This window comes from Taudactylus pleione, unplaced genomic scaffold, assembly GCF_031769625.1.
Source record: "Taudactylus pleione unplaced genomic scaffold, aTauple2 ptg000531l, whole genome shotgun sequence".
NCBI lineage: Eukaryota > Metazoa > Chordata > Amphibia > Anura > Myobatrachidae > Taudactylus > Taudactylus pleione.
Genome location: NW_028284933.1, coordinates 308,306 through 380,394, shown reverse-complemented (window position 1 = coordinate 380,394; position 72,089 = coordinate 308,306). Strand labels below are relative to the sequence as shown.

Sequence of the window (72,089 nt, the reverse complement as noted above, 5' to 3'; positions counted from 1 at the left end):
GAGATCTTGAAATAATATGCTCCACTGTATTAGGATAACTTGTCTAAATAATGTGATAGAATTTCCGAAGAATAGATACAGGGTATAGAGGTACCATAGAGATCTATTTCCTCCCGTGATTGCTTGATGAAAATGATGATTCATTGTAATAGGCAGATGCAGGTACTTAAGGCATGTCCAGCGGGTCATCTGTTCCTGCCCATAGCAGAAAGCACTAGCGAAATGCACGTCGAGGCATTCAGTAGTGCCATTCTGAATATGTCTATTGAAATGTTGTGTCTAATGTAACATGTGAACATCAAGGTGTGAATAACCACTGTGACTAGATGCCGTGGTGAATGAGGGGCAAGCTGAACACTGCATGATGCTGCAGAGTCAGTGCAGGGAGAGAGAGTCTGTCTGCTGTCTGTCTTTACTGCTCATGTTGACAGCCCCGTATGAGTAATGAACAACAAGAGAGGCTGTGGAGACTTAGGCCCTGATTCAGACCTGGACGCAAGTGGCCGTTCGTACGTTCGGCGTACGTGCCGAAATATGTTAATTTAAGTGCTCGCTCGTAATTTCGTACGCAGCTAAACTTCCTCCCCAAAGTCTCCCAACCCCTCCTCTAGCTAACGAGCGAGCCAAATAGCGAGCGTACATCCCCAATGTGGCTTGCAGGGAACGCTCGCACAAGTACAAACCGGAAGTGGGCCTGTCAGATTTCGATTACCTGCTCGTTCATTCTGCCTACCTACTTCAATCGTATCATGCCAATCAATATATCAATTAGTTTAATTGTTCTTCACATGTTTTCAAAACGTTTTCTTTTCTTTTTCAATAAACTTTACTCTTGTCCGTGTTTTTGTTTACCCGCAGAATACGTACGGTTTAAACAATGGTTTTCTTTATCCAAAATAAATGTTTGATCCAATTATCAAATTGTTTTCCGTGTTTTTACCCACGCATATTTTACTGGTTTCATTTCTTTATTTAAATTAGCTTACGCATGTCATTGCATCAAGCCTATCATAACTCACAATAGATTTTTTGGCCTGTAGAACACATGACTCATACACTAACCAATAGAATGTTTCCTGTTAATTTCCCAACTACATTAGCCAATAAAAAAATTTTCTGGTCTTTATTAAAACTGTTTTATTAAAAATACACCATTGCCATCATGAGAGCCTCTGCATTCACCAAGCAGGAGCTTATTGTCCTGACAGAGGTGATGGACCGGCGTATCACCAGCCAGCCTCCCCCCATCAGCAATCGGGAGAAGCATGCCGCCTATGCGGAGGTTCGCCGCCGCCTGCGTTCCTTCGGCTCACGCCGACAGATCGGCCAGCTGGAGCGCAGGTGGTCCGACCTTCAACGGCGGACGCCCCGCTTGCTGGCATGTTTTCGCCAGCGTATAGCGGAAAGTAAGTTATGTTTTATTTGGTTTTCATGTTTATATTTGCGGCCCTATCTGCGTGTGCATATTTTCTTGTTTGACCTGTTTCTTTTTTTCACACATATCTGCGTGTGCATGTTTTCTTGTTTGGCCTGTTTCTTTTTTTCACACATATCTGCATGTGCATGTTTTCTTGTTTGGCCTGTTTCTTTTTTTCACACATATCTGCGTGTGCATGTTTTCCTTTTTGTTTGTTAACCAATTAGCGTTTAGAAAGGTGATGTTCTAAACTAACCTCAATTTGTTATCCATCATTTAGGGGCCGAGGGAAGACTACGGCGTCATCGCCTGTGCAGACGTCGCCCTCGTCCCCTCTCCCCAACCCCGAGCCAAACCTCCTCTCCCCAAAATTCCCCCTCCACCCCAGCCTGCCCAGACCCTGACGCCCCTCCCTCTTGGAGATTTCCCATCCATCCAAATTCCCCCTCCCCTCAACCCACCCCTCTCTTGACCACCCCATCACCACAGTCTGAAATCACCCCGCCGACCTCCTTAGGAAATTGTCCCACCTCCGAGGTGGACGATGGTGTGGTTCCTTGTCCAGGCGTCATTCTCAACGGTATGTTCCCTTTTATCCTTTTTTTTTTTTTTTTTTATGTGTTGATGTAATCCTTTGTCTGTGCCTTTTCCTTTTTTTGGTATTTTAAAAGGTTGGTTATATATCTGTTTGTTTCTAAATTTCTCAGCTGATTTCCCCATACACATATCAAACATGTCAAAACACTCATACTTGTATCTCTTGTTTATGGTAGCAAGAATGTTTTTTTTTGTTTGTTTGTTTTTTTGGGGGGGGGTTTAAGTTTTTGTTTTGAAAAATGAATTGGTGTTTTTTTGGATTTTGTAAAACAATTGTCACTTTTTGCTATGTCGATTTTGCTTTTGAAGTTTTTTAGAATCATAAATTAAGGATTCATTTTAGTAAACACCACAATTTTATAACCCACAGAGGACCAGAGGCGTTTGGCGGAGCTAGCCGGGTGTGTCCAAATGTTGAGGGGGCATGTGATCGGCCTGCTGGTGGTCCTGGATCGAATGTCGGGGATCCTGCGCCACTAATTTTTTTTATTATTTTTTTTTCCCAAAATATTTTAAAACAATAAACATTTAAATTTTGAATACGGTCTCATTCCTTGTCTGAAAATTTTAGATTGTTTAAACTTACATAAGTAGACTATTGCAGCAAGTATTTGAAACTAATGTAACTAAGATTGTGTAAAGCTGATTTTTTTAAGCAGGCACATGAAACACCTAACACTAACAATAGGTTTGTAGAGTTACCAGCATTTGTTTTTTTTACATTTTTTGGGGATTTGTAAAATTTTTTTTAAACCTGCTTAGGCCGAGATTGTAAAACATACTGATTCTACATAATACCTTTTGGTGTTGGTTTTAACCCACAAAGCATAGTAAAATAATGAGCAATTTGACACATTACAGGATTAGCCATTAAGCAACTTTTCCTTGGGTGAACCTGCTTACACTTGCTTGTAATGTCGAAAAGAAATGATGTTTTTAAAATAACCAAAAATTTATTAAAAATAAATAATAAACACAAAGTGTTGGGTCACAATCAATACACACAGTGATATCGGATCCAAGCCATCCATTTCATGAATTTTTTTATAAGCTCCCATCTTTAAAGCGGTTTAGAGTACTTCGGGCACGTACGAGTCGCTTGAGGGTTAGTTTTCTTCCATCTGCTGTGCGCATGTTGAATGCTATGATTGTATCTCTTTAGTTAATTTTAATTTTATTATTTTTGTGAAATTGTTTGTGATAACCTTTACCATGGATTGCTATTCACTGTTTTAAAAAAGTGCAATGTAATTTCGTCTGTCAAACTTGTTTTGCTGATGACAACAATAAATACAATACAATACAATACAATACAGTGATAACAAACTCAAAAATCCAGCCTACACCATAATAAAAAAGCAAAAAAACAATCAAGAACTGGTTGACGAATGAGCATGCCAACATGATTCCACAAATGTTGCGTTGCAAAATTGGGTCCAGAAGATATATCCAATGTGGCCACAGGAAGTCATTTTTTGGGAGCAGGAAGTAGTCATGGTTTCATTCCAAAATATTTTGAAAAAAAAAACAAGATGGGAAAATAAAAGCCGATTAATTTGATTTAAAAAAATACCCTTTCTACATTGTGTCAAATAACTTAATTTGTGTCAAAAATGACCTAAAGAATCTGGCCACCACATCATCGCGTATGGCCCCCCCACATACTGACCTCCGACCAACCTCAGGGGGGGGCATCCTCAGGCAAGGCATCCTCTGGCTGCATTGGGACACCACTCCTTATGGCGATGTTGTGAAATATCCCACACAGGACCACAATTTTCGAAACCATATCCGGCAAATACATGAGCTCGCCACCAGAGCGGTGGAGGCATCTGAATCGGCCTTTTAAAAGGCCGATACAGCGCTCCACCACTTGGCTGGTGGCTGTCAGTGCGGAATTAAAATCACTTTGTGGGCCTGGTGTGGGAGCCAAATAAGGAGTGAGCAGCCAGGGCGTGCAAGGGTAGCCACTGTCTCCTGTGAAAAAGAAGTGACAACATCTGGATCACTGTGTATCAAGCTTTGCATTGGTATCTACTAAAGGTCTCCACTTACCCAGAAGCCACGCATCACCAGCTTGTAGGTTGTTTAATTTTTGCCAAATCCCTGATTGCTGGATGACGAATGAGTCATGTGCACTCCCGGGTAATTTTGCATTCAGGGACAGGATCTGGAGGGAGGCATCACATACCACCATTACATTCAGTGAGTGATAGTGTTTTCGGTTCCTAAAAATGGCCTCCAGCCGTGCTGGAGGCTGAAGTGGTATGTGAGTACCATCCACAACCCCTATGATGTGTGGGAAGCCAGCTATTTGGTAAAAATTGGCCTTGGCCACACTAAGGGAACCCATATCCAAAGGCATTTTAATAAAATGATGGAGGTGCTTGAAAAGGGCCTCCATCACTGCCCTCAGGATCCTTGAAAAGGAGGATTGGGAGACTCCCGCAACTATTCCCACCGTGGTTTGAAAGGATCCTGAGGCACAGAAATGTAACACCGCCATAAATTGCGTAAGTGGTGGTATTGCTGTAGGACTGTCAATTTGCCGCTCCAGATCACTCTCTATTAATGAGAGAGTGTCTATGATGATTTGGGGCGGAAGACGGTATCGCCTTAACACCTCATCATCGGGCATTCCAAAAAGGGTGACACGTGTTCTATATATCTGGGGCCTTGCATGCCTACGATGCCTACGCCTGGGACGAGATTGAGGTTGGTCGGCTTCCGGTAGCATGGCCACAATAATACGACCAACATCAATCTGAAATGGTAAGAATTGAAGTTAAGGTATGTTGCCCCAAAAAAAGACTGAAAAATACTTATCTTTACGATACAATCCAAAGATGCTTACATGCCGGGGTATTGTCATGTTTTCCAAAACCTACATTTCAACAGATCATAAAAAGGACAGATTTTGGGGTGTCCATTTTGTAAGCTTGATTTTTGAAAAGGCACAAATATAAAGGGGGTAAACACACATTTCTACAAAGAGCAAACCGACATTGCGACGACTTCCACAATTTTGCCCCCAAAAAACAACCCAGATTGTGAACGCTAAATAGTTCGCAATTTAACAAGAGAAATCAAGCCTACAAAGGTGCGCTAAATAGTTTGCAATTTAACAAGAGAAATCAAGCCTACAAAAGTGCACTAAATAGTTCGCATTTTAACAAGAGAAATCAAGCCTACAAAAGTGCGCTAAATAGTTTGCAGTTTTCACATCCCCAAAAACCCAGAAGAAATCAGTAATGTCCCCAAAAGATGTGAAAAACAAGTCATGAACATTTAACAAACAAGTTAAAATCCAAACTTACCAATACACAATATAGAAGTCACAGAACAAAAAGGTCGTTGGGGCAGAGCCAAAATAAACCTACAAAAGAAAAAAAAAACACAAATTATTTTTGGTCCAAAACCAAACAAAAAAGAGAGCCATATTTTACAAAAGGATGAGGGGCAAAAACTTACCCAAAAAATACACCACAACTAAAAGAACCACACCAAAAAATGCGAACGGAAAGTTAAACCCAAAAAAAACGCCTCTAACAAATTCCAAAACACCTCCAAATACAACTCCCGCCAACAATCCACTCCGACCAACGTAACCTCCAACAAACAAACACCCGCCACCTCGACTCGAGTCGCCAAAAGCCATAAATAGTGTTTCTTTTCCCGCTCAAATTAAGGATGGATCATAGAAACGCACAATCAATGATGCGGCCGAATAATAAGGACGCATGTATACAGACGTCACAACAAAAAACAAACGGTCTGGTGTATTTCTTGTTTGGGCTTGAAAAATGGCTACAGACCAGCCAAACAATGGCCATGAGGCGGCTGGTAAGTATTTCTCACATTTCTAATCAAGGCTTATTCAGAAGCAGAATATAGTGAAAGATTGACATCTAACTTAACAATAATTTAATGTAAATAGGTGTTGAGGATGACATGGAAGAGGCTGCTGGGCCCAGTATTCCGGCCAAAGCTGGGAAAAAGAAAAGGCAGCCACAATTCACAAGAAAGGAGATGGAGGTTTTGGTTCAGAAGTGTGTTGACATCCTGCCACAGGCAGACAGGAATGTGGGTGTAAGCCAGAAGTGGAGAATGTGGGAGAAGGTGGGTGATTATGTCAGTCTAGCCCGGGATGTCAAACGCCGGTAAGTAAAAACTTGACCAACACAAATAAAAAGGGTCAAATAATGCAGGAATAATGCCTACTTTTTCACCCACAGATGGCAAGACTTCAAATATCGCCTGAAGCAAAAAATGGCTGACAGGGCTAGGCATGCAAGGGGGACAGGTGGGGGTCCCACCCCTGTGTCATTGGAGTTTAATGATTTGGAAGAACTGGCACAGGGGTGTGTGCAGGATGTGGAGTTGTTTGGCGTGTCCAACATGGATACGGACATGCCAGACTTTGCGGCTCCTCATGTTGTCCCAGGTAAATGTTGTGATGTAACCAACTCTGAAATGTTATTGTGACAATATGTAGATTGTAATGTTCCTCTTTTCTCTTTTTTCTCACAGAGACACAGGCGGATGAGTCTGCTCCAGAGGGGAGCCTTGGCCGCAGAATTTCTGCTGGCTCTGCAGGGGAGGAACCAGTACATCCGGCTGAGGACCCTGCAGAAGCCAGTCCTGGGCAATCCCCCTCACAGGCAGTGGCACTCCTTACAGAACTCAATTTTAAATTGGATTCCCATACGGAGATTCTGCTGAGGATGGACGCTAGTCTGCTACGGGTGGCTGAGGCCCTGGAGCAAAATGCTGTGGCCAACGTGACCATTGGTCAGGCCCTGGCTGAAAATACCAGGGCCAACATCCGAATCGCCAATGCCCTGGAGCAGCTCATTCGCCAGCACATGGTGGAGCCGACCTCCCTTCCTGCCGGAACATCTGGATCCTCCACCTCTGGCACAACAACAGCCATTCGTCCAAATGTGCCTAGCCCTGTGCCTAGTCCAGAGGCCACAACATCTGCCTCTGGACAGGCCAGCCAGAGGTCATCCCAGACCCGGTCTGGCGCCCACCCTACCCCAGCCAAATGGAGAAAGAAACGATGACAGCACTGGCTACTTTTCCCACGCTCCTTCTGTGCTTGCCCCATATTCCTTAAGGGCCAAAACTTCCCTCTCCTTTCTCGTGAATTGTTTTTTTTTTTGTTTTTTTTTCTTTTTGGTCCAAAATTGTTTTTTTTTAAAAGACAAATGTACAAAATATTAGTGGGTAACAATGACCCCAAACTTTTAAGTCAAAATGCACATGATTTGTACAAAAATGTTCGCAACTGTATTGTGACATTATTTGAAAAAAGGTTTCTAGTTAATCCTGTACCACAAGGAAAAAACGAAATCTTAGCTTTAAAAACAAAACAAAAAAAAAGGGTTAAAAAAAAATGTTTCTTTAAGGAACACTTTGTTAAAAAAAAAAAAAAAAACTCCAGCCCAATGCAAAAGGTTACAATACACACAAACATGATGACAATATTGTTACAATATCACAAAACTAACAAAATTGTAAAAAACATTCCTTCAAAAAAACGCTAATTGATTGTGTAATCCTGAAATTAGCAGCTGAGATTTTCAGCTGCGTACGGTTTTGTGCTATCCCAAAGAAAAAAAAAAAAAACACATTACAAGCTGGTTTGCAATCCAAAGTTGATTGTTTTTCTGAGAAGCCGTGATAAATCGATGAAACATCGAGGAGACCCGGACCAGAGGACAAGGCCATCGCCATTGTGGTCGAGTAATCCAGACCCCAAGCTGTGCGAGCAGTTTGAATGGAAAGAGGATCAGCCAGTGACGTATGACTTGGTACGAACACATTTGACGTTCGCATGAGGTAATTTATGTACGCCCCAAAAACGCCTCGCCACGCCTGCGTTTTCCCATCTCCACCCCCGTCAACGCCCAAAAACGGCCTGTTCTGTCAATCACATTTCACATGTCACTTCCTGCTCGCAATTTGCCGAACGAGTGAAAAAAAGCTCGGAAACTGCAGTACGCACATGCGCAGTGTTACACCGACGCATGCGCGGTTTCTCAACATCGGAACACAACGAGCTTACTGCTGCTAACGAGCGGCTCTGAATGAGGGCCTTAGATTTAAGGTGCCCATCCACTAGACAATAAAATTGAGCGATTGAGCGATAAGGATATCGTTATCATTCAATCGTTCATTAGTCATTCAGAAATCATTTAAAAAACATTTAGAAAAATGTCTAAAACGACCAGCGATGCGTGCTCCTGCTGGTTGTTTAGACATCATCGAGCAAACATGCTGGTCAACCTGAAGATAACATCATGTTAAGCATGTTTGCAGATGATTGATGTGTCTACACTGAAGGACTGCTCGTTCAGTGTAGGCACATCGCAGACTGACAAACGACTGCATGATTACAATGTCATAATCGTGCAGTCGTTTTCATGTCTTTTAGTGGATGGGCACCTATAGTATGAGCATTGTTTGCCATTCATCTGTTTACACTGACAGTTTCGTAGGGAAAGGAGAATAAGAGGAGCTGTATCAGTGGTCTGGCTAAGATCTAGGGGTAAATTTACTAAGGGTTGATTTGACTTTCATTTTGTAGATCGATTTAGCTCACCTCAAACTGACTCAAATCGAAAGTTCAAATCCCTCTTCAAATCCCTCATTTACTAACATTCGATTTGAGAAGCATTTCTCAAATGTAATTCGATTTGGTTTGGATCAGAGATTTGCTGTTTGATTTGGCATGTTCATGTACAAATCGTGCAGCAAATCCCACTTCAGACCGAACTGCAAATCCCCGACTGAATTGAACTGCTTCATGTTTTCACTTTCAGCATGAACAGTTCGTTTTCATGTGCAGGCTCGGATTTACTCGGTTCTTATCGCCACTTTACCGCAAGTTCGGATTTATTATATTGGCTATCCAAAACACATGATAGGCCATAGCCACTAAAATGCCGTTTTGAGATCCGAGTAAATCCGGGTAAATCCGAGTAAATCCGAGCCTGCACATCCCTAGTTTTCACACATATGCATGCAGACATCAGTGAGATGCCTTCATGTATCTTACTGTAACAAAATTATAAATAGTTAAATGTTGTTAAAAAATTACGTGGAGTCCCCTCCCAAAACAGAACAAGCCCTGGACTTTTAATAGCCAGTCCTGGTTGTTTAAGTACAGGGAAATAAATACGTAGGGTTCCACCGTACTTAATGCAACCAGCACTGGGCTCTGGAAACTAGTCCTGGTTCTGGATTTACAGGGAGAAAATTGCATAAGGTTCCCCTGTAAGATACAGAGCCAGCACCGGACCCTTTCTAGCGGGGGACTGATGCCACTGCCAGGGGGGGCCCTATTACCAGGCCCCCCACCCACAGCATCAGCCCTAACTGCTAGTCAGCCCAGGCCAGGGATCCCTGGGAAGTTGGGGTCCCCCCCAATAAAGGGGTCCCCCTCTCCAGGGCACCACAAGCTTAGGTTGGTAGCCCAAGGCTATCCCTACCACTCCTGGGCGGTGGTTTGATAGTGTAAATATAGTGCATTATATATATTTTTAAATACAGTCTTTTGCTATGGAACTGCAGGTCCCAGCAAGCCTCTCCCACATGTTGGTACTTGGAGAACCACAAGTACCAGCTTGTGGGGCATTAAGGGCCCACTGGTACCTGTAGTTCACCTGCAAAAGCAATATTAACAAAGGACACATACACCATACACAGTATAATTTTATTAAACATACATGCACACACACATATACTCATACACACATATGTATTACTGTAGCATTAGTGCCCTTGTCCAGTAGAAATTCCATACGGTACCTGTGGAGAAAAAATCATACTCACCTTCTCCTATGTGTGGTTCGGTCCTCTTCAATCCAAAGTAGGCATCCATTGTCTTCTTAAAACAAACAAAAGAAAAACATGAACCACGCACTTAAGTAACAACCAGGATGGTTGTTACTTCCCGACTGAAGGGCTCAGACATGGCTTCTTCCTTTGAAGGTCCATGTCTGAGCATTCATTGGCTGAGAGAGGTCAGCCCAGACCTCTCTCAGCCAATGAACGGCTCCCTCCATTGAAGTCAATGGAGAGCCGCAGGGTAACTAAAGTTTATTCTGCAGTTCCCACCATTGACTTCAATGGAGGAGCCATTCATTGGCTCAGAGACGGGGGCCAATGAATGCTTAGACACAGACCTTCAAAGGAAGAAGCTGCGTCTGACTGTTTCTGTCAGGAACACCGACATCGGGTCCCAACGGAGAGCCCAGCCAGCAACATTACTTACCTTTGCACTCCGCTTCCTGGGCTTGGGGAGCAACTGGGCTTCTTCACGCCAATACTCCAGCTGCAGGGCGCAGACCTCTCCTCCACGCTGAATGGCATCCCTAGAGCTGTATGATGTCTTCCTCCAAAATTGCCCATGGAGCCTCTAGTTCATGGGCATGGCCATCTTGTTGTAGCCAGAGTCTACCTGTGTTTCCTGATTCTCAAGTCAGCTGGGACTCAATCACCAACAGGCACGGCTTATAAAAACTCTTACTGGATGATCATTCAGTGACTGTACAATGTCTTCTCAAGTCCTAGTATTTGGCTCCTGATAACATTTAATCTTGGTCTTCCTGTTATCCTCGTATCCTGCTCTGTGTTGTAAGATGCCACTTTGGGTACAAAATCTGCAGCTCCCATTGGTGCACATCTGTGCACCGTCCATATCACCGTGACACATCTCAGTGTACTACTGTATATCTGGAGTTCGACGCAACATTGTGCACACAAGACTCACTCTCATTGCACACCTACATCACAATCTAGCTGGATTTACCTATACACCTTTGCCCCAGGATTCTCATCTCGTCTTACTGGGTGAACCCCGGTGACTCGGACTCAGGATTCCTGGAGTTCATGCACTAATACCAGACATCCCACTCTTACTGCCCTGCTGCATTCTTGTCACAGGTTCAGTTCTTATTGTTCTAGACTTTTGTTCTGATTCTACCCATCATTCACAATTCTCCACTGTTTCTTCAATAAAACCTTGTGTTCTTTCAAAAGCTACTAAAATTCAAGTCTTAATTCTCCTATGAGGAAAAGCTATCTAAAACCTCCTCAGTTCTTGCTACCACGGTCTCAGCCCGCAGAGTTTGATTCATCTCAGGAGGCCAACTTTCCTAGAGTCGTGACAGCTTCATTCGGTAGATAGCAACCATCCTGGTTGTTATCTAGTGCATGGGTCGGTTGTATTCATTTCTTTGTTTTAAGAAGATGTAGGTGAGTATTTGTGTGTGTGTATGTATCTATAAAAACTGTACTTTCACAATGTGTGTGTCTTGTGTATATTTAAACATTTCTTTACAGGTGAACTACAGGTACCAGCAGGCCCTTAATGTCCTGTATGCTGGTACTTGTGGTTCCACAAGTACCTGCATGCGGAGTTGGCTTGCTGGGACCTGCAGTTCTACTGTAAAGACAATGTCCCTCATTCAGAGGCAGTCACAAGAAGTGATCGCTCTTTCTGAATGAGGGCGGGTGCTTCTTTTTTTGTGTGGCCTCCTGGTTGCTAGCTTAGCGACCGACCAGGGTGATGGTCGCGATGGTCAAGACCATCGTGACCATCGGGGCTTGCAATGAGACCCTAGGATTGGGTCTCGGCAACCGCAAGCCCCAGGGAGCTTCCTGCTCTGATCGAGCAGGGAACTCCCCACTGACATCACTGCTGATGTCACTGCGGCCGCCCACAAAACGGTAGGCGTGCCTCCGTTTGTGAAACCACCCCCCCCCGCCCCGCCTACAAAACGGGCCGAGCTGTCGATTAACATTGACAGCCGGCCCTTTTGTAGTGAGCTCCGGAGCGAGAGAGTTTCTCTCTTGCTCCGGGGCTTGCACACGCGCAGTGTGGCCGCTGCGCGTGCTCAGGACCAAAACATCGACCCGGTTGCGAGCGTTCACCGCTTGCGACCGGGTCTGAATGAGGTCCAATGTTTTTAAACTTCTTTTTTTACACTACACCTACACTATCAATATACACAAGAAAAACTTCTGGGCGCTGATCTTATTGGTGCCAATATAGTGCCAACTAATTTGCAGCTTTCTAAAAGGTATTGCTCCCTTTACTCAATTGTCTTTATGAAAAAACTTTCCATAAAAAAGAAAAGAAAACGCTATCAGTTGGTTGTAGTTGAAATTTTTTTTTAATTACTTATAATTAGTAATACCATAAAATAAGGAATGATCATAAATCACAATGATAATCGAAGACTCTAATATATGAGATAAAGGGGTATATTTACTAAAGTGCAGGTTTTTAGAAGTGGAGATGTTGCCCATAGCAACCAATCAGATTCTAGCTATTATCTTCTAGAAGGTGTTAGATTGGTTGCCATTGGCAACATCTCCACTTCTAAAAACTCACAGTTTAGTAAATATACCCCAAAACCTCTTGTCAGATCAATATATGTAAAAAGTTACTCTAAAACAATTGTATAATACACATATATTAATTATTCTACATTATCTTAGTCATAGCTGATACACAGCTCCTAATAATTGACAAGCTAATAAAAATTCATATTTAAAAATTAAACCTTGGAACCGTGTAACATGGACACAGTAATAAGGCCTTATTTGTGTCCTAAAAAATGGGAATTCACAGTCACTTCAATGACTCATTGATAGAACTCTTTCCACTTTTAGTTATTTAGTATATGGTATATTGCTTTATGAATCTTCAATCAGTCTTTCATAAAAAGAACTGTTTCAGACAGGTTCCTTGGATTTGGCTGTATAGCATCACAGTCCAGATTCCCAGTAAATAGATTTGGTAAATTGTATCACCTGCTGCTTAATATTCCACAATCATAAATCTCCTTAGTAGACCTCCTAACTGGGACACTTACAAGTCCTTATATATTGGATAGATTTTGTTAAGTATATCTCCATGTGGTCGGATTGTTAGTGTATAAGGTTTGAAGAGCATATTACTTTAATATTGGAGTGATATAGGTCCCAATGGATTACACTGAGCAATACCAAACTATTTAATAAAGATCTGACAGAAAATGATCTTAATAAATACTCTATAGGCATCTAATTCACCACACAATTCACGGTAGAATTAGACTATTATTAGAGATTGTTATATATTATAATTAATAGTGGGTACATTACTTTAGATTCTATTTATTGGCAGCACAGATGGTGTAATGGTTAGCGTTACTGCCTCACAGCACTGAGGTCGTGGGTTTGATTCCCACCACTGTGCAGAGTTTGTATATTCTCCCTGTGCTTGCGTGGGTTTCCTCCCACACTCCTAAAATATACTGGTAAGTTAATTGGCTCCCAACAAAAATTAACCCTAGTATGTACATGTGATAGGGAATACAGACTGTAAGCTCCACTGGAGCAGGGAATGATGTGAATGGCCAGATGTTCTCTGTAAAGTGCTGTGGAATATGTGTGTGCTATATAAATAATAATAATATATAATTTGACACACACACACACACTATTATGTGTATAAATAAATAACATTAGACTGAGCATACTGTAGATTTTAGATTATTTTAATAAGATTTATTTTTGTGTATTTTGATCTTTCTTTATTTTGTTGTGTTTTTAAGTAACCACTGTAGTGGCTTTTGATGTAATAATAAAGGTTTAGTTTTAATTGGACTATATTGCAAGACAATGTGCACTCGTATGGGATTCTTTGCTTCTCTTTTCTTGTGATGTGGTTTTTGATTTGTCCTGGAGTAACACCCCTATAATAATAACATTGGGGAACAGTCAATCTGTTGCCAGGGATTTAAGAGTCGATTTTGATTAATTTGTGCTCCTGAAAATTAATATGCCATGTTTATTTTTCAATTGCCTCTAGTTTTTGAGTCTTTAATATTTATGAAAAATTAAATTAAACAATGTTAAAAATAGTTAAAAAGATATATTTTTTTATTCTGATTAAATTTGATTAGTAAAATGTTATAAAAAGACAGGATAATTGTGCACATAAGTGTTAGGAAGCTTTGAGAACTGTTTTTTGTAGGATTTTCTTTTGTATTCTTGTAGCTCGCAGTCCCTCTGCAGACTCCAACAGTAATCGGCCATCATGTGATGATCCCACCTTCCTTGATTTCTTTCTTCCATTACCTGAATATCCTTGTGGAACCATTCACCCTGGTCTTCGCTTAAATCTCCTAAATTGGACGGGAAGTGATCTAAATGGCTGTACAAAAAATGTACTTTAATACTCATGTTGGCACCTACTTTCTAAAAACATTTTAGCATGTTGTGGACTAATTCATGATAGTTGTCTGCCTTGTGATTACCTAAACATTTTTGAATGACAGAGACATAACTCAGCCATGCTTTAGATTCGGTTTCAGTCATAGATGTGGTAAAATTTGGATCCTTCACCAGTTTCCGTATCTGTGGCCTGTCAAAAATTCCTGCCTTTAATTTTTCAATACTAAGAGAAGGAAATGTTCAACAAATATACGTGAACAATCGCCTGACTTGTCCAATGCTTTTACAAATTGTTTCATTAAACCCAGTTTGATATGGAGAGGCAATGCACTGCCTCCTCACAGCTTTAGTGAGGAGATTTGAATGTGTTATGTGTCTCAAACGTGACTATTAGCTACGTTATCACAAATAAAACAAATTCTTGTTGAAAGAAGGTAGTTGTTATAAAAGCAAAACTAAGTAGATTCTGTTAAGTAAAGCAGGTCTAGACTAGTAAGATACTTAAAATGGAGAAAATAATATAATTTTAGAATTTTTCATTAATTTGAAAACTGGAGCCAATTCAGTTATAGTGAAGATCTAATGCGAAAATAGGACCTGCGAGCACTCTCAAACTGATCTTAAATCCTTGGTAAGAAAAAAATATATATTTTTTTGTTCCCCAGTATAATTATTGATATGATTTGAATATCAATATGATATCCGAAATAGGGTGGTCTTATAAATGCACTTTTTTGGTGCGACCCCATATTCCCCCTACTTTTCCCTCACCGATCAAGAAGTAAACAATAAATGGCGCCAAAAAACCACTACCGCATAATATGCGGCACACAGAAAAAATAAGTTATTCAATAGACAATTTTTGGTTGTGCTGTTGTGCCTCCTGAGGATGATTTTATGTGGACTGAAAAGTTGAGATACCATTAAGCCCTGCTTGTGATAAGTATGACATAAATTAAGAATTTTAGTGAATTTCTAAATCTGGCGAGTGTCCCCTTTTTTGTGCTCTATGTTTGTACTCCCTTTTAGAAGTCGTGGATGACACCCCAGTGGCTGACAATATTGAATGATAAGAGTGTGACCGTGGATCTTTGAAGAGGGGGTGGATCAAAATGCCAGGAGGGTGGGGCTTAATCCAGGTCATGGCAGGTGGGTCCGTAAAAGGATAGAAGAAAAAGGAAGGATGGTGAGTGAGGCCCCCTATGTGTGGGGGCCCCGGGATGACCACCACTATTGCCCTGCCTATAATCTGGCCTTGCGTATTTTTACCAACCAGCACAAGGCTCAGTGAGCCAGTCCTAGTTGTGGAAATATGGGGGACATAATGAGTAGAGGTCAGCCAAATTCTTTGCAACCAGCTCTGAACTATTTCTAGCAGGGGTGTAATGCCACAACCTTTCACTGGGTCCCCTGGCCAAAGCAATGATAAATATTGTCTTTTACTGGTGAACTAGAGGCAAGCATCCCATACATGCTGGTACTCAGAGAACCACAAGTACCAGCATTAAGGGTTTGCTGGTATCTCTAGTTTACCTCCAAAATAAATATTAATAAAAACCACAAGACTCACACACTGTGAAAGTATAATTTTATTAAAACATACATTCATTCTCACATTCACACTCACACATACACACCTATAATCTCTGTAGCCATTCACGTTCCCCATAATTTCATGTAGCATCCAGGACACTTGTAAAAAAAATCCATACTTACCTATTCCTACTGTAGATCACGTCCTCCTCACTCCAAGTAGGCATCCACAGGGTTAAAGCAAATAACAAATATCCGATCCAAGTCATACAGGAGGAAGTGTATGTGTTAACACATACACTTTCCCTGTCATTACAGAAACTGGCAGCCAATCAGCAAGTGCCTCCATAAGAGCTGCCCTCTGATTGGCTCTGAGAGGTCAGCCAGTCTGTCAAACTTTCCCCTATAGACTTCAACTATGGGAAGCGCCATAAAAGTCTGTGGTGGGAACCGCTACATTGGCCGTATTCAATTTGAGGTGAAAAGTCCAGACTTTTCGCCTGCTGGACTTTTCGCCTCCTTCGCCTGTTTTCCAGGCAGAAAATTATCGTGCGCATGCCCGATATTCCCCGTATTCAATTTCAAAGGAGGTGAAATCGGGAACCAGCAAAACTTGGATCCGCAAAAAAAACGGGAATTTTCGGGAAATAATCCTAGGTCCCCCCCTAAAGATGTCCAGACATGGGGGATCACTATGGGTACCCCCATTTTTGCCGGCAGAAGAAAGTCGGGTTTTTAAATAGCCGCAGCAGGTGCATAAATGCGACTTGGAAGAAGGTGATACAGAAAAGCATTTAGAAGGTTCTTTTGGGAAAAATAACTATGCCCATCAAATTTGGGGTACTTGAAAATGGGTGCAAGCATATTTGTAAGTCCCTTAAATGATTTTAAAAATTTTTGTAAAAATGCACCTGCCGCTACTCCTGCAATGAAGAAAACACCTGCCGCTTATAAGGGAACCTCTCTGGACTCCATTCCGCTAATTTAGAAGTGTGATCCCTTTTTTTTTTTTAAAACCCCAAAATTTCAATTATTTTCGTGGGGTGTCCCTATTTTTTTTTTTTACTTTTTTTCCACAGATTATTTTTAGGAACCATTCCCAGGGGTGCAGGCTTATTTTTATTTAAGCCTGCACCCCTAAACCCCAATTATGCACTTTTTTTCGCCTGCTAATGCAAGCGAAAAATTATGCCAGTTTTATTACATTGACTTTTCGTACTGGCGAAAAGTCAATGAAATTGAATACAGAGATATTGGAAAAAGGCGAAAATGACATCATCGGCGATAAATTATCACCAATAACGGACTTTTCACCCCACATTGAATATGGCCCATTGCATCCTATAATGGGAACTACATTTCCTAGTGGAGAGCTGGAAGCAGCGTGATAGCCACTATGGTGGCTACTTTTGTGGCCAGAATGGAGAGACAAGGCAGATATCTGAGATTACTTCTGCGGTACCACCATATCAAATAAAATTTTTTGGGGTACTCCCTGAAAATGTGTGTGTTTTTGAGGGATATACCACACATATACTTTAATAACTATGCACCCGAATCTTGCAGGAGTCAGTGTCCTCCTATATACTCCAATATAATACATGAAGAGGGGGCCCCAGCCCCGACCACATCCTCCCAATGAACCATTTTTTTTCTTTTATCACCTGCCACAGCCCATTATTAAGCCCCGCCACCAGTGGCAACCCTCCCGCACTGTCACCTGGTGCAGAGAGGGATGCTGTGCAAAAGAGGCAGGGGGAGTGGTCATGTGGAAGGGAGCATGGCCTCGCAGCCCGAACCCAGGCCAGGCGACAGGGGGAGACTAGGGGCACAGCCGCAATTGCCTTCAAGGTTCTCTGGGGCCCACAGACAGACCTAACTGTAGCTGCTGCTCGTTGCTCTGCTGCTGCAATGATGCAGGGTGCACTGCAGGCATGTACAGGCCCTGTCACTGCATGTCCCATTGCATCATTGGCGGAACATCCAGCCGACGCATTGCATCCGGGCCTGCGGTAATGAGGGTGCCCGTAGCAGCATTAACAGCAGCGGGCCCTAGAAAAGAAGGAGGAGGTAAACCGACCCCTTCCCCCCACTTGTCTCCTCCCCTCTTTTCATCTCCCATCTCCTCCCCTCCCCTTACCTTCTCCTCTCTGACACTGCAGTTGCTGGGGGCCTTACGTCACACTCTAGTAACTGGCCCCGGTGCAAAAACTAGGTGAGAGGTGGCCTGTGTACCCATTGGGCTCTTGCTTGGCCCTGTTGTGTTGGCCAGTGCCTGTGCACAAGGACTGGGTGAAAGGTAAGTTCCTTACTAACAGTATTGTCCCGATTATTCTCTCTCTCTCCTTGTATTGTTCTTCCTTTCTCCCCCACTGATACTTTCCCTTCATGTCCCAGTAAACTCTTCCAACACAAATAGCCCCCATTACACCCTCCGACAGAGGCTTCACTTTTCCTCTGCCCCTACCCTTCCCCACCTGCCTCTTCCCATCACCCTCTACCATTACCCACTGCCTCTCTGTCACCCTCTCCCTTTCACCTTTACCCTGTCACCCTCTTCCCATCACCGTCTTCCACTCCCTGCCACCCTTACCCTGTCACCTACTGCTTCTCCGTCACCCTCTGTTTCTCCCTATAACCCTCTCCGTCACCCTTTCCCTGTCATCCAACGCTTCTCCCTATCACCCTCTGTTTCTCCCTATTACCCTCTGTTTGTCATGCTCTGCCTCTACCTGATACCATCTCCCTGTCACCCTTTCTCTTTCATCCAATGCTTCTTCCCATCACCCTCTTTCTCTCTCCATCACCCTCTGGACAGACTTCTGCTATATGACAGTCACATTGGTTATACTCATTCGCAGACAGGCGTCTTCTGAACCGGGAGCCGGGGATGGGGAGGGTCCTAAAAAAATATATGTACCAGGCCCCGTGATTTCTTTTGCAGGCCCTGCCAGAACCCCCTTGGTTCCGTGCTTCTTACTTGTTAAGCGGGTGCCGGAGGTGCAGACTGCCCTGTGTGTAGTGCTGGCTTAATACTACAGTGCAGCACCTGGCTCCTGTCACTGAGGGGGAGTCTGCACCTTGATGTCACTCAACAGTGGGTGACACCTCAGTGCGGCCCGCACCCCCTTCTGTTGCCAATGCCTGCCCCTACTGGCATTTGGATCCACCCCTTCTGTAACACACAAAATAAAGCAGATGTGAGAATAAACTTTTGTAACTAGTTCAAATGGTAACATTCTGTTATTCAGTGAGTAACATTGCTAAAGAGAGATTATACAATGTAAGTGGTATACATGTAGCGAAAGTTAATATACGGCTTATATAGGAGGTAATGTTTATGAATAGAAAATAACCTTTATATTAGGGTTGTTCAAAAAGTAATGCCTAAATGCTCATAACTCTGAAATAATATGCAATATTTATTTGAAACTTTGTCAGTTTGTAGTTTAATATGTCTGCTAGCTATATATGTATTTTTGTTTAGCTAGTCCAAGAAATACCATGTAATCCAAGATGAAACAAAGAGCCGTCATTGAATTTCTGGAAAAAGAAGGCTGCAGTGCTACAGAAATCCACAGAAGACTGAAAAAAGTGTATGATGAGTGTTCAAATGACTATAGCAATGTCAGAAGGTGGATGAAGTGTTTTCAATTGGGAGAATAGTCCGTGTGCAACAAACCTCATGGTGGCAGACCATCAACTGCAGTGACAGCAGAGAACCGACATAAAGTCAATGCCATGATTCAGAAAGACCATTGTGTGACCATCAGAGATATAAGTGATGAACTGGAATGTAGCCATGGCACTGTAAAAGCACTATTCAATGATTTGGGATATCGTAAAGTGTGTGCTAAATGGGTTCCAAAGCAATTAACCAGGGATCATAAGGTCCATAGGGTGGAAGTGTGCAATGGCCTTTTGACCAACTTTGAAGCCAACCCTGAGATGTTTTTGGAAAATGTCATTACAGGAGATGAGACCTTGGTATTCCTTTATGACCCAGAAACAAAGGCCCAATCAAAGCAATGGAAAAACCCAAGTTCACCTAGGCCAAAAAAAATTAAATCACAGTGATCCATAAACAAAGCCATGGCCACATACTTCTGGGATTGCCAAGGTGTTATTCTCATTGATTACTTGGAACCAAACCAATCAATCAACAGTGATCAATACATTATTACACTTAAGAAGCTGAAAGAAGCCATCCGCAAAAAAAGGTCAACAATTCCACTGTCAAATGTCATCTTACACCATGACAATGCCAGACCTCACACTTCGATGGCAACATCTGCGGCCATTGCCAAAATGGGGTGGACAATAATGCTACATCCACCATACAGTCCTAATTTGGCCCCTTCTGACTTACATCTCTTTGGCCCTCTCAAATACTGTCTCCGGGGTCAACATTTTGAAGACATAGAGGTTGTTAAAAACACCATACGTTCCTGGGTCAAACACCAACCACTGGAATTTTTCCAAAGTGGATTCACAGCTTGGGTTGAGGCGGAGAAAATGTTTGAGGGTAGATGGTGAATTTTTTGAGTAGAGTCAGTCTGTTACTAAGACTTCAAAGTAAGTTACTGCAAATTTTCAAATCTGTATCTATAATTAAATTTGAGTTGTGAGCATTCACGCATTACTTTTTGAACAACCCTCGTATATCCATTTATAAATATATACTCCCATTCTATTGTTATAGTGTGCAATATGGATGTAAATAGTGAATCTGTGTATATGTAATGCTTCATTTAAAAAAAAATTGTTGTTATGAAGATGTGGTTAAACATTGTTCAGTTGTGAGGTAGAAGCCATAGCAAGATTTTATTATTACACCCAGGGTAAGGGGTTAGCATACCTCCCAACATGACCCTCTTCAGGAGGGACACAATGCTCTGGTCCTGGACTTCACTGGGAAGAGGTAGGGCTGCAGCGCAGTTCAAAATTTAAATAGGGGAGCCACACCAACTGTCATTTTACACACTGCCAAACATCACTGGCTGGGACTCACTGGCAGTTGGTGTGACTCCCCTATTTGAATTTTGGACTGTACTGCAGCCCCACCTCTGGAGCCGCCACCAATCATAAATTACCAGGGAAGTCCAGGACCAGAGCATTGTGTCCCTCCTGGAGAGGGTCATGTTGGGAGGTATGGCTTAGAGTTGCTTGAGAAGGGGCCAATAGTAGCTTAAGAGCCTCAGAAGCATCTAGAAACTGCACGAGCCACCTAAGAAGGGCTCGTGCAGTGAGCGGAAAGGAGACACTCATGCAGGGGTGGAGGGAGTATATAAGAGAGAAAGTCTGGTGCTAGCGCCAGTCTGCAGTCCTCCTCACCAGTGCTCCTCTCCATGTACTCACCGGAGCTGTCTGTCTGAGGTCAGCAGCAGCTGGGTAGTTGAGAGGTGGAGCCCGCGTGAGGCTATTGTTCGTGCCTTGGTGCCGGAGGAGACTGTCAGAAGCCCCCCCTGTGACAGAGATCCGGGAGGCGGGACCCTGCAGTGACAAAGTCTGGAGGCAGCTGTAATAAGTTCCCCCTTTGATGGAGGTGCAGGAGGCAGGACTTGGCCATGTCAGCTGCTGGCAGGGAGCGTTGGTTGCGCGGAGGCTGATGCCCTCAGCCGGAGGCGGGTTTCAGGCTAGTCAAACCAGCCTGATAGAGCGCAGCCAGGGCTACCACTAAGTTCAGGCTGAAGGCTAAAAGTGGAACCAAGAGTCAGCTCCCACTACAAAGGTCAGCCCGGAGGCTGAGTCTGTAGCATCACTTGGCTCTGAGTACAACACCAAGCATCACACTTATTTACCATAAACAATATCCACTCTTCATTAACTGTTCATAGGTGGAATATCTGTCTATTAATACCCCAGACTCACCTGCATGCTGAGGCAGATAGGAGGAGGAATTATAAGGGATATCTAATCTACTTTCTCCAGTGCAGGAAAGAAGAGGGGGGTGGGGGGCTGCTCCTGCAGCGATAACACTAAGGGCATCCAGCTTGAAACACACAGAAGTTGGGGGAGTGAATATATTTATAAGCTAAAATATAATAGAGGAGAACAAACTTATCAGCCTACCAGATACTCTGCCTAAAAACTGGGTCACAGAAATATTATAAGAAGAAACAACAGTATATTTAAGTAACAGTAGGAGAGCAGTGTAATCGCTATTGTAGATTCATTGAATAAAGTCACCAAGGATTGGCCTAGTAGTCAGGTAACAGGTAACCGATTTATTCCACCATAAATCCTTCTCTGGCTTCTACAGAATAATGACACCTTATTAGGAAGTATAGTTCTATGGAATGTTACCAGTACTTCAAAAAGGCTGTATAATATACTTCCAGGGGATACAGGACTTGAGGTTATCAATAGCAGCCTGGTGACTGTCAAAGAGTGGATATCAGTAATATTGGAGAGCGGCAACTTAAAAGATAAGGAGCAAAGGGGGGCCTTAAGCCTTGCACTATATATAGACATAATCTTCAATTCTTTGGAATTCAACTAATACATCCAAGCTTAGAGTCCTTCACAAAAGGATTTATACTTCTCACAGCAGAACTCTACAATTACTTACCCAGGAACTCAGTTAGAAGGAGACATTCAGGGAATTAAACTATTGGTACATGTATTGTAATGTGCAAGTAAAACTGTTTGTATTATTGAAATGTTGAAAAAGTTATGATTTTCAAACACAAATAAGACAAAACCCTCATATGTATAAATTGTATATGTGTATACTTACCGAGAGGATTGAGAATATATTCCCGTTACTCCGACCTGAGGAAAGAAGAATAGTATATTGGTAAGAGTCAATGAAATAAATGTAGTTTCTACTGTATACTGTATAGGTGAGTTGGTAAAACTACTAGATGAGTTAGGTAACCCTTAGGATATATACAGTCAGGTGCATAAATATTGGGACATTGACAGAAGTTTCATATTTTGGCCTCTATTCACCACCACAATGGCTTTGAAGTGAAACAAACAAGATGTGCTTTAGCTGCAGACTTTCAGAATTAATTTGAGGGCAATTACATCCAAATTAGGTGAACGGTGTAGGAATTACAACAGTTTCTATATGTGCCTCCCACTTTTTAAGGCGCCAAAAGTAATGGGACTATCAACTCAAAAGCTATTTCATGGACAGGTGTGGGCGATTCCCTCGTTACTTCATTATCAATTAAGCAGGTAAAAGGTCTGGAGTTGATTCTAGGTGTGACATTTGCATTTGGAATCAGTTGCTGTCGACTCTCAATATGAGATCCAAAGAGCTGTCACTATTAGTGAAGCAAGCCATCATTAGGCTGAAAAATCAAAACAAACCCATCAGAGAGATAGCAAAAACATTAGGTGTGGCCAAATCAACTGTTTGGAACATTCTTAAAAAGAAAGAACGCATCGGAGAGCTCAGCAACACCAAAAGACCCAGAAGACCACGGAAAACAACTGTGGTGGATGACAGAAGAATTATTTCCCTGGTGAAGAAAAACCTCTTCACAACAGTTGGCCAAATCAAGAACACTCTCCAGGGTGTAGGTGTATATGTGTCAAAGTCAACAATCAAGAGAAGACTTCACAAGAGGGAATATAGAGGGTTCACCACAAGATGTAAACAACTTGTGAGCCTCAAAAACAGGAAGACCAGATTAGAGTTTGCCAAACAACATCTAAAAAAGCCATTACAGTTCTGGAACAACATCCTATGGACAGATGAGACAAAGATCAACTTGTACCAGAGTGATGGGAAGAGAAGAGTATGGAGAAGGAAAGGAACTGCTCCTGATCCCAAACATACCACCTCATCAGTGAAGCATGGTGGTGATAGTGTCATGGCGTGGGCATGTATGGCTGCTAATGGAACTGGTTCCCTTGTATTTATTGATGATGTGACTGCTGACAAAAGCAGCAGAATGAATTCTGAAGTGTTTCGGGCAATATTATATGCTCATATTCAGTCAAATGCTTCAGAACTCATTGGACGGCACTTCACAGTGCAGATGGACAATGACCCGAAGCATACTGCAAAAGCAACCAAAGAGTTTTTTAAGGCTAAAAAGTGAAATGTTATGCAATGGCCAAGTCAATACCCTGACCTGAATCCGATTGAGCATGCATTCACTTATTGAAGACAAAACTGAAGGGAAAATGCCCCAAGAACAAGCAGCAACTGAAGACATTTTCAGTAGAGGCCTGGCAGAGCATCACCAGGGATGAAACCCAGCGTCTGGTGATGTCTATGCGTTCCAGACTTCAGGCTGTAATTGCCTGCAAAGGATTTGCAAAAAGTATTAAAAAGTAAAAGTTAGATTTAGGATTGTTTAGTTTGTCCCATTACTTTTGGCCCCTTAAAAAGTGGGAGGCACATATAGAAACCATTGTAATTCCTACACCGTTCACCTGATTTGGATGTAATTACCCTCAAATTAAATCTGAAAGTCTGCAGTTAAAGCACATCTTGTTTGTTTCACTTCAAAACCATTGTGGTGGTGAATAGAGGACAAAATATGAAACTTCTGTCAATGTCCCAATATTTATGCACCTGACTGTATATTTGTGACACCCTACCATAGATCATAGGATTTAGGCTTACCTAGGCAAGCCTACCAAAGTGTACTGCTGCATTGTTTAGCTTGGGTGGGAGGCACTAGTATTCTAAACCCAAACCAGGATCACATAAAGGATAATTATATAGAATTTTATCTAAAGAGCATTGTGGCTGCAATACAAACAGGATCTAGTAGTGTGATGATATGGGGACTGTATACAGGACATTATTATTTATAGTAGGTGTAAGGTAAGTTCTGTGTCATTTGCATGCTTTCTGCTTTACATACACAGACTCTGAGGTTATTCCCCCATAGACTTCATGTGATATAAACAGTCTGTCCTGGTGCTCAGAGATCTGTGTGAGTGACAGCCCAGAGACATAAAGATGGTTCCTCTGCAATATCTTATCTGTCTATTTTATCTGTACATGCAAGGTAGATTGCTATGTTATACTCACTGGAGTATACAAAGGCCCATAATACAGTATTTTAGCTCCACTATAGTATTTTATTAGCTATAAAAGGTCTGTTATTAAATATATATTGTTTTTATTTTTCAAGCTTACAGGGGAGAAATAATAATGACTCAAAATCCAGGTTATATCTTGGTGTCACCGGGAGAGACATTCACCGTCTTTTGTACATCCAGCTCCAGCACTTATTACAGTGCTATTTCCAAATATGAAGTAAATTGGTATCAGCATAAACCAGGACAAACTCTAGAACTCCTCATCTATTACGCAACCACTCGTCACTCCGGGGTCCCAGATAGATTCAGTGCAACTGGGTCAGGAAATGATTTCTCTCTGACAGTCACTGGAGCGCAGGAAGGAGATGCAGCCAGTTACTACTGCCAGAATGATTACGGAACCCCCACACAGTGATACAGAGCAGTACAAAAACTTACTTCTCCTTTTAGTTAGCTTTTTTGTTATTCACATGTTAAAATGCATTACTATACTTGGTACATAGCTTTACATAAACAAAAAGTGCATTTTACTAAGGGCCAGATTCAAAGATGTACGCAAACCCGATCTGCAATGTTTCTGAGTCTGTGCAGGCGCCAGACCCGTTCTGTACATGTGCAAAACTGGATCTGCGTGATTGCTCGCAAATCCTCCTTAGCCGTAGCATGATTGACATGCTGTGGTTTTAGGGGGAGGAGCATGGGGCAGCAACCGGAACCGTTCTCCAAATTGGAGAATGAGGGCTTAAATCAAAGGTGGACATTACTGCAGACATGACGGTGACTTTTTGTGAAGTCTCAGCAGCAATAATATGCAAATGCTAGTTTCATCCTCCCTCTTGTGTTCTAGCATGCGTCAGACAGTGCAAGGCCTGGGATGTGCACTTTCAATGACCATGGACAGCGCAACTCCACCTGTGGTTCTGAACACACCACAATCAGTGCACTAGCACATGCAATATTGACCCTTGTACCAGCCTATTGCAGGTGCAGTGTCAAATGAATATGGCCTATAGGACTGCGACTTCTACATTTGGTAACGCAGCTGACACGCTCATGACCCTCCCATAACACGGCAAAAGGACAGCAATTTTTTACGTACACTAGAGACCACCTCCCATGTTTATGCCGGCAGCTCCATGTAGAAGATGATTGGTTGCTATGGGCAACATCACTTCTATAAACCTGCACTTTAATAAATATACCCCTTAGTCCAGGGGTGGGGAACCTTTTTTTTGCTGAGGGCCATTTTGATATATTTAACATTATTCGTGGGCCCGGTGCAGGTCACTCTCAATCTGTGTGACATCACATGGGGGGCGTGGCCACACACACCGGTGATTACAGCAATGCCCGGAATATTCTGAGGATGCTCTGGGGTGCTGTAAGGGCAGCGGTGTGACCATCTGAAGCATTCTAACTATACTCCAGGCAGCACTGCTGCATAGATTCTGACTGCCGGTGCAATTATAGGCACCCTGCTAGCCAGATGAGGGAGGCAGTAAAAAGCTCTGAGTGCCAGACCAAATGGATCTGCAGGCCTTATATGGCCCCCTGGGCCTGAGGTTCCCCATCCCTGCCTTAGTCTATCATCTTGTGACTTCAGGGGAGCACCAACATATTATTTTTTGAGAGACGGCATCTTTGTGTAAAAGGAATAAAGCACTGGCTATTATATCATATACAGATATATTTGATGGCCTCAATGTTAGATCTCACATTGTATTCATCAGAATATGTTGACAAAATATTTCCACCTAACATGTTTCTCCGACTTTTGCCTAAGCTGTTTCCTACCATTCAAAATGAAATAACTTCCCATTATATTGTATTTTCATAACAGCTTATTAAATCGATATGCAACTTCTCCATGATAGAGAACTGACATCCGATGAGATATAATGTGAATCATTTACATATTTCCTGTATTACATGCAAAGTATCTAATGTTATTTCCCTATAGACTTCATGTGACATAAATAGTCTGTCTGGTGACCCCTGATCTGTGTCTGTGACATTCAGGGGAAATAAAGATGATTTGTCTGACATATCTGCTCTGCCTCTGTTATCTTTACATACAAGGTACAGTCATATTTTGTATTAGTTACATTATATAATAAATATACTAGTGCAATATTGATGTAGATATATTAGGACATATCTTTTGTTACTGTCACCATTTATTGTATGTTGCCTTTGTGTTACTAGCTTCATATGGAGACATTGTGATGACTCAGACCCCAGAACACATCTCTGTCTTACCAGGAGGTACAGTCACCATCTCATGTACATCCAATTCTAGTCTCTATAGCAAATCAAATTCCAAGGATTACTTACACTGGTACCAACGTAAACCGGGACAACCTCCAAAGCGTCTTATCTACTGGGCAAGTACCCGTCAGTCTGGGATCCCTGAACGATTCACTGGAACTGGATCAGGATCGGATTTCAGTCTCAAAGTTAAGACAGTGAGTGCAGAAGATGAGGCAGAGTATTACTGCATGCAGCATTATAGTTACCCTTTCACACAGTGATACAGAGCTGTACAAAAACTTATGAACCTCTTCCTGTTGCTGAGCTTTCTGAACGCACAGATGTTGATGAGCCTTTCACTTTTTATTGTAATTTGTACTCGTTCATTTTTTAAACAAGAAATCATTATTACATGTTGTCTGTTGCTACTTTATATAAACAGGCATATGATTATCCCATAGACAAAAAACCTTATGGTTTCACATGTCCCATCATGGCTGCTTAGACATGATCTAAAAATTCACAAAATTCTATTGAATTTCTGCCACTCAAACTTCAAAAAGCAATGAACTTACGATCATTAAGGCTGACGCATTAAGTATTTTATTTTATTGCACCTTCACCTGGGGGTCGGCATCCTTTAAGCTCTTTTACATAGCTTCCGCTTCCCCCATTACGTCTACGGCATCTTCACCTGAAGGGCGACGGCCTTTAAGCTCTTTTGCACGGCCGCCGCCCATCCAGGGCTTCCGCGGAGTATTCTTGCTTCAGCTGGTCTTCTCTCCAGCATCCTGGCCGATGGACTGAATGGACGGCACCTCTCGCTGGCTCTCTATAAACCAGCCGAGGGAGCGGGGTGATGATGTTGCAAGCCGTGCTTGGCTCGCGGCGGCCATCTTTGAATTTTTGAAAAGGGCATGCTCGGTTTACACCATTGAAGTCAATGGTGAGAACAGCTCATTTGCTGAGAGGCGTAAGGCTCGCCTCTCCCAGCCAATGATCGCTCCGCACCAGGATTTCTGAACTGAAATCCCAGGTGGAGCTGTCATTCTGGTAGTTGTATCCTTAGAGGACTCTACTAATGTATGAGGGTACGCGTATTTTCGTGTGTTTTTTTTGCCAAGATCCTGGATTGTCTGAAGAGGACAGATCCACGCATAGGAGGAGGTGAGTATGGAATTTTTATTACAGGTAATCCATAGGATTATCTACTTGGAGAAGAGAACAGATTGGCTACAGGGATACTAGGTGAGTATGTGAGATAGTGTGTGCATGTGTGAGTACATGTGTGTGTGCATGTATGTTCTAATAAAATTTTACTTTTCTACGGTGTGTGTGTTCTGTGGTTTTTTATTATTGATTTTGCTGTGGAACTACAGGTACCAGCAGGCCTGTAATGGCAAAAATGCTGATACTTGTGGTTCTCCAAGTATCAGCACACAGGAGAGCCTCCAGGGGTGACGGGGCTATCAGCCTGGGATGCCCTGGAGAGGAAGACCCCTTTCTTGGGGGGTCCCCAGCTCCCCAGGGATCCCCAGCCTGGGCTGACTAGTGGTAAGGGGTGATGCTTCAGCTGGGGGACCAGGTGAAAGGGCTCCCCTGGCTGTGCATCATCCCCCAGTAGAAAGAGTCCAGTGCTGGTTCTGGTAAATACAGGGGGACCCTATGCATTTTTCCCCCCTGTATTTCCAGAACAAGGGCCAGCTCAGAGCCCAGTGCTGGTTGCGCTGAATACGGGGGACCCCTATGTCATTTGTCCCCCATATTTTGGCAACCAGGACTCGTTCTGAAAAGCCTGGTACTGGTTGGGACCCTTACATAATTTGTCCCCTGTATTTAGCACAACCAGTTGGGGTCTCCAAAGCCCAGTGCTGGTTGTTTTTTGGGGGGCGGGGCCATGCCATTTTTTATATTAAACACAGATGCAGATATCACGGATTGTCCAGATCCCAGCCTGCATCTGTGTGCTGCTACATCCCACGGATCCGAACACTTGCCCATACCGCCAACCGCACTGTCACCGCTAAGGAACACTACCATCCCCTGGGTCCTTGCCGCAGCTAAGGACTGCTACCCCTCCACGCCTTTCCCCCGGGTCCTTCCAGCTTCCTTCCCCCTACTAAAGCCCGCAAATGATGGCCATCTTGGTACACCCAAGTGAAGCCACAGTGAGCACATCTGCTTGAGGCTCCTTCTGCGGCTGCGCAACAAGTTGAAATTTCCTATCAATTTAATGGTGCATTCTTGAGGTAATAGTTAAAAAACTGTAACTTTCTAATTTACCTGAACCCCAAAAGGACCTACCCTGGAACAATAGCTACCTAATAAAACAAACCCCAAGTCTAAATACGCCCCCTACCCTGAGTTATGCCTTCCCCAAAAAACTGAGAATATCAGCAAAAAGTGACAGAGATTTAGATTACTCCCAAATCCTCATTTTTTTATGTTTTTGCCCTGAAATTTGGCAAGCATCACCGAGTGACAGTTCTACCCACCTGTGCAAAATTTCAGCCTGGTACCTCCTATAGCTTTTGAGGTGTAGCCCCTTAAACACCATGCCCCCATATCCAGAATTCTCTATGGAGAAATCCATTTTTTTTAGATGCATCCTTAATATAAGGGCCCAACTGTGCCATTATAATACTGCAATAGTTTGTACTAAAGTGGGAAATCCAGGAGCAGAGCTTTGTTTACCTGATGGAAGGGGCCATTTTGGAGGATGAGTAAGTGCAAAGTAAAGGAGCAGAGCACTGTGTCCCGATGGAAAGAGTCATGTTGGAGGGTGTGTAAGTACAAAGTCCTGGAGCAGAGCATTGTGATGGAAAGGGTCATGTTGGAGTGTGTGCTAAAGGTGGTATCATAAAGTATACAGTATATGGTGTTTTTATAGGAATTTTTATAATACAGTATAACTGTATAAACAATTTGCTCATTTTCTTCCCTGGATAGTTCACTGAAAAGTGCAGCCTTACACCATCCTAGCAGCTCACAGACACAATTCATCATACGTAATTTACGGAACATCCAGGATACTACTGAATTTACAAGGTCTCTTCTAGATTATGGGGAGAGCAGGCTGGTTCCTCACATGCTGCTCACCAGGTGGATTGATGAAATGATTCAACACAAATTGTGTCAATGTGGCCCTATCCCCCATTTACAACATTGTAAATCATGTTTTTTTACAGCAAGGAGCGGGTCCACTATCCTGCTATTGTGGCACCATACCCCATCTGCACTTTCCAACTGTCTGCCCCCTTCCAAAGGGGATAGCTCAATGCCAGAAATCATGGCTTCTTTATAGCAAGGAGTCAGCCAGTGTGCAATTCATGTCGACCATAACATTTGTTGTCAAGTTTGTCTGTCTTGAACACCAGTCAATGAAATCAGCTCATTTACAACAATTTCCCAGCAAATATCTTGTGCAAGAAAATGAAGTGGGAACCGACAGTTTTTATTAACACAATCTGGGATGTAATTTCCATGGGCAACACATTTCTGATATTTGTCAGTATGTTCGATCATTACACTGCAGTGAATATTACAGTATTAGGGGTCTATTTACTAAGCATTGTTAGGAGACAGAGTGAAATGAGATAAGGGGCCAGCCAATCAGCTCCTAACTGCCATCTCACAGGCTGTGTTTAAAAAATGACAGTTGGGAGCTGATTGGCTGGCACCTTATCACTTTTCACTCTGTCTCCTCACTGCTTAGTAAGTAGACCCCTTAGGAGTAAATTTACTAAGAATCATGTTTGGTCGAGATTGCAACCATTAACCATTTTCAATAACTCAGAAATTTACTAAAGGTATACTCGGGAGAGATTTCTCTATTGAAAACGACAAATCTTGGGTGAGAATGCAAACACGAATCAATATACCATCAGCTAAACTTGCAAGCACTTTTCAAAGCAAAGAATACAACTCGGGAATTTACCAAGAATCATGATTAGAATCAGGGGTGTAATTGTAGCAAACGTTGACCTAAATAGAACTTTCAAATATATTACCCCCTGAGCTGCAAGTTTTGCAGAAACATGCACAGATGACTGTGATCTGTGTATGCTTCTGCCTGTAACAGGGATCTAAAGGCTTAATGTTACAAAAAATTATGTAGTGGCCTTCCCCCCACCAAAAGCATAACCAGCCTTGGGGTTCTGAACCAGTCCTGGTTCTTAAAATACGTGGAAAAAACTAGTAGGGTTACCCCGTATTTTAAGAACCTGCACTGGGCTCCCTGAGCCTGTCCTGGTTTTAAAAATAGAGGAAAAAATGCGTGGGGTTCCCGCTATATTTTTAAAACCAGCACCGGACTCAATTCTAGCCAGGGTGTCATACCACAGCCAGGGGACCCTTTCACTAGGTCCCCCTGGCCAAAGCATTATCAACCCAAGCTAGTCAGCCCAAACCGGGGTTGTTGGGAGGTGGGGACCCCACATAAAGGGGTCCCCCCCTCTCCTGAGCACACCAGGCTTATGCTGAAGCCCAGGTCTCTTCGCTGTCACCCCTGCCCAGTGGGTGCAGGGGTAATGGTGGGGAATATTGTTATGTACTATTTTTTTATACAGTGGAACTACAGGTGCCACACTTGTGGAACTACAAATGCCAGCAGACGGATGGCACCCATACCCCCACTTTAAAAATTTTTTTAAAAAAAAGATAGTACACACACACCATAGAAAGTACAAGTTTATTATAGACCTAACACACTCACACATACTGTACTTACCTTCTGTTAGATGTTCGGTCCCCTTGTCCAAGTAGAATTCCCACGGTTTACCTGTGAATATAAAAAATCCAATACTCACCTACCTCCTGGTGCAGGTTGGTCCCCTAGTCCAGTAGCCTCCAGGAGTCTTGGAAAATAAAAAAACAAGTCCACGATCCATCCTGGACATGTAGTGCTAACACATAAATCTCTATAGCGCAGAATGACAGAGTCCGGCATGCTTCTATCATTTTTTCAGGGGCCGCCAGCCAATCAGAGGCTACTCTACAGTTAGCAGCTGCTGATTGGCTGTGACCCACATGCTATTAACTGACAGCCACGTGGGTCACTGCCAATCAGCAGCCGCTAACTGTAGAGCGGCCACTGATTGGCTGGCAGCCCCGGAGAATGACAGGGTTGTCTTAACAGCAGTGTGGGCCCTGGGCAAAGCAATGCACTGGGGCCCCTACCCACCCATTCACGGGAAAATATTTTAAATGGTCAATAAAATTAAACCCTCCTGCATGCCCATCAGACCTCCCACACATGCAGAGAGACTCTGTCTGACTGATCTGAAGCCGGCGGATGAAGTGAAACTGGGACTGTGGTGAGTACTCATCACCGGGGGGATTAGGTGGGGGAGGTTAGTTCAGAATACAGTGCACCGGCAGCCGGCTTATAAATATATCACAAATTTACCAACTGGCTGCGGCTGCAGGAGGGCAGGTTGGTGGGCCCCTACTAGCCGCAGGCCCTTGGGCAACTGCCCAACAAGCCCAATGGAAGAGATGGCCCTGCTCCCAGTCTCTGTCATTCTGCGTTGTAGAGATGTACATCTATGTGTTACTACATACATCTCTACATGTCCGATGGTTCGTATGACCGTTATTTTGCCAAGATACAGGACCCTACAGGACAAAAGGACTGACCTGCACCAGGACGTAGGTGAGTATTGGATTTTTTTTCAATGATAAACCTGTGGAATTCTATTTGGAAAATGGGACCAAACGTCTGGCAGAAAGTAAGTACTGTATGTGTAATAAAATTGTACTTTCTACTGTGTGTGTGTACTGTCCTTTATTTACTATTTTTGTACAATGGTGTATGGGTGCCGGCCGCCTGCCGGCACTTGTAGTTCCACAAGTGCCAAAGGGCAGGTATGTTGGCACCTGTAGTTTCACTGTAAAAAACAATAGTAAAAAACAATATTCCCCACTATTACCCCTTCACCCACCGTCCAGGGGTGCAGGGAAGAGCCACAAGCTTCAGCATATGCCTGGTTGGGGTGATTATGCTTTGGCCAGGGTGACCCTGTGAAAGGGTCCCCTGGCTGTGGCATTACATGCAGGCACCCGGCCCTTGCAAAATTATGCAAGTGAACACAATGACGCCGCAGCACAAAAAGCAGGCACCCAACAATACATAATGCCATCCACTTCCCTTTACTCACATCCGCAATACCTCTCAAGACAGTGAAGACATCAGTAACACTGAGAACCATCAGACCCATACGCACAATTGTGGTTGACCTGACCCTCACTCACAAACTGCTAAACTTCCTGTGTGCATGTAGACCTCGTATACCGTTGCAGGGGTTAATTATGCACGCCCCTGTAGCGGCATTCAAACGCACTGGCATGTCTGCGTTCGCTTCACCACCCCCCGTCACCACCCCCAAACGGTCACTTCCTGTCAATCATTGTATGCTGTCACGGCCTGCTCACTGCAGTCGCAACCTGGTCGCAGTGGTCTGTTTGCGCATGCACACTGTGACTCGTACGCATATATGTGCAGTGCGAAACAATCGACCAAGTTCGTGCAAATTTGCGGCTGCGTTCCTTGCTGAATCAGGCCTTATGTCCTGTGCCAGTCCCAGGACTGGCTCAGGACTGTGCAGCCTTCTTGCTTGTGAGAGTTTGGCCACGGTCAGATATAGGAAACTCGCGTGATAAATACTGATTACATACACCATCGGAAAACACGCAAATCAGCAAATCACGATTCTTGGTAAATTTGAGAGATTCAGCAGGCTAAAATCACCTGAGTTTTAGCGATGCAAATCGAATTTCTACTTGGCTAAACTCGACCAGACATGACTCTTAGTAAATTTACCCCTTAGGGGTCTATGTACTAAGCAGTGTTAGGAGACAGAGTGAAAAGTGATAAGGAAGTGATAAGGTACCAGCCAATCAGCTCCCAACTGTCATTTTTCAAACACAGCCTGTGAGATGGCAGTTGGGAGTTGATTGGCTGGCACCTTATCACTTTCTTATCACTTTTCACTCTCTCCTAACAATGCTTAGTACATAGACCCCTTAGTGTCTTTAACACATTCACTGACTGTTTGATTCTCTCAGGTGTTACGGATGTGTCCTCACACATCTATGCTACATTCAAACCAATCTGTCTCATCACCATATAGCAGGGGTTCCTAACCACGGTCCTCAAGGCACACTAACAGTCCAGGTTTTAAGGATAGCCATGGTTGAGCACAGGTGACTTAATTAGCACCTTAGGTATTTTGATTTACCCATCTGTGCTTAAGCATGGATATCACTAAACCAGGACTGTTAGTGTGCCTTGAGGACCGAAGTTGGGAATCACTGCCATATAGCATACTAAGGAATACTTACCGACATTCATCTCCCTCCTTCTGGGAGGGGGGAGCCAGGCTTTTACAGTGGTGTGGTAGAGGGAGGCATGGCATGGCAATGATGCTGAATTGGGGGTGGAGCATGGGGCGTGACCATACAATCACATAATTGTGGCCCCACCACCTGTTCACAATGCTAAGATTAATGGCATTGTGAAGCAGGGGGTGGGGCCACAATGATGTGATTCAGCGCATATCACAATACCACCCGCCCCCCCGATGCGGGGGTGTATTTTGGGGATGCAGGGGGGGAGATCCAGGGCAAAAGGGGGAGGCCGTGGCCAGGAGATTTTGCTTCTTTTTCAGGGGGGGTTGTGAGCGCTACATGGTTTTCGGGAGACTCAAGGCCATCTCGGGAGAGTAGGCATGTATGCACTAGGGAATATATACTAAACGTCAATTTTGATCAATTTTAAATTTATGAAAATCGATGAAAACAAAGCTGAAACAAACTGTGGTACCCTACCCCTCTAGGAGTTTCTCAGTCACACCAGGTGTCTGATCCCATGTAGCATATGGACACTAAGGGGTATATTACTAATGGTCAATTTTAATCAATTTAAAATTGATGAAAATCGATCATCATTGATGTTGTGTTTCTGGGGCTCAATCACACATTTACTAATACTTAAAAAAACTAAATGAAAATTGTCTGTTAGTAAATGTGTGATTGAGCCCTAGAAACAACACTGATGTTGATTGATTTTCATCGATCAAAATCAGTTACAGAAAAATCAACCTTTAGTAAATATACCCCCAGGTGTATGAGGATATATCTGAATAATTATACTAGCATAGGTTAAACTAATGTATTCTCTATAAATCACTGCAACAATAGAGGATATATGGTGTTTTCAGAGGGTTCTAATCATAAAAGACAACTGTACTGTAAATAAAATTTTGGGACCTATTTATTACTGAACACCTAAAAATGGGGAGTAATCAATAAATATTTTAATAATATATAAACACAATTAGCCATACACTGATACTGTGAAGGCAGCTGCCAGGGGCCTGATAGGTTATTAGTGATTTCAGATACATTTCTGCAGAATGTGACTTTAAAATATCGACATTCACAATGCAAATGCTGCCATAATGTCGACATGTTCAAAATGTTGATAGTCAGAATGTCGACACGTGACATTTGCATTACGGTTATGTATAAGGTGGGTGTCGTTCTGATCAGAATACTGGGAGATCATCTTCTGTATGCATAATAGGATATACAGATTAGATTCAGGGGCAGCAGCCAGCAGGTATATTTAATTGCTATATATTACTGTTGAAATTAACTTCTGTTAATTTGAAATTGAAATCGATATGTACTTGCCCAATGTATATACTTGTACCTACTTATTGACACCTAAGATAGAGAACTATCTTAGTAGGTTATCTGGTAAAACAAGCTACAATCGTACTGTAACTGTATATATCAGAATCAAAACAAATGGACAAATATAATAGAGTGAGTTTAGAAAATGTGAGAGAAAACTGTCACATTTTTAAACTCAGCCAATGTAACAAAGTCACAGAACATGGAAACTTGCACGTTTTTCAGACTGAAAAAACTCTAAAGATTTAAACTCTCATCCAGGTGTTTCCTGTTTTGAAAATACAACTCGATCAATGTACTAGAGGCTTATGTATCAAAGCTGGGAGAGAGATAAAATTGTGAGATATAAAGTAATAACCAATCAGCTTCCAATTTACATATTGCAGGCTGTGTTTATAAAATGATAGTTACTGTAGCAGCTGATTGGTTGGTGATATATATATATTTTTTTATTTTATTACTCTCCTAGCTTTGAGGTGAAAAGTCCAGACTTTTCGCCTGCAGGACTTTTCGCCTCCTTTGCCTGTTTTCCAGGTGGAAAAGTATCGCGCGCGTGGCCGATATTCCCCGTATTCAAGTAGGCGAAATCGGGAACCAGCAAAACTTTGATCTGTGAAAAAATACAGGAATTTTTGGGAAATAATCCTAGGTCCCCCCTAAAAATGTCTACACATGGGGGATCATTATGGGTACCCCCGTTTTTGCCTGCAGAAGAAAGTCTGGTTTTTAAATAGCCGCGGCAGGTGCATAAATGCGGCTTTGAAGAAGGTGATGCAGAAGAGCATTTAGAAGGTTTTTTTGGGAAAAATAACTATGCCCATCAAATTTGGGGTACTTGAAAATGGGTGCAAGCATATTTTTAAGTCCCTTAAATGATTTTTAAAAATTTATCAAAAATGCACCTGCCGCTACTCCCGCAATGAAGAAAACACCTGCCGCAAATAAGGGAACCCCTCTGGACTCCATTCTGCTAATTTAGAAGTGCGTTTCCTTTTTTTTTTTTTAAACCCCAAATTTTAAATATTTTTTTTGGGTGTCCCTATTTTTTTTTTTTACTTTTTTTAACACAGTTTATTTTTAGGGACCATTCCCAGGGGTGCAGACTATTTTGTAAGCCTGCACCCCTAAACCCCAATTCTGCACTTTTTTTCGCCTGCTAAAGGCAAGCAAAAAATTATCTCCGTTTTTTTACTTTTTGCACCTGCGAAAAGTCAATGAAATTGAATACGGTGATATTGGAAATAGATGAAAATTATGTAATCGGCAATAAATTATCGCCGCTAACGGACTTTTCGCCCCATATTGAATTTTGCCCTTAGTGTGAGAGTTTTACTGCTAAACTCTCACATTTTCCAAAGTGTGTATCAGGAGATGACAGGGATCACCCATGTGGGAACCATGTAACGCACTGAGCAATACCCGTTCAAATGACTGAAGTATCTAAGCAATTCATAGTGAGAAAATGTATCACCACATAGTATCGCCTTGAAATGTTGTATCAACATGTATTAATTGGCACATTAACAACAGTTGCTTTGTAACTGCTACATACTAGAAACTAAGGGCCTGATTTATTATGGATCACTCTTGCGATCGCAGCTGTGATTACTCACGCAGATCTGCTGTGAAAATATGCTAATGAATGCATTTGCAAAGACATCACACTGCGAGCATATGGACGCCCACTAACTCCTACCAGGGCCGTAACTAGGGTGGTGCGACCAGTGCCATGGCACAGGGCACCACAGGGCAGAGAGCGCTGTTTGGGCCTGTCAATTTTCCTGTTTATTATGATTCTCACTTCTAGCTTCCTCTTATTTTATCCCCAGCATCTCCTGGCCTCCCCCATCTCTTCCCTGGACCTTCTCCATGAGGCTATGGCCCTTTTTCAAGTTCACTGTCTTCTGTCCCTATTTAAAAAATGGGGGGGGGCACTAATGCTCTCTCTGGCACAGGGCACCAAAAAGTCTAGTTATGGCTCTGCCTCACACTACAGCTATCGCACATCCGTAATACCTTGCAGAGCTGCGTAAATATCGGCACCATCGAGTAGTCCCTCACACACAATGACCACAGGTCAGACCTTACTCAGAGATTGCTAACCTCATCGCACGCAGTGAGTACACAAGCTCCGCATTCTGTAACTAATATATGTACGCCCATGCAACGGCGTTCAAACAGACAGGCACGCCGGCCACTCCTCTGTCACCACCCACAGACGCTGATGTCACGTACCTCCATCTGCGATTGCTTTCTTTCTGCAAGCGTGATCGCAGAGTGATTGCAATGCTAACTCATGCACGCACAGTGCGATGCAACCGCATGCGCAGTATGTGACAATCGGCCAATTGGGTACGTAGTCGCAGTTGCATTACATAATGAATCAGGCCCTAACTTCCAGGGGAGTTGGAATATCAGAGTATGAAAGACAGACCTGTATAATATATTTATTACTATGAAATAAAAGTTAAATTAGAATATACAAGAGGACAATACTTTTTATAATATAAGTCAAACTGCTTTAAATAGAAGGGATATGAAAGGACAGAATACATATTAATAGATTATATTTCTTTCCTACTATGTACCATATTTTATTATTATTATTATTATTATTATTATTATTATTATTATTTTTGCTAAGATCAGGACTTGATGCATTTGAAGTCACTAAACTGATTAATAAATTATTTTTCAATAAATTTATAATTTTTAAAAATAAAGAAATAAAAATATTAACACATTTATGAAATACACAAAATAGTCTTTATACTCTAATAATAAAAGGATAAGGTCTCAATATATAAAACACCCATTCCTTAAAATAATTTATATTAATATTGTTTTGTTTTATTTTTACTAATTTATGAATTCCACTGTATGTCTAATGAAATCTAATATAACAGTTTGTCAGAAATCCCTGGTGCACAACATTTAATAGACTTACTTGTTTCTCTCCTGTTGTGTCATTGATTTTCATGTCTAATGAAGGAGCACATCCCTCATAATCTCTAAATCAGAGACAGATATTATGAAGGGATTTAGGGACTAAGGGCATGATTCAGACCCACTCACAAGCACTAAGCGCTTGCAAACAGGTCAATGTTTGGCGCCTGCACATGCGTCGCCTCCGGCGTGCACTAGTGCGAGCCCAAGCGAGCGACTGAAATTCAGTCGCTCCGGGCCTCACTACAAGATGGGGCAGCTGTCAATGGTGAGTAACAGTTCACCACATTTTGTAGACGGGGAGGGGAGGTGGCTGCACAAATGCAGGCGTTCCCTTAGGAACGCCTGCCATTTGTGGGCGGCCCTACTGACATCACTCGTGATGTCAGTAGTGGACTTCCTGCTCTATTAGAGCAGGGAGTCCACTCAGGCTTGCGGGAGCTGAGACCCTACCACAGGGTCTAGTCACAAGCCCAATGGTTGCATTAATCATGACCATCGCCAGGTCATGAGCAGCCTGGAGGCGGATTAAAAATAAAAATCTTCCCTGATTCAGAGCGAGCGCTCACAAACAGCGAGCGTTCGCAAACAGCGAGCACCTCTGAATCAGGCCCTAAGGGCCTTATTCAGTGTTATATGCAAACATGATGTTTGGAGTGAACCTGGTGCCCTATGCGAGGTACATTGATGACATTTTCTTTGTTTGGAGAGAAGGAGGGGAGACTTGTACATTTTTGTGAATTTTTAAATTAGAACGATAAAAATATTAGATTGACATTCGACATACAGGAGGAATCAATCAACTTCCTAGATATAACAGTATCAATGTTATATCTTGAAACTGTTATAACCAAAACTTATATAAACCCACTGATTCCGGAATCTGTCTGCCAGTACTTGTCATCATGTAAATTGGATTAATTCAATTCCCAATAGTCAAATAAAAAGACTCAAGAGAAACTGTACTAGTGAAAGGGTCTTTTTAGACAGGCAAAAATCATGGGTAATAAATTCAAAGCCTGTGGCTATAACTTAAATAGGGTTAACAAACCTATAGAATCAGTGAAAAGAACTGACCAAAAGGAACTTTTATCTACAGCAAAACCTTTAAAACAAAAAGGGGATTACCAATTCGCTTTAATTTCCCAATATACAAAAGAACACAAGATGGTCAAAAAAGGTATTTAAAAAACATTGGCCATTGTTAAAGAGGGACCCTGTTCTTGCACCAATATTACCAGATACACCTAAGCATATTTATAGAAGGGCCCCAACTTAAATTCCAAGCTCGTCTCTGTTTCCCTTCCATCCACACAAACTCCATTTTGTATTATATCAACAGGTTTTTATTGTTGTGGAGATTGCATAGGATGTAAAAACATCAAAAGGGATGGTACTAGTAAAACAAAGGTGACTATTATTAATGGCCATGAAGTAAAGATCAGGGAATTTATTACATGCAATACTAAAAATGTGATCTATGCCATACGTTGCACCTATAACACAATTTTACATAGGTAGAAATTCACGTCCCCTGAAGATCCGAGTTGTCAATCACATACGCAATATAAAGAAAGGACTCAAGTCACATGCCCTTTCAGCCCACTTTATTGAGGTCCATGGGTGTTTTGTATCTGGAATAGTATCCTTTTGTGGCTTAAAAATAGTTAAAGGGAATAAAAGACACAAAGATACTGCTAAAATGTTAGCCAAAATGGAAATTAACTTAATTTACAAATGTAGAATTTTAATTCTGCATGGATTAAATAGTGACATCGAGTTGAAATTATTTCTTTAAGGGTTACAACAATTAAGGGTTTAAATTGAAATGTTTTCTTATTATTTTTAGGTAAAGATTGCAATAAGAAGCTGTGATAGCAGTAATACCTTTGATTGGATATGATGTTAGTTTTTGTGTGAATTCAGATTATCTTTTTACACACACATTATCAGTCTTTTTTAGATTCTATATACTGTAGCTGGAAACCACATTGAAAGGACCATAACATAACCATGGATTTGTGTGATTTTGTGAGATATGGTTGCCATGACAATGATGCAATGCAATCAAATCAGGCCGTGAATATTCAGATTTTGTTTTTATTATTTTTTGTTCAGTTTGTTTTATTTTTATTTATTATTTCCCTTTTTATTATGTATTTTTGTTAAACATCTATAAAGGAATCGGTATGTAATACCAACAGACGGGATCCAGGAGGTCAGATTCCCAATGCTTGGATCCCGACAGGGTTAATATACCAACACTTGGTGGTCGGTATGCTAACCTACCCCCTCTTCCTACCCTAACCCTCCCTCCCTGGTGCCTGAACCTAACCACCACCCCTATTGTCTAAACTTAACTTTCCCCTGTCTGCACCAGAAACCCGGCCCTCACCCCTTAGTGCCCACCCCTAACCCTCCCACTAGTGCCTAACCCTAACCCCTAAACCTGTGCCTCCCTCCCACCCCACTACTTACCTTTGACATCCCAGCAGTCAGGATGCTGGCGCCGGGATTCTGACCAGCGTCGGTATTCTGACACCGGTAAGGTAAGCGTCGGCATCCAAACCGCTGGGATGCCGAACGCAATTCTCTATGGTAAATATAATGGGAACTTTTGAAAGAAAAACTTTTCTTTCTTCTTTGCACACCGGCTATATGGCCGCAATACAACTTCTGCCCTAACCAGAAGGAGAGAAGAAAAATTAAATCATTCTCATTATGGCCGCCATGATACTTCCTGTTTTCACCAACAGGAAGTTACAATGACAGCGTGCGGTCCACGATGCATTCCAAAAGAGGACCGAGGACTCCGGAAATTCACTTCCGGGATTACGGGTACCTTGCAATTAGTGGGGACATTCTGCAATCGGCACCCCGGGATGAGAAATGGATCTTTGCGGTCATGCAGTGAGTAAACTGCCAATATAAAGAGGAATTATTTATATCCCGTTTATCTGAGTGCCCAGCAAATATGTAGCCTGACATTTTCGGCTACAGCATGGTTGCTATGGTAACCATCATCATAAATTACTTGTTTTGACTCATATTATATAAATTATATATTCATATAATGTGTTTTCTATATAGTAGGGGTGTGCACCGGCCACTTTTCGTGTTTTGTGTTTTGGTTTTGGATCTGGATCTTTCTTCGTGTTTTGGATCTGGATTGGTTTTGCCAAAACCACCCTTCCGTGTTTTGGGTTCTGGGTTTTGTGTTTTGGATCTGTATTTTTTTGAAAAAAAGCATAAAAACAGCTAAAATCACAGAATTTGTAGGTTTTTCTGCTCCTATGCTATTATTAACCTCAATAACCTTAATTTCCACTCATTTCCAGTCTATTCTGAACACCTCACACCTCACAATAGTGTTTTTATGTCCAAAAGGTTGCACCGAGGTAGCTGGATGACTATGCTAAGCGACACGAGTGGGCGGCACAAACACGTGACCCATCTAGGAGTGACACTGCAGTGGCAGACAGGATGGCAGTTAGAAAAACTAGGCCCCAAACTGTACATAATGCAAAGAAAAAAAGAGGTGCAAGATGGAATTGTCCTTGGGCCCTCCCACCCACCCTTATGTTGTATAAACAGGACATGCACACTTTAACAAATCAATCATTTCAGCGCCAGGGTCTGCCACACAACTGTGGCTGAAATGATTGGTTCGTTTGGGCCCCCACAAAACAAGCTGGCAATTAATGTGTCCCTGCACAAACTGGCTCTACGGAGGCAAGATGTCATCCTCATCCTCCTCATCCACCGATTCCTCACCCTCTTCAGTGTGTACATCCTCATCCTCACAAAGTATTAACTCGTCCCCACTTGAATCCACCACCACAGGTCCCTCTGTACGTTCTGGAGGCTGGTCTCCCTGGAAGAGCTGATAATTCATTTTGATGAACATCATCTTCTCCACATTCTGTGGAAGCAACCTCCTACGCCTTTCGCTGACAAGGTTCCCGGCTGCACTAAACACTCTTTCGGAGTACACACTGGAGGGGGGGCAACTCAGGTAAAATAGAGCCAGTTTGTACAGGGGCCTCCAAATTGCCTCTTTTTCCTGCCAGTACAGGTATGGACTGTCTGACATGCCTACTTGGATGCTGTCACCGATGTAATCCTCCACCATTCTGTCAATGGTGACAGTATCATATGCAGTGACAGTAGACATGTCAGAAATTGTTGCCAGGTCCTTCAGTCCGGACCAGATGTCCAAACTTGGTCCTGCCTGCCCTGCATCACCGCCAGCGGGTTGCTTAGGATACCTAAGTTTTTTCCTGGCAGCCCCAGTTGCGGGAGAAAATGAAGAAGGAGCCGTTGACGTGTCACGTTCCGCTTCAGCTGACAGTGTGTTCACCAGCAGGTCTTTGCACCTCTGCAGGCTTGTGTCGGCCGGAAAGAGAGACACCACATAGGCTTTAAACCTAGGATCGAGCACGGTGGCCAAAATGTAGTGGTCTGATTTCAACAGATTGACCACCCTGGAATCCTGGCAAAGCGAATGAAGGGCTTCATCCACAAGTCCCACATGCCGAGCAGAATCGCTCCGTCTTAGCTCCTCCTTCACTTTCTCCAGCTGCTTCTGCAAAAGCCTGATGAGGGGAATGACCTGACTCAAGCTGGCAGTGTCTGAACTGACTTCACGTGTGGCAAGTTCGAAGGGCTGAAGAACCTTGCACAACACGGAAATCATTCTCCACTGCGCTTGAGTCAGGTGCATACCCCCTCCTTTGCCTATGTCATAGGTGGATGTATAGGCTTGTATGGCCTTTTGCTGCTCCTCCATCCTCTGAAGCATATAGAGGGTTGAGTTCCACCGCGTCACAACCTCTTGCTTCAGGTGATGGCGGGGCAGGTTCAAGAGTGTTTGCTGGCGCTCCAGTCTTTGGCACGCAGTCGCTGAATGGCGAAAGTGGCCAGAAATTTTTCGGGCCACCCAAAGCGTCTCCTGCACGCCCCTGTCGCTTTTCAGAAAATTCTGCACCACCAAGTTTATTGTGTGAGCAAAACATGGGACGTGCTGGAATTTGCCCAGATGTAATGCCCGCACAATATTGGTGGCGTTGTCAGATATCACAAATCCCCAGGAGAGTCTAAGTGGGGTAAGCCACTGGGCGATGATTTCCCTCAGTTTCTCTAAGAGGTTGTCGGCGGTGTGCCTCTTACTGAAACCGGTGATACACAGCGTAGCCTGCCTTGTAACGAGGTGGCGTTTCTGAGATGCTGCTACTGGTGACGCTGCTGCTGTTGCTGCGTAAGGTGATACATCTACCCAGTGGGCTGTCACAGTCATATAGTCCTTAGTCTGCCCTGTTCCACTTGTCCACATGTCCGTGGTTAAGTGGACATTGTGTACAACGGCATTTTTCAGGACACTGAGGACACTTTTTCTGACGTTTCTGTACAGTCTCGGTATCGCCTGCCTAGTGAAGTGGAATCTAGACGGGATTTGGAACCGGGGACACACTACCTCCATCAATTGTCTAAATCCCACTGCACTAATGGCGGATACCGGACGCACGTCTAACACCAACATAGCAGTCAAGGCCTCAGTTATACGTTTTGCTTCAGGATGACTGCTGTCGTACTTCATCCTCCTCGCTAAGGACTGTTGGAGGGTCAATTGTTTAGTAAAAGTAGTGGTGTTCCTACTTCCTCTCTGGGATGATGAACGACTCCCAGCAGCAGCAGCAACAGCAGCAGCGGCAGCAGTAGGCGTAGCAATGCAGGATCCTCCGGAGGAATCCCGGATAGGAGAGTCAGTCATGCCAGTGATATGGCCTGCAGGACTACTTCCGATCCTGACTAAGGAGGAAATTGACGAGGAGGGAGTTGACGGTGTGGTTTGCAGGCGCTTGGATACAACAGGACAACGGGATTTAGGTGTCCCTGGACTGCTTACGGTCTGAGCCAAAGTTTCTGAACTTGACAGTAACTTTTTATGAACGCGCTGCAGGTGCCGTATAAGGGAGGATGTTCCTAGGTGGTTGACGTCCCTACCCCTACTTATTTCACCTTTACATATGGTACATATGGAAAGACAGTTGTTGTCCGGATTTGGATAGAAATATTGCCAGACCAAAGAGGTGGAATGTTTGGTCTTCTGCCCAGGCATGACCGTGATGGGCTTTTTCATCCCACGGACAACAACTGTCTCCCCCGGAGCCTGATTTAAACAAACCACATCACCATCAGAATCCTCCTCGCCAACTTCCTCCTCAGCGCCAGCTACACCAGTATCCTCATCCTGTTGTACTTCAACAGTGACATCTTCAATTTGCATATCAGCAAGTGGACTGTGGGTGCTCCTTTCAGCACTTGCAGGGGGCGTGCAAATGGTGGAAAGAGCCACCTCTTCCCGTCCAGTGCTGGGAAGGTCAGGCATCGCAACCACCACCACACTTGGACTCTCCTTGGGGATTTGTGATATCTTCTTAGAAAGCACAGTTCTTCGCTGTGCTTTTGCCAGCTTAACTCTTTTGATTTTTTTAGTGGGAGGAGTGCTTCCATCGTCATGTGAAGCTGAACCACTAGTCATGAACATACTAGGGATCGACCTTAGCCGTTCCTTGCCACTCCGTGTCGTAAATGGCATATTGGCAAGTTTACGTTTCTCTTCAGCTGATTTAAATGTCTTTTTCAAGGTCATTTTCCTGAACTTTGCCATTTGGGATTGTATGTGCCCTCTACTATGACATTGGGCATCGGCCTTGGCAGACGACGTTGATGGCATGTTATCGTCTATGTCATGACTAGTGGCAGCAGCTTCAGCACTAGGAGGAAGTGGTTCTTGATCTTTCTCTATTTTATTTTTATCGGAGAAAGTTTGGTCCTCCATTTATGTTATATCGATTTGATATATACGTGCGGCTAAACACAGAAAATAATTTTTTTTTTGGTTTGGACTGGAGTGTACTTTGTGGGTTACAGCACCCTTTAACGGTCAAGCCAGCCGGCCCTTTACTTATGACACAGGCGCACTCTTGGCACTACTTTGTTGATGCACGTGCGGCTACTGCGCACACAATTCACAAACACAGAAAATAATTTTTTTTTGGTTTGGACTGGAGTGTACTTTGGGGGTTACAGCACCCTTTAACGGTCAAGCCAGCCGGCCCTTTACTTATGACACAGGCGCACGCTTGGCACTACTTTGTTGATGCACGTGCGGCTACTGCGCACACAATTCACAAACACAGAAAATAATTTTTTTTTTGGTTTGGACTGGAGTGTACTTTCGGGGGTTACAGCACCCTTAACGGTCAAGCCAGCCGGCCCTTTACTTATGACACAGGCGCACGCTTGGCACTACTTTGTTGATGCACGTGCGGCTACTGCGCACACAATTCACAAACACAGAAAATAATTTTTTTTTGGTTTGGACTGGAGTGTACTTTCGGGGGTTACAGCACCCTTTAACGGTCAAGCCAGCCGGCCCTTTACTTATGACACAGGCGCACGCTTGGCACTACTTTGTTGATGCACGTGCGGCTACTGCGCACACAATTCACAAACACAGAAAATATATTATTTTTTTAGCACTTGGGGGGAGCACCCCTGATGGACAGAGCACCCCCTGGACAACACTACAGCACCCCTTTAGGACTGGGACACTGCACAGGACTTTGGAGTGGACACAGCCCCTATGGAGAACTGACTGCACAACACAGTCCAGCCAGCCCCTATGGACTTTGAAGTAGTGGACACAGCCCCTATTAACAACAGCAGCACAGCACAACACAGCCAGCCCCTATGGACTTTGAAGTAGTGGACAACAGCAGCACTACACTACACTACACTACACAGCACTAACTCCCACCCTCCCTCTTCACTGTCCACAGCCGAGTGAGAAAATGGCGCCGACGCGGGTACCTTATATAGGATCCAAAACCCGCGAGACTCGGAAGGCGGGATGATGACGTTTTGCCTCGATGTCAGATCCGAGTCAGGCGGGAAAAGTCGAGCCTGACTCGGATCGGACTCGGATCGGGGGGGCTCGGGGGGGTTCGGATTTCAGAAATCCGAACCCGCTCACCCCTACTATATAGTAATATACTTAAAAGTATTGTTTAAAGGGAAGATTGATTTTATTATGAAGATGTCCTAAATTGAATGATGTCCTTTCCTCCCTTTTATTTGATTGGCTGTTCTACCTTTAAATATGGAGCTCCTTCGCACTCCAGGCATGTCTAGATAAAAGGCCACATGGGACCGAAACGCATTGACTAGCAGAGAGTGTGAACAGCCCATCTGTATACTTGAAACCATTATGTATGACGCATTGATTTTTGCACAAATTATCATTTTCTTTGGACATTATTTTTTCATTTACTTTGTATGGTACTGGACTTCTATCCTGATATGAATTTGAGATTTAAAATGTAAAGTGCACTTTTAAATTCAGCACATCAATTATTCTGCACTACAGCAAAGGCTTACAGCCTCATGATGAATCTTAAATAAGGAGACCTGGCATGTGAATCCATTGATTGCTAATAACCCCCAAAACACTCCTATCAGTATGGCTAGCAAAAAATGTGCTTAAACAAGCAATCAGGGCATAACATATCACTAACAACTGGGTCTATACATCTATAAGCTAAATAAAAAAAAACATCAGATAGAGATATTATGCAGTGATATGTGAATTAACAGTACTTATAAAGGTAAATACTGAGAGCTGTAGTCAGTTACTTATATATTTAGCACTTTATACACTTTTATTATAACCTCCTACTTATGTAGGACTTACCACATAGGCTTTAATCTTTAAGCCTTATTTCAAATCTTACACTAGTGTGATGGCATTGGGTGGTTCTGCTGGGTTGGTCTGGGGGGTCCCGTGCTCTGTATTTGTTCCATAGGAGTGTTAGAGACCTGCCTGATAGATGTCACCTGGATGCGGTGAGCAGGCCCATAATTATGGCCATTATTATGCTAATAACCTCTTGGATGCAATTTAGCAGTATTATTATTAGGTTCAGCATGGTTAGAGTGTGTACTTGCATCTGTCTCCTTTTCTGCTTGCAGCACTACAACTCTCAGCAGGTAGCACCTCACATTGTGCTTAGGGTGTGCAATCTATGGTCTCTCCCCCTATGTGTAATTTACTTAAACCAATATTTATGGCTGGGAAATAGAAATGCAAGGTGTGCTCGACCCAACCTTGTGGAATCCAACATCCAACCTCTTCTCACTTGGGCACCAGCTACCATGCGCAATACCACCCTCACTTGGCATGTAGCCCATATGGCTATGCCGTAACAAGCTGGATTGAGGCGTGTGGCCTATTTTCTGGTGAATATAACTGACCCTCTGAAATGCCCTTACAAACCAATCCATGCTATGCCTTGCTCACCACTTTGCCCCTCCACACGAGGTCTCTAGCATGCTGGGGTCTGGAACCCCACCATGCAACCTCTTACATCAAGCTCACTCCATGTCCTCCTTAAAGGCATTGCTGAATCAGTCTAGCCCCACATCTGACAGGTGCACTCTGTCACTACTGTATACTCTGCATTGTACCTAAATTCCCTTGCACCAAATGATGCACCTACCACCAGTTGAAACCCATTTAATTATGGCTGAATTGACTTTCCTCTTGGCTCTCATGGCCCCAGATCATTCTCTAGACCCTCACCATGACACTTCAAAGTTAGGCTAGTCCATATTATGTGAGCATAATTAATTTGCCTTTTTGTCCATACTATATCCTCACTCATGTATCTGTGCATGGCCATGGCTTTTAACCTGGTGGTTGCACCCTAGGTGTAATGCTACCCTGTCTGTATCTTGCTCATTCTCTTTTCTTCTCAAACAAAGCTCTACAATATACCTCTGCTACCCAACCAGAAAACTTACCCCATGTGTCATGCAGGCTGGGTGTGCTTCTGTGCAATAGACGTAGGAGTGGCTTTTGAACAGCTCTTGCTTGAATACTCCATAGCAGTTTATTAATCTACCATAGCCATGGCTACCATGGGGATGACATATGTTTTGCAATTGGTTTTATTTCCACTCCTTTTATCTATATAATAAGTGAGGAAGTGTGTCTTTCTGTCCATCTGTTTGTCCTTTATGCACTGCCAGAGTTTTGGACTTAGCTCTACCAAATTTGGTGATGTAAAAACATGGTGGTGCAGTTTGACCAGGATTAAGTTTTTTCCTGAGTTTGAACTTTGTCAGGGCCACACACTGTCACACAATCCCTAAAAATGGGCACACTCTAAAATTATACAGGTTCCAGGGCTGGCTCCAGTGGAAATTGGCAGTCTTCCAAAAACCTGTGAGAAAGCTACAAAAGTATCATTTTTAACCTCAGTCTGAGCAAGCTTGATGATGCATGCAAGTTCATATTAAATCTAGAGCCTCTGTTTTGGACGGTAATGGGCGTAACTGTGGTTTATGGACCACACGATCTTTAAAGGGCCCCCAGAGGTAAAAAAAATCCACAAACAATTGCCCCCACACAGATCCCATTCAGATTATGCTACCCAGAGCCCATTCAGGTTATGCCACACAGTAGTACCCCTTATACAAATTATGCCATGCAGTGTTAGTGCCTCTTATAGATTATCCCACATAGTAATGTCCCTTACACTTGACAGTAATGCCCCTTACATATACCACACAGTAATGCCCTTTTCAGATTATGCCAAATAGTAGTAGTGCCCCCCATATAACACATTATTCCACACAATAGTAGTGCCCCATGCACAATATGCCCTCCCCAGCAACTCAACTCTCTGTGTTCCTCAAGCAGCTTCTTTTCTCAACCTATGTGCCATCAGCAGACATCAGGTGTGGATTTATGGCCAGGATACCAACTACTAACTACAGCTGGCACACCGGCAGGCAGTGGCAGACGTGGACAGACGGTGCTCATGCAATTTGAATCTGCAAGCTCTGATTTCCATGTGACTGGCAGCACAGTCTCTCCATGACTATCTGCCACTGCGACAGCTGTAGAGAGCTGGCAGGCCAGCACCAAATCAACATCACTGACACCAAGGCTCCCCTTGTCTACCCTGACTGAATCAGTACACCTTGTGTGTGTGACTGGATGCAGAGGGAGTGCTGGGCCACAGAGGAAGCTTCTGCACCATAGCAGCTGCACTCCTTGCATCCATAGTAGTTACACCACTGTTTGCATGCATGTTAGCAAACAGTGGGGTCCTTTTCAGGATCAATGGAATGGGGTTATAGGTGAGGACAATATAAACAAATAAAAACTGCAGGTGTATTTCAGGGTCCAGTCTTCAACCTGGGTAATGCCAGGTATCCCAGCTAGTCTCCTATAAAAGCTTATAGTGCAGAATCATTGCTCCATTATAAAGAGTGATTGCACTTACTGCTACATACACTTACCTGGGCTGACTGTGTACCTACAATATAGGTGTATTAGTAAGGTGCAGGGAACATTAAAGTGCATTAAAGTCACAGTTGAATGGTTGCATGAAAATCATAAGCAGGAGCCATAAGTTAGATTCAACTGCACAGCAATAATATAATCAGAAAATAATTACTTGCTATGATATTAAAAGTTAGGATCTACAATCATTATTCTGCTATAGAAAGTGAGAAAGTAATCTACTGGCTGTAAGAAAGTATATGCTGGTACTATTTCAATAACAAAGGACCTGTCATGATGTGAACAAGGTCTCTAGGTGAAACGATCGTCATCTCCAGCAAACAAGGATGCAGCCATCCCCATTGGAATATGATCACTGAAGCAAATACCCATGCAGGGAGATGGGGATATAATCTACCAGCATCTTTACCTTATCCTTTGTCATTGAAATAGTACTGCAATACCTGCATATTGACCACTGCACATACTCCTAGACACCCTGTTGTTCACGCTCTCTTATTGGGACCTCCCCCGTCCAGTGATGCACTGTCGTCTGACACCAGCACAGACGGGTGGTTACTGTCACAACAGCAGAAGTGCAATTCCAACTATCTTTCACCCCAGGCAGGGCCTCTCCACTCTCTCATCTATCATCCTCTACTATTAGTATGGTGATCAGACAGCAGAAGTGAAAGGGGATTCACCTGCCTGGATTCTGTCAACCTACTAAAGGTTTAAACAGTGCATTCCTTGAAGTGAGGCAAATCTCTATTAACCCAAATCTGTGTCAATTATGCTTGATGTGTATTCTCTATAGCATATTTATTAAGGGTAAAAAATATTAGCCCTCCTGCTCACTAAGCAGGGTGAAGCTCCGCCGTGAGCAATTAGTATATACTGTACCTAATAAATGTGGTTGCTACAAAGCACTCAGCATTACCAGTTTTTGAGACTAAAATATATCTCTACTACTGATTAATTTCATGTAATATATTTCTTTCAGAAGGACTGTGTTCTATCCACTGAGTGAAAAAAACTGTAGGGATTTGCTTCTCTGTTTTTCGCTACATGAATAACAATTGTCTCTCTGCCAGCTCTTGAGCTGCTGCATTGCAACATATTGATACTAATTGTCTCTCTGCTAGTAACTGCACTGCAACATATTGGTACTAAATGGATACAATAATATCTCCTATAACAGTATGTATGCAGGATAAACCATCTGACAAAATATTCCTTCAAGTATACTAGAATCTATGCAGATATTTTTATCTGATTTTTTAAAAAAATTAGAAGGAAGGTCTCTTTGGTATATTTTTTTCAATAACAAGGGATGTTTTTTGAATGCTCAAAATTAAATAAATAATGTATTGAATCTAACTACTTACAATAATCGCATTTTGCCTGTATTAATAAAAATTGGCAGTGAACTATATTGATTTCTGTTTGTTTGTAATTATTGGCTGTATTTAAATATTATTGGAGGTTGAAAAATAACCTCTTCCCCCTCATATTCTAAAATGTTATAAAATAAAAGTTAAGTTTTAAATTATTCATACTACTTTAAGAGTGCCTCCAACAAAGAGTCTTGAGTCTTCTTTTCTCTTCCTTCTCCTAAGAGAAACTCTAATCAAGGGGTCTTCAAACTTGGCCCTCCAGCTGCTGTGGAACTACACATCCCAGAATGCACTGCCATAGTTTTAGCATGCTGTTATATAAAAAAGGTGACAATGCATGCTGGGATGTGTAGTTCCACAGCAGCTGGAGGGCCAAGTTTGAAGACCCCTGCTCTAATCTATCAGAGCTTAATGCACACTCATACAAATCAAGAACTTACACTAGTACAATTGTACAAATGCATAAACTAAGGAGACAAATTTTGTACACTTGAAAATAAAAAATGAAATAAACACTACTTGTGTGTACACAGTATAATAGAAGGCAACAAACTATATACTGTATGAAGATATGACAACATACTATAATGTATATTAGGCTGCTTATTGTCTGAGTAGAGGTTTTTGGCATAATAATACACTTCACTTTTCTTATTATAGCGGTGCCTTGGGGTGGCTTAGCTGGGCTAGTTTGGGGGTGTCCGGTGCTCTGGATTTGAACCCTAGTATGTTACAGACCTACCCTACAGAGGTTACCCGGATGTGGTGGGTAGATTATGCCAAAAACCTCTATTCAGTGCAAAAATGTATTTATTTATATTCAATCAGTTAATTTGGAGTTGAGCACCTGTATTTCATTTTGTGTATATATCAATTGTCTCCACAGGTAGCACCTCCAATTATATATATACAATGTCCAATAGACCGGCACTCCAACGGCCAATACTTACTCCGGTGCCCTCCCTGAGATTTTACAGCAAAAAACCTCCAAATAGTATTCCAGTCTGGGCGGCACTCAAGAGACTTCCAGTCAAGTTGAAAAAAAGGCAGTTTATTCCATCAACATTTCGGAGGACGAAGTGGTACTTCATTGCTCTCAATTGGTGCTATTTAGCATCTATGCACAAGTGTTGAAGAATAGCATTTAGCAGTTTGTTTGTTTTTTGCAAAATAAGTAGCCCCAGCAAATTTGGGGTACATGAAAATGGGTGGAAGTATGGTTAAAAATGGCTAAAGTGTGGTTTTAAAGAACGTAAAAAACGCACCTTCAGCAAGCACCTGCAGTCAAAAAAACACATGGGGCATACTTGGGGGACCCCCTGGAGTCTATTTCCCTAGTTTTTAACTTTGTCCCCCAACTTTGTTGTTTTTTGCCCCAATACGAAAGTACTTGTTTGGGTGTTCTAAAGTATTTTTTTCTTTTTTTTACCCAGTTTACCTTTGGGGGACTGTCCCAAGGCTGCAGGGGTGTTCCCACAACCTTGCACCACAAACCCCCAATTCTGCACTTTTTTCCACCTCCATTCAGAGGCAAATCTTTTCCGCTGGTTACAGGGCGCAGACTTTTGGCACCGGCGGAAAGTCTTTGCAATTGAATACGTGGAAAAGTTCTTGCCTGGCGAAATAATGTCACCTTCAAAACTTTTTCACCGAAAATGGCTTCTCGCCGGCAATTGAATACGGCCCTAAGACTGCTTATTTCGGGCTAAACATAAGCCTGCAGTCATCTAATATTTAATATACACCTGTGATATTGCTTTGAATAAAATCCATTCTTAATTACCACATATTACACTATTATCTGTAGCAGTCACATATTTTATTTTTCGGCACAAATATAACCTCTGCAGAAAACATAATTAAAACTAATCACTAAATGATCACTTTAGATAAAATTGTCTCCACAAGAGCATATAGCAAACAAATTACACAGACTACATAAATTAGAAATTTATGATTTCATAGTCATAGTATAGAAAATACAGTGCACATAATTTATGCTACTCAATGATTAATATACAGTAGGTGAGGTAATAATAATAAGCTAATCAATAAATAGAAGTGTGTAATACTACTGTTAATATTTCTAGCTGAACTGAAGCTGGGCCTGTGTAGGCGTGAATACCCAGAGAATTTTAAATCTCCCTTGCAGCTGCAAAATGCACAGGCTTCACTCTAGCCTCCCTTGGAGGAATGTGGGCAATTCAGGTGAGAGTCAAACCCTATCTCACCACAATATATACTGTATATGTGGGTGTGTATATATATATATATATATATATATATATTATATATATATATAAAACCAATTTCTGTATACCATTTTATATAAAAATTATCTAATAAAATACATATTGTAATCACTTAAGTGATGTTAAGTGATCAGTGCACCACATCATTATCTATGATCACTTAAACCTAACCTCAGGGTCACTCAGATTGCTTGTGGTCTCACACAGCATTCAGATCTGAAGGCCTGATTCACTGCGGAACGATACTCTGCTTATACGCACGCAACTGCATTGACATGTAAATGTTTTCATTTGCATTGTGATCGCAGCCTGACATAAGGATGCCCACTTCCCTTTACTCACATCTGTATACTTTGACAACATACTGTAGCGAAACAATCGGTAACATCTAGTAACATCGAACCCATATGCACAGTTAAGACAGGTCAGACCTCACTCAGGAATTGCTAACTTCAGCGCAGGCTATGAGGCCTAAGGTGACATCTGATACCTCAGTGCATAATTTATGCACGCCCATGCAACAGCATTGAAATGCAAGGGCATGCCTGCGTTCATCCAACCATCCCCCCTGTCACCACTTCTTGTCAATCACTCTGCCATGGGTCTGCGTATCCTCTGCGAATGCAGTGTCTGGCTCGTGCACTGCGATGCATGCGCAGTGTGAATTAATTGACAGATTGCGTGTGTATAAGCAACTGCGTTCCTTGCTGAATCAGGCCCTGAGATGCGGTCAGGAGGTGTTTATTTATACCAGGTGCCTCCTGCTGCATTAGCATATTACTTGTACAGTATTGCACAGCTGCTTGACTGTGCAATAGCATACAACTAAGAATCAGGCCCAAAGGTAATATATCTAATACACACTTTTAAATTAAAAATGAGAAATTGTAACATTGTTGGAAAAGGGTCATTTATGGTGCTGGGAGATCCCCATGTTAGTACATACCAGCATTAACCTTTTTACCCAGCAAAGACAAACATTAATACTCGCTGGGGAGGCAAAATATTAGAAAATCTTATGGAAGATGCTGCATGAACCGAATCAGTACCCTAATTCCTGCTCCCTCACTATAAGGGCTGCCTGCTCCTATCCCTGCTGGCAGATCACACAGACTGTTACATGGCCTCGCTGCAGTCAGTGCTATGTAATACTACACATAGGCATCTGTAGTGTGACGTGAGAGGCTAATGACGTATTCATGGTTCCTGGGAGGGAGCAGCCAGCTCTGCATGGCAGGGGGGCATGGCCGGCACAAAGGGACAGGGCTGTCAATTGTGGGTGAAGCAGGGGGCAGGGCCAAGCAATTGCATCATTTGGCCCCGCCCCTGCTACAAAATGGTGATATTACAGGCATTGTGAAACAGGGAGCGGGGCCAAAATGAAGCGATTCAGCATGAATTGTGTCTCTGGCCTCCATGCTGCAGGGGTTTCTCAGGTTACCACCTGGGGGGGTGTCAGAGGGATCGGCGGCCGCCGGGAGGCTTGTCTGCCTTTACGAGGACCGTGAGCGGCACCCGATTTTCAGGAGGCTCCTGGCTGAATCCGGAGGGTAGGCAAGTATGCAGGTACTATTATATTTATAGGGTACAAAGTCATCGTACAGATTTTACTCTGTTTGTTTTAAAGTCATTATGAGTTTTGGAGCTACAGTATTACAGTGTGGAAATGGGAAGAGAGATGGGGAGACAGAGAGAGACACAAGGGAAGATGGGGAAAGACTGAGAGGAGAAGAGACGGAGGGAGAATGGAATTAGAGAGGGGAACAAAGAGTATGAGATCTGGGGGGAGAGAGATGAATATACAAAGGAATATAATTCCTGGCAGTGCCAAACACAGCAGCTACAGTTACACAGACAGTGCCAGTATACAATGCATTTTGCAGGCTCACATCCTGGCGAGTGACTGGTCCAATCAGGGGTGTATCTAGGGATCCAAGCGCCCCTGGCAATGTAATGGACTGGCGCCCCCCTACCCCCCCATGCTGCATTGCCCACAGTAGTAGCCCTCCCTATACAGTGCCCCCAGTAGTAGACCCCAGTAGTAGTCCTCCTATACAGTGACTCCAGTAGTAGACCCCCTATACAGTGCCCCCAGTAGTGGCCAGCCCCCCTAAATTGCCCCCAGTAGTTGGCCACCCCTATACAGTGCCCCTAAATTGCCCCCAGTAGTTGCCACCCCTATACTGTGCTCCCAGTAGAAGACCCCTGTAGCAGTTCCCACTATACAGTGCCCCCAGTAGTGGCCACCCCCCATAAATTGCCCCCAGTAGTGGCCACCCCTATACAGTGTCCCCAGTAGTAGACCCCAGTAGTAGTCCCCACTATACAGTGCCCCAGTAGTGGTCAGCCCCCTAAATTGCCCCCAGTAGTGGCCACCCCTATACAGTGCCCCCAGTAGTGACCACCCCCCCTAAATTGCCCCCAGTAGTGGCCACCCCTATACAGTGCTCCAAGTAGTGGCCACCCCCCCTAAATTGCCCAAGTAGTGGCCACCCCTATACAGTGCCCCCAGTAGCGGGAACCCCCACATAAAGTGCCCCCAGTAGCAGCCACCCCATATTTCAGTGCCCCCAGTAGCGGCCACCCCCTATTTCAGTGACACTCCACCAGGCTTACACACACACACACACACAAAGAACAAAAAAAATTAAACTTACCTGATCCCCGCACCTGACGCGACCGCCGCTGTCCTCTCTGAGTCCCGGCCCGCTCTCCTCCTGCATGGGAGAGACATCATGACGTATGATGTTTCTCCCATCACATGCTGTGGGGGGAGCCGGCACACGGAGCTCCAGCCGGCTCCCTCCGCAGACGACGCAGCAGCTAATGAGAGTCTGTCTGACTCTCATTAGCTGGCTGCTATTACAAACACACAGCCGCCACTGGCGGATGTGTATTTGTAAACTGTGTGGGGCAGACCGCTCTCACTGTGGTCTGCCCTACACTTGTGGGGCCGGGGGACTTGTCCTCCCCTTGGCTGCTAGTGGCACTGTCGGACGGCGCCCCCCCTTTGGTCGGCACCCCTGCATCCTGGCCAATGGGTAGATATGCCCCTGGGTCCAATACACTAGTTATAGTCTCCCAATAATTTATTACATGGTCATGTGACTGCCTCATGATAGAGAACTGACATCTGATGAGATATAATGTGAATCATTTACATATTTCCTGTATTACATGCAAAGTATCTAATGTTATTTCCCTATAGACTTCATGTGACATAAATAGTCTGTCTGGTAACCCCTGATCTGTGTCTGTGATATTCAGGGGAAATAAATATGATTTGTCTGACATATCTGCTCTGCCTTTGTTATAGTCATATTTTGTATTAGTTGGATTATATGATAAATATACTAATGCAATATTGATGTAGATACTGTATAATAGGCTGATAATATTATATTTATATTACCTATCATCATTTTTATTATCAATTATCTCTGTGCTATTATTAGCTTCATATGGAGACATTGTGATGACTCAGACCCCAGGTTACATCTCTGTGTTACCAGGAGGTACAGTCTCCATCTCATGTACATCCAGTTCCAAACTCTGTTGGAGTTCCACAGATCAGAAACCAGGACAATCTCCAAAGCTTCTTATCTATAGGCAGTGGCGTAACTAGGGCAGGGTGAGCGGGGTGCTTGCCCTGGGCGCTGTTGGACCGGCGGCGCGGGGGGGCGCTGCCGGCCACGGTATCGGCCCGCCCACCCTAATTAGCCAGTGTAGCGCCGACCGCAATGAGTGCGGTCAGCGCTACACATTTACACAGGACGACTGGCGCTAGGCTTCCAGCGCCGGTCCTGTGCTTCACCTCCCTCCGTTCCCACCCCCTGAGCGCTTGTCCAATAGCGCTAGGAGGCGGGCTCAGGCTGTGCATAACACACGCATCGCCGCCAGCACTGGCGGTGATGCGTGTGTTAAACAGCAGCCAATGAGAGTCAGATAGACTCTCATTGGCTGCTGCAGCACCCACTGCAAGAGCCGGACTTCCGTCCGGCTCCTGCAGTGGGTAATGGGACTGACGTCATGACGTCTGTCCCATAATGCTGAGCACGCCAGCCCGGGCGGGAGCGGCGTCGCGAGCAGGAGCAGAGATTCAGGTAAGTATATATATATATATTTTTTTTTTTTTTTAACCTATCTGCACAATGGGGGAGGGGGGTGGCTACTACTGGGAGGACCTCTACTGGGGGAGGTGTGGCTACTACTGGGGGCGCCATTGGGAGGACCTCTACTGGGGGGGGGCTACTCTACTGGGGACTACTACTTGGGGGGGAACTACCACTGGGGGCATTATAAAAGGGGCCTATTACTAGAGGCACTGCACTCGGGGGACTACTACTGGGGGCAAAAATAGGAAGGGCCACTACAGGGGGCACTGGATAGGGGGTTCACTACAGGGTGCCTGCATAAGGGGACCACTACTGGGAAAACTGCATAGGGGGGGACTACGGCTGGGGGCACCATATAAAGGGCACTGCATAAGGGGATACCGCTACTGGGCGCACTGCATTGTGGGGACTGCTACTGGGGGCACTGCATAAGGGGGAACACTACGTGGGGCACTGCATTTGGGGGGGCCACTACTGGGGGTACGTAGTAAGGGGAACTAATTGGGGGCTGTATAAGGGGGACCACTACTGGGGATACTGTATAAGGGGCACTACTATGGGCCTGCATAAGAGGGACCACAACTGCATACTGGGGGTACTGTATAAAGGGTACTACTGGGGTGCATATGGATAGGAATGTTCAGTTTGAAAATAAAGGGGTGTGTCATGTTGACATGCCCCATTTTTAAGTGACCACGCCCATTGTTTGCCGCGCGCGCCAAGGGCGAGCGCACATCTGGGGGGGGGGCTCCCTTTTCAAATTTGCCCTGGGCTCCAAATACTCTAGTTACACCACTGTCTATAGGGCAAATACCCGTCAGTCTGGGATCTTACAACGATTGCATGGATTTGGGTCAGGATCTGATTTCACTCTGACAATTAATGGATAATTTGCAGAAGATGAGGCAGAATATTACTGTATGAAGCAGGGCCGTAGCTAGGGTAGTGCGGCCGGTGCCATCGCACAGGGCACCACAGGTCAGGGGGCGCTGTTTGGGCCTGTCATTTTTCTGTTTATTATCACTCTCACTTGTAGCTTCCTCTTATTTCATCCCCAGCGTCTCCTGGCTTCCTCTATCTCTTCCCTGGCCCTTCCCCATGAGGCCATGGCCCTTTTTTGGGTGCATTATGTCCCTTTGAAAAATGAGGGGGGCGCCAATGCTCTTTCTGGCACAGGGCACCAAAAAGTCTAGTTACGGCTCTGGTATGAAGTATGATAGTAGGTTACACAGTGATACAGAGCTGTGTAAAAACATCTTTCTGTACCTATAGAGCTTATAGAACAGATAAATACTGATGGGTTTTCTCTACTTTCCATATAATTTGCACTCATTCATTTATTATTAAACCAATTTTGTTCTTTGTTATAATATATGTAACAGATATACAGATGTGTCCTCATACACTGTGACTTCAGTCGCGCCAAACAACCCCTCTCAGGGCGTAAGATCCAGGGATACTCAGCTGCTCCGAGCGTCTTTCTCCCTCAAAATGTGCAACTTATTCACACAAATAAACAACTGGAAGTGACAGAACTACTCTGCTAGATGACACTGATACATTAGATGTGTGACATTTGTACATCTGTGTGCAACTGATTCTGACTCTGTATACAAAGTGCTACAATGCAGCTACTGCAGCTTTACCTCATACCCAGTTCCATTGTGTTTAATCTGTGACTTTGTATGTGTGTAATACCAATTCCTGTGCGGTTATTGTCACAGCTCAGTGTCTCTAGTACACTGTGAGTGGTTTTCCACGGCATCTGCAATGCGTATAAGTAACAAACTTAAAGGAAAATTACGGTAAGCTACTCCTCTCATAGTCTCTCAGTCGCACCGGGTGCCTCACCCATATGGCAATGATATGTGTATGAGGACACATCTGTATAATTATACTGGCATGCCGATGCGCCCAGTTACATTGTGGCTGATCGAACCACAAACGTGTGCACGCATCGCGCTACTCGATTCCCTGAGCCTGAATATGCTGCGCTATGGCACGCATCATGCATTCCTACGGAGGCGCGGTCGTGTATGCAGTGCACGTATCGTATCGCGCTATGCATGGTGCAATTTGCCACGCCAGAGGCAAGGATATAGCTGGGTATATCTGTAGGTTGTTCTAAAGTATTTTCTATTAAATCACTGCAACAAAAAAGGAAATATGTGGTCATATTAGACACTGTAAATAACAATTGGGGCCTATTTATTATTGGATATATACAAATCTGAAATAATTTATAAAACTTTTAAAAATATATAATCACAATCAGCCCCACACTGACATGGTGAAGGCAGCCACCAGGGGCCTGATAGGCTGGGGTGTTCCACTGATTGCAGGGAACTTTCTGCAGAATGTAGACATTTAACATTTCTACATTCACAGAGTCGATACTGACATAATGTTGTAAGGGGGGGGGGCTTGTACTGCACATCCTAGTTTTAAACATAATAGGATGTGCTGCCATTCTGAGATTTGTAGTACAATACAGGGGACATAGAATGCAGGCGCACACTCTAGATACTAAGAACAATGATAGACAAAAAAATCCTGATAAACTCTACAATTAACAGTGAGGTTCTTAGTACGTGTTTGGCCAATATGCTTGCCCATCCACGTCGTCAAGGTGAACCCCAGAAGATGGGTCCCTAACATTCCTAATACTAACACATTACATTAAATTTGACATAATTTTGACATTAGGGTTTGGCTGCAATTAGGGTTAGTTCTATAATTTTTATTTTGACACATCTCATGACATATTTATGCCACTTTCCAAGATGTATTTTGGAAATACAGATCAGTAACATCAAAATAGTGAGTTATTCTGTCCCATTCAACTTCTACCTGGCAAAGTTCCTCCTGGAGGACAAGTGTATCTCTCACCATGCTTGAGTCCCACTACGTATTCAATTAGTTTCGCACCCACGATACTTTTTTGCATGCCGTACTTTTCGCCTACATCGCGTATTTTAGCAGCAAAAACTTTTTGTGTGTGCCGCTGCTATTCGCCGCATTCAATTCCAAAACACGCAAGAACGCAACCCGGAGAATGCAAACCAGGTGACAAGTGCTGTCAGATTTGGGGAAATAAACCTGACACCCCCTAAAAAATGCACTAACATTGGGGATCAATGTACATGCCCCCGAGTAGCTGTAATAAAGATATTTGGGGTTACTTAAGTAGTGTCAATTGCCTCTAATTAGCATCTTTACACAAGTGGTGAAGAATAGCAATAAGCAGTTTTTTTGTAAAAAATAAGTATTCCTGTCAAATTTGGGATACATGAAAATGGGTGCAAGCATAGTTTAAAGTCGCAAAAGTGAAGTTTTAAAAAATGTAAAAAATGCACCTCAAGCAAGCACCTGCAATAAAAAAAACACCTCCCCCATACTTGCAGACCCCCAACAGTCTATTTCGCTAGTTTAAAAGTTTGTATGCTCACTTTGCACTTTTTTACCCCCATTTGTAAAGTGATTTTTTTGGGGTGTTCCACAGTTTTTTGTAGGTTTTTTTTAAATCCAGTTATCCTTTGGGGGGCTGTCCCAAGGGTGCTGAGTGGTTTCCCCACCTTTGCACCCCAAAATAGCGATTTTGCACTTTTTTTCTCCACCTATTCAGAGGCAAATCTTTTTCTCCTATTACATTGCATTGCGTTTTCGCATACGCGAAAAGTGTATGTAATTGAATACGGCGATACATCTTTTACCATAAATGCATTTCCTTTAACAATAAATATTTTGTTGGAGACAAGGAACTGTTGGTTGGTATGTTAGGTCTGGGAAATGTAGACACCTCTTAAATGGGGTTGTCGCACACGGGGTCTGTGTAACTTTTACCTGGTCTGGCGTTGTCACTTTTTTGCCATCTGCATCACTGGCAAACGCAGGATTTCTAGAGGGGGGTTTCCAAATGCTCGATTTTAGAGTGAGTGTGGCCAGTCCATGAGGAGGGCACAATTACCAGCTTTAATATGCGTCAAACAAAGTGTATTGTGTGTCAGAATTCCAGCATATACATGACCAGCGATCATAGTAAGCCATTAGGTGTGGCAGTAGGCCATCCTACCTGAGCTGAATGTTTTTATTTTAAATGTGGGCACCATTCCAAGAACATGCAGCACTAGTAAAATTCTATTATTTCTATTGTGGTAATGGTGTGGGCTGGGGAGGGGGGTTTCCAGGCTGACGGAAACCCCCCCTGCGTTTGCCTATTTGCATCCCTGCTAAACACTAGTGTCATCCTTGAGGTCCGTGTCACTCATCTGTACACGTGCAGTACCTGTTGTTCTGCATTATGGGTGCTACCACCTTGGACATCATTGCATGATCTATTGTGAGAAACTAGTCTCCAGAAACTCTGGTCACATGATTCATCCACCTATCAGTTCTACGAGGGTGCCGTATTTAAACCAAGAACTTCTGACTTCTTATTGCCAGAACAACATATCTCAGAGGCTCAGTACCCTGGCTAAAGTTCAGTATGTGCTCCAGTAACACATCATTCTGCTCCAGTGCTATCCAGAAAATATGTTCCAGTATTCCTTTACAACATTCTAGTCCAGTGCTATCCATATCACCTGCTTTAGTATTGGTTCTTAGTATATTTAATTGCAGCATGCCCCACTTGTGCTCCTGGCACCCAGTTCAGTGTATTGCAATATTACTCTAATATCCTACATTCTGCTACAGCCACAGGGTATCCTGCTAGTCTGCACCTTGTCTCAACCATTCTATTCTCTTAACCATTCTGCAGCATCAGTTTTCTAATACTGCTAGTAACCTAAATGAGGAAGAGTATTATTAAGCTGCCTCATTTCATTCACACTCCACACTAAACAGTAAGTCCAAGGGGCCCAATCTGAATCAACAAATCCCTAGTGCCGTGACAGGGGCAATGTCTCTAGTCACTGTCTAAGCGGAACATAAAAATCTTCCTGATCTGTAGATGGCACAGTCTTAATTTTTGAAAGGTGGCTACTGTTCTTTTCTCATTTTAATTTGGTGAAAATCTTCCAACATGGCAATATAAATCATAAAACAAAATCCTTGACTCTTTGGAAGGTGAATCCTCATCTGAAAGTTGGCCTATACTGGACCTAAAATGTATTCTTACCATCACATCAAAAACTTACCATCACTCCTCCTCCTGGCAAAGCTTTTATTGCCACCAATTTAAAGCTAAAATGTTATGTCGTGCTCTCTATCCTTATTTGCAGGCCATACTGGAGACAGAAGACCCAGGAAATTATCTTCAGAGAATATTGGTGACTCTCAATCTGTAGCAATATTAGAGAATTTATAGCAGCCTTTCTGCAATGCACCAAACTTGCGTCACCACAACAGATCCCTCTCTGGTCATTGTTTTCTATTTTCATCACAGAGAGACTCATCTCATATCTCAATGGATTTTACTAGCAATTTTCCCACCCAGAAAGAGGGTTTATACAACTAAGTTTGTGGTGGATCATTTCTCAAAATCAGAGAATCTTATTCTTCTTACAGACCTACAGTCTGCCCATACATTACCAACTCTGTTTATCAGTGATACGTTTCTTTTTTATGGATGCCCACATAAAATTGTCTCCGAACGATTAGTAACAGAATTTTGGAAGTCACTGTGTAAAATCTGTAAATATTTCTATTACTTTATCTATGGTCTTCCACCCTCTAAATCTAAATGGTCAAACATGATTTAGAGAACTGTGTGATTTTTTATGTTACAACTAATCAAGATGATTGGATGAACCTGCTAGCCTGAGCAAAATTGCCACAAAATTATTTTTGTAAGCCTGCTTCTTTATCAACGTGCTTACATTTTTTTGGTTGCTTTTCTCTTCATACCATGCTTGAAGGGTTTATGTCTTCCGAAGTTCCAGCTGTTGATCCAAAATTTGACAAATTCTCAGACATCTGAACCAAAGTCAAGAACAGTTCATGGGAAGAGAGTTGTGGTAGTCACTGGTGCATGAGCAGACACCAGGGGCGGATTGACCATAGACTTCACCAGGACTTTCCTCAGTGGGCCAGACCATGTTGGGGCCACTAAAATCTCCTTTATTTTCTGTTTAATTTATTTATTTATATTTTTTATTGCGTCCCGGCCAGCTAAACGGGAGCTGGCCCTGCATCGGCTCATGTTCACTGAGCTGGAGAAAGGCCCTGGGTCCAATCACTTTAGCAGCCTCTCCGTGGAGTGGCTGCCTGAGACTAATGGCCGGCAGTACCACCCGACCGGACCACGCCGCCTGCACCACCACTCAACACCACAGACCACGCCACTGTCAACTTGGCTCCTGAACCGTCCTAAGCTCCTGCCTCCCAGATCCCAGAAGCAACCAGAGCTGAGGTGCTGCTGATCTGGAGGCTGCTGTGGCTTGGATGCTGCACCAGTGAGAGTGCAGGGGCCATGCATACTGGGCATGGAACAACCCCAGGTAAGTGCTCCCATCCCTATGTCTCCCCTTTATTCAACCCAGTGTCTCTCAAACCCCCACCATCTCACTGTATCCCTCCCACATCCCAGTGTCTCCCCCTTCCCTCCACAACCAGCCCCCTTCTCACTGTCCCACCTCTTAAAAAAAAACCCAGCCAGCCCAGTAACAGTGCCCATCCCTTTGAGCCCAGTGCTTTTCCTTCCCATCTAGCTCAGAACACCCCATCTCACTGTTCCTTCATCTACCCCAGTGTCCTCAAATATCACAATCTCATTCACCCCAGCCCCCCCTTCCAGACCAGTGTTCTACCTCACTGTGAACAATGCAGCTACCACTTTATCTCCCCCATCATTAATACCACTGGTTTGGTTACGGGATCCCAGCAGACAAAATCCAGATGCAGTCATCCCAACAGGGTTAGGATACCAACACCTGTTGGCGGGTATCCTAAACCCCTCCTTTCTCTACCCTAACCAACCATTCCTAGTGCCTAAACCTCCCCTCTAGTTCCCAACCTAACCTCCCTCCCCCCTTAGTGTCTAACCCTAAACCTCCCCCAAGTGCCTAAATCTAACCCCTAACCATCCACTTTACCCCACTACTTACCTTCAGGATTCCCGCAGCCAGGATGCCAGCGCCGGAATTCTGAGAGGAGTTGGGATTCCAGCGCCAGCATTCTGACCACTGGAATCCTCGCAGTAGGTATTATGACCGCATCCCGGACCGCTGGTAGAATTAGAAGAAAAATCTAGGGGAATCGTCAATAAAATACCAATTCTAGAAACCATATTATTGATAAAAATAGTACCAAATTAACAAATATATTTTATTAATAGAAAATTGTTAGATCAGAAAAACTCTCATCTTGCCCTGCCCCAAAACTTCCGTTACTATGTATTATCTGGTTGAACCCCTATTGCATGGTGATGATGTTGGCTTCATTCCAAGGCAATCAGGTGGCTTCTGGACTATGTGATCTGTTGCATTAATAGTGAATACTGACACTGCCTGTCCAGGAAGGATCATGGCCTTCATTCAGAGGCGCTCGCAAGAAGCGACCGCTCGTTCTGAATGAGGGCGGCTTCTTGTATTTTTAAGTGCGGCCTCCTGGTTGATAGCTAAGCTGTGGGTTAGCACCCACAGTTTTAGCGACCGACCAGGTTGATGTTCGCGATGGTCAAGACTTGCGACGAGACCCTAAGGTTGGGACTCGGCAATCGCAAGCCCCAGGGAGCTTCCTGCTCTGATCGAGCAGGAAGCTCCCCACTGACATCACTGCTGATGTCAGTGCAGCTGCCCACAAAACGGCAGAGGTTCTCTTAACATCACAAGATGAAACCATCCTTGTCTTGTGAGACAGAGCTCCCCTTGCAGTGGGGGGGGGGTTAGGAAGCCCCTTCTCACCCACTGAAAAGATACTGAGCACATGCGCAGGGTGTCTATTCACTGGAGAGAGAGAGAAACTGGGGAGATGCCCACCAACTCCTGGGGCATGCCCCAAGTGTGATGAAAACAAAGGGAGTGGCTCGCTGCCATGGTATTTCACATGACACGCCCCTTCCCATAAGGACACATCCTTTTTTTTGGGATGTGCACCTTCGGCGTGCGCAAAAGTCCTTCTGTTGCTCTTCCAGTTTGCCAATGTGGGCAACTTTCTGAAATTTTTCCAGGGCCACTTTAAATTCCCAATCCGCCCCTGGAAGATACCTTTTGACAACATCCAAGTGATATTACCTAAATATTACCTAAATTCACAATGCGCATTTAGGTGAAAATATCACATTACAACTGTATTTTAAAAGCGGAAAGCAGTGAATAGGCGCCTTAGTAACATAGTAAAATTATGGAATTTTGCATATGGATTACAGTAACTCAAAATTTTCACTTTAAAGATATTGATCCAAAACTTGATTTAGTAGTATTTATAATATTTCTTTGAATTTTGGAGTTTGTTTGGTTAAAAATGTCTCGTTATCTGAGAGGTCTTTCACCTCTGAAGAAACGGCCTTTTTCATTGGCCGAGAAATGCATCATGTGTTTGTCTCTAGGATCTCAGACAACGAAGTACCCGGCCAGCTACAGTCGTAGCACCACACGTCACACACCCTCAGTCAGAGGCTCCATACAGGAAACACAGCATGCCTCTTTAGCCGCCGGACCTTTACAGCAATCATGCAGCTTTCTCTCCCCCACTCTGGCCTGAGATGGAGATTCACTGCAACACCCAGCATTGGAGGCAGTGAGGCAGATGAACAACCGCTGTATCTGACCGGGACGCCGGCAGACAGCGAGACTACTCACAGGTGACTAGCGGTTCCCAGTTAGGATAATCTGTTCTTGCATATTTATATGTACATGCTAAGTCTGCCAACTATTTCAGGGCTGGCTCTAGGGGTGTTTGACCAGTGTGGTCGACCAGGGTCACCACCCATAGAGGGCGCACCCCTCCCCAACATACCGAGTGGCCCATGGGTGGTCAAATCGGGAGGTTGGGGACCGCCACAGCTGTGCGGTGGTGCCAGACCCCCGGAGTGTGAATGGAGGCTGCGCACATGCGTGCAGCATCCATTCACTGATGGGAGAGGGCTGGGGGAAGCCCAGCAAGTGACGGAGGACTGGGATTTACCCTCAGCCTGACATTATTTTGAGGCATGCAATGCGGGCACGCCTCCAAGTAATGTCACTTAGAAGGCATGGTGTATGGAAATTAGGCCACGCCCCCAATTTCCGGCCGTGCACTGCTTAGCCACGCTCGAATGCAGGGTGCAGTGTACCTGGCCGGCACAGGGTGCTCAGACCCCTGCAACTATTCAACTGCTTTTGCACACCATTTGACTGGCTAGATTGTAGGGAGTGTGCATGGTGCTTTCATTGTGGTGACACGCAGTCTCACAACAACTCATTTACTTGGCTGCATGTGGATTTTAAAGTAACAGAGACGCTTTCAGCTACTAACACCAGCGACTTATCTATGCTGTTATGACTGTTTACTAACCAACTGGCCGTCTCGACATGATATATTGTTACTGATGCCTTTTTGTGATTATAGCAACCAACCAATCTAATTTGATCCTGGATTGATGTTTTATATATACTTTAAATTTTTGTTTTCAGTATTTTATTATTATTTACTATTTATTGAATATATTCATCTCTAGTGACAAATAAAATTTATACCATTGTCCAGCACTCTCCTTATACATTTTTTGGTTCTACTTTTGTTAAAACTGGCTTACTATCGGAGAGGTCTTTCAGCCGCTTTTAAATTGTCATTCATATTCATAATGACTTTATCCCTCCTCCTTAATCAACTGGTTTATTGATAATATCTTGGTTCTTTTAAAATATTTCCCTATTTTATATTAAAATAGTTATTTTGATTCTTTGATGTATAAATGATCATCTTGTTCTAACCATAAAAAAAATTCACAATTACCTTTAAAAAAAAAGATGGATTGAATGTGGAATTTCTATTTATTTATGTGTGTATAAAGTCTCTTTCCTGTTCCTCTCTCAAGTTTGTTTCATATCAGTTCAGTTTTTTTTAATCCCACACAATCTCTTAAATATTTTTGGCTGCATTTCTAATTTATTTGTTTAAAAAATCTTTTAAAAAACATCAATTTATTGGTGGTGCAAACCCCAATACTTTGTTAGAAGGGAAACATATTATTCAAAGTTATAAAACTCAAATTGAAAACACCCTGATTATTTATTTCAGTCTTCTTTTGTGTGAATTTCCCTGACCCCCCAATTTCCCCTCATTCAATTTATTCTCTATTTTTCTTTGGAGAACATAATAATAATAATAATAATAATTATTATTATTATTATTATTATTATTAATTTATTACAATGGGGAAAATCTATTCATGGTGAATTTAGCCCCAAAAAATTATGCTCTGGAGTTTTGAATCATTATTCATCCTTGTGATAATGTCTGTCTTATATTGGGTCTCCCCCATAACCCATTCTTGTAAAAATTATTTCTATGGATACATTTGTGCGATTGGTTCATCCACTTATTTCACTGGGTTTTTTATACAGTATTTATAGGATATGGGGTAATTCTACTGGCAGTCCAGCCAGTGTAAATCACCAGGGCCTGCGGTGCTGAAGGGGTCTACAGCCTGGCTGTACTGGGGCAGCTCTGCCACCACCTCAGCCCACAATGCTCAGCAAGCCACTGCCATAGTCAACAGAATTCCTGGGTGCCACCACGATGACTGATAGACATGCTGTATGGGACTGATTCTGAGTTGGGAGTGAATCAAAAAACTGTACAGCTTTGCAAAACCATGTTGCTTTGCAGGTGGGACAGATGTGCAGAGAGAGATTTAGATGTGAGAGGGCCATGTCCTAACTCATATCTAAATTGCTGGGTAAAGATAAAGCTGTCCAGCTTTTGACGGCTACATGCAAAAGCAGCCAGTGTATACCTTGCATGCAAAAATATAAATGTATTTGCACCCTTTGCATTGTAACATGTTTTCTTCCAGATAGAAAGTTACTGTACAGTACTTGCTTGCTTTTTTTGTTCCCACTTCAGAATCAGCTCCTATATGTATTTGTCACTATCAGTATAATGTGGGGATGGGGTACACAAAAAGACAGTTAAAATATAAAGATCAACAAAATAATGAAATAAATTAAACAAATTTCTAAAGTGTGGCAAGGAGAAAAAAATCCTGATGCAGGTACCTTTGTCATTTTATAAGTTACATCACTGACTACCTAGAATTGAAGCACAAGCCATGATCTGGCTGAACATAATTAAACCACTAGGTGCTTTTCAAGCAAGGACCCTATAAAACTGTTTTGGTGTTGCTCCTTTAAGGATTTGTTTTTTAAATGATTGATTGGGTTTTTATTAACCAGTTAAGTGAAGGGGTGTGTTCTTGGGTGATTGATAAGCTGCTGTCAGTTAGTGGTTACTCCCCTTCTCTTCTGGAAATCCCACCCTCTCTCCCTCCCTTTTTGTGTTAGTATGTTTGTTTTTCATTGTTCAGTGGTGGTAGAATGTCAGCATTGTTTGAATATGTTTATGTTTTAGTGGATACGGTTTTCTTTATTTTATGTGATTGCCACATAACTATCCCTGCCATGGAATTAAGAAAAAATGTTTTACTATATATTGAGGCACATATATGAAAATACCATTCAAATAAAAAAATGTGTAAAAATATAAATAGAAAGTTGCAGGTATACGGGTGCACCTGTGCTCACGCTTCCACTGAAGGATAAGAAAAATCCAATAAAGGATAATTGCGTAGACTCTAAAACAAAAAATATATTTCCATGGGGCTGCGCTAATTTTAAACCAATATATCGTGGCTGGGAAACATGAAACACAAACACTTTTTAATATATAAAAATAACAGTGTATTTTATTAATGCCATATAGACAGTAAGTGATCAATTAAAATTGATAATACGAGAACTTGTAAAAAATGACTACAGATAGTAATTATCCAATAATTATCATATTGCAATTTAGAAATAGACTGAGTCAATTCATAAAGTCCAGAATATAACATTTAGTGACCAAATCTATTTTATAGTAAAAATTCCCAAATAATGTTTGAGCAGTGAATTAGTTTCTGTCACCCTCGTGAAATTTGTTTGTGGACCCAAGCTATGGTCACTGGTAGGCGAGGGTTCAAGAGCAGGGACAGAAATCGTGGGAGGTCTGATATAATTCTGACTCATCGGTTAGATACGGAACTGAAGGGATGAACTAGTGTTAAAGAAGTTTTTTTAGACCTAGGTAGAGGTGCGGAGTCTATCCGGTTGGTGGTTTTAACCAGTGACCCCTGCAAGGGGATATGGGCTTGGCTGCACCCGACGAGAAGGTTGCGGCCCGCTACCTAGGTTTCCCTGTACTAGTGAATGGTAATGGGAATTCTCTGAATGGAGAGGACAATGAGAATTGGAATGGAACCAGACTTGATTCACTGGAATGAAACTGGACTAGATTCACCGGAATGGAACCGGACTGGATTCATCGGAATTGAATCAGACTGGATTCACCGGAATGCAACTGGACTAGATTCACCAGTCCATTATAGGATTCCTTTCACGTATTGGATATCACAAGTGATATTCAGAACATTTGAAGTATAATTATTTGAGTGTTGGATGTTATATACACTTTATTGACATTCAGAACTTTTAATTATGTTAACTTTCTCCATCCCAAGTAGAGGAACACTTTTGTCTTGGTTTTTTGGCTTATTGTACCATTTGTGATTGGTGTTTGTCACTGTCTAGAGCTGATCCTTATTTTAAGATCGCTGGTGATTAAGTTAAATTCCATTAGATTCACCGGAGTGGAATTGGACTAGATTAATTGGAATGGAACGGGACTGGTACTGGAGCCAGTGGTGGAGCGAAATGGGAATTTGCACTGACAAGCGAAAGTACTGCAGGAGCTTAAATGGAACTAACAGCTAGGCTGAAGTTTACATTGCACTGGCAGCTTTAAGGGACTTCCTTAAAAACTCTGGGCTGGCCAGGGATTGGAATATAGAATCAGGTGATGGCAAATTGGGATTCTGTTGGAAGCCGGCGGGAGAGATTCCATATTGGACACCAGAGAGACTGTGACATTGCTGTCTGTGGGCAGAGAAGCTGGGCTCTGACATCAGGAGAATGGCGAGCAGCAATCTGAGCTGCCACTGCACCAGTGGCTGGCTGACAGTAATGTTAAACAGATTTTTATTTAATAGAAGACTAAAAGGAAAGTATAACATTTCTTAAATTACAGACCTTCAATAGACTGGAAAGAGCCTCCATTCTAAGTCCCTGAGTTAATATCTACCTGGGAAAATAACTTTATGCATATATTCAAACTTATAGAGTAATTATACATACTTTTCTTATAAAAATATACATGATTTATATAAGGTTTAATATAATATAGATATAATATATAATAAACTATAAGTTAAGTTGACTGCAAATGACCTCCCTGTACATGTGCCAGAAGTAAGATAATTGTATCAGTATGAAATTCAGCTGCAAACTAATCTTTCAGCTACAGTATAAGTTCCCTTTTCTATACATGGTGAACGGGACTCAATTGTGCAACTCTTTTGTTTTATGCATGGACATTTTCTTTATATGGAACTGTCACAACCCTTGTCAGAGACCCCAATACCAGACCCTGCAACTTGCCTGTTAGAAGTGTATGCTGGCATACCGGCGTTCATCATTCGCCGCTGCAGCGCATCCCTCTGTCTTACCTCACTGTCAACCAGCCACTGGGTTATGGATGGACTTTTTCTTCATATGAAACTAATTCACTGCTCAAAACTTTTTTGGATTTTTTACTATACGATAGATTTGGTCATTACATGTTATATTCAGGACTTTATGAATTGACTTAGTTTATTTCTATATTGCAATATGATAATTATTGGATAATTACTCTCTGTAGTAGTTTTTTACAAGTTCTTTATACTTTTAGGCGGATCCAATTTTAATTGATAACTTATTGTCTATATGACACTGTTATATTTATATATTAACAAATGTTTGTGTTTCATGTATCTCAGCCACAATATATTGGTTTAGAATTAGCGCAGCACCATGGAACTATCATTATTGTTTTAGACCACAAGGAATGAATACAAGTCCGTGTGGGTGTAATAGTGATTTATGGAGAGTTAAACACCAACGTTTAAATTGTATGATTGTGTTTTTTGTCTGGTTTGTTATCCATTCTTGGTCCACCACCGTGATAATTTTAAATTAATTTATAATTTAATTGGGATAATCAAATTTTCAGTTTGACCTGTCAAAATAAATTTTACCGTAATTTTAAATGCCAACTCCTGTTGCCCGG

The 72,089-nt window shown here is 43.0% G+C and overlaps 1 long non-coding RNA gene across 1 annotated transcript; it reads right to left on the bottom strand.

Moving 5' to 3' along the window:
• Window positions 1-14,029: 14,029 nt before the first annotated feature.
• LOC148501162 (uncharacterized) lies at window positions 14,030-27,219 on the bottom strand. The gene is made up of 3 exons (XR_015870076.1): window positions 27,128-27,219; window positions 22,521-22,555; window positions 14,030-14,228 (listed from the first exon to the last, which is right to left on the bottom strand). It is a non-coding gene; the product is annotated as an uncharacterized LOC148501162 (long non-coding RNA).
• Between the last annotated feature and the right edge of the window lie 44,870 nt (window positions 27,220-72,089).